The 72,089-nt window shown below is 44.8% G+C and overlaps 1 long non-coding RNA gene across 1 annotated transcript; it reads left to right on the top strand.

The window, feature by feature from the left end:
• The first annotated feature begins 29,620 nt into the window (after window positions 1-29,620).
• On the top strand, window positions 29,621-56,124 carry LOC143785914 (uncharacterized). Its single transcript, XR_013218150.1, has 3 exons — window positions 29,621-29,658; window positions 55,732-55,866; window positions 56,061-56,124. It is a non-coding gene; the product is annotated as an uncharacterized LOC143785914 (long non-coding RNA).
• Window positions 56,125-72,089: the final 15,965 nt, after the last annotated feature.

The following is a 72,089-nucleotide window of genomic DNA, read 5'->3' as shown; positions in this document are numbered from 1 at the left end:
CCTCCTCTGTTATTGGGGTTCAGTAACGTCAGCTGTTCCCCTGCTGTGTGTGTGGCAATCCCTCCTACCTCCTCCACCTCCTCCTCCTCCACCTGTCCCTGGGCTCCAACACCGCTAGTTGTTGCCTGGTAGTGCTGTACGCACAGTCCCAACAGTCCCTCCTCTGTTATTGGGGTTCAGTAACGTCAGCTGTTCCCCTGCTGTGTGTGTGGCAATCCCTCCTACCTCCTCCACCTCCTCCTCCTCCACCTGTCCCTGGGCTCCAACACCGCTAGTTGTTGCCTGGTAGTGCTGTACGCACAGTCCCAACAGTCCCTCCTCTGTTATTGGGGTTCAGTAACGTCAGCTGTTCCCCTGCTGTGTGTGTGGCAATCCCTCCTACCTCCTCCACCTCCTCCTCCTCCACCTGTCCCTGGGCTCCAACACCGCTAGTTGTTGCCTGGTAGTGCTGTACGCACAGTCCCAACAGTCCCTCCTCTGTTATTGGGGTTCAGTAACGTCAGCTGTTCCCCTGCTGTGTGTGTGGCAATCCCTCCTATCTCCTCCTCCACCTCCTCCTCCACCTGTCCCTGGGCTCCAACACCGCTAGTTGTTGCCTGGTAGTGCTGTACGCACAGTCCCAACAGTCCCTCCTCTGTTATTGGGGTTCAGTAACGTCAGCTGTTCCCCTGCTGTGTGTGTGGCAATCCCTCCTACCTCCTCCACCTCCTCCTCCTCCACCTGTCCCTGGGCTCCAACACCGCTAGTTGTTGCCTGGTAGTGCTGTACGCACAGTCCCAACAGTCCCTCCTCTGTTATTGGGGTTCAGTAACGTCAGCTGTTCCCCTGCTGTGTGTGTGGCAATCCCTCCTACCTCCTCCACCTCCTCCTCCTCCACCTGTCCCTGGGCTCCAACACCGCTAGTTGTTGCCTGGTAGTGCTGTACGCACAGTCCCAACAGTCCCTCCTCTGTTATTGGGGTTCAGTAACGTCAGCTGTTCCCCTGCTGTGTGTGTGGCAATCCCTCCTACCTCCTCCACCTCCTCCTCCTCCACCTGTCCCTGGGCTCCAACACCGCTAGTTGTTGCCTGGTAGTGCTGTACGCACAGTCCCAACAGTCCCTCCTCTGTTATTGGGGTTCAGTAACGTCAGCTGTTCCCCTGCTGTGTGTGTGGCAATCCCTCCTACCTCCTCCACCTCCTCCTCCTCCACCTGTCCCTGGGCTCCAACATCGCTAGTTGCCGTCCAGAAGTGCTGTCCACACAGAGCCAAACACCTCGCCAATGTGTTAGTGGGGTTCAGCACCGCCAGCTGTTCCTCTGCTGTGCAGCCGGCAACGTGTACTGCGACCGCCACGCAGGCACAACAAGTTAAATTTAAGGGAACCTGCCCCCCCCCCCAGGCGTTTGTTACTGAAGGAGCCACCTTGTGCAGCAGTAATGATGCAAAGGGAAAAAGTGCCTCTTTTCGTGGTGCTCCTTGCACATGCTGATCCTAACACTTATGAAAAGTGTCCCCTCCTACCGTGATACCGTACGGTTGGTGGAACTTTCCTTTGTGATGTGACGCAGCACAGCCGTCATTCTTACCCCCTTGGCGCCGTGCGCCGCCTCCTCAGCGTTGTTTGAATCAGTCCCGGAGCCTGCGCTGTTAGGTTAGCCCTTGGCCATGCACACATTTTGCGCTGCCCGTCTTCTGACATCATTTGGTGTCAGGCTGGCTGCGCCTGTGCGGCCGCGCTGGCCGAGAGCCCGCCTCGTACTGTCTTCTGATTTAATCCCACTGGGGGCCTGAGATCCATGGACATGCGCAGTGCATATCTGAACCTCCACCTCTCACTCATCTCCCTATGGCTTCTTCAGACTGTTCGGTGTCAGCTGGTCCCTAATAGCATGCCACGGCCGTGACACCGCACAGTCAGAAGAAGCCGTAGGGAGATGAGTGAGAGGTGGAGGTTCAGATATGCACTGCGCATGTCCATGGATCTCAGGCCCCCAGTGGGATTAAATCAGAAGACAGTACGAGGCGGGCTCTCGGCCAGCGCGGCCGCACAGGCGCAGCCAGCCTGACACCAAATGATGTCAGAAGACGGGCAGCGCAAAATGTGTGCATGGCCAAGGGCTAACCTAACAGCGCAGGCTCCGGGACTGATTCAAACAACGCTGAGGAGGCGGCGCACGGCACCAAGGGGGTAAGAATGACGGCTGTGCTGCGTCACATCACAAAGGAAAGTTCCACCTACCGGACGGTATCACGGTAGGAGGGGACACTTTTTATAAGTGTTAGGTTCAGCATGTGCAAGGACCATAATTAAAAGAGCTAAGTTTACCTTTTCCAGCATTAGTGCTGTACACGATGGCTCTTTCAGCTACAAACGCCTGGGGGGGGTTAAAGTTTCCCTTTCAACTTGCTCCAGTGCAGGCTTCGGCCTACACTCTGCTCCCTCTCCTCCTCCTGCTGACCCTGGGCTCTAACACCGCCAGTTGGGGCCCGGTACTGCTAGCTGCACAGAGAAAAACACCAGCCAATGTGTGAGTGGGGTTCAGCACCGCCAGCTGTTCCCCTGCTGTGCAGCCGGCAACGTGTCCTGCAACTGCCACGCAGGCACAACAGACCCAAAGCTGCCGCCAGTGCAGGCTTCAGCCTACACTCTGCTCCATCTCCTCCTCCTGCTGACCCCGGGCTCTAACACCGCCAGTTGGGGCCCGGTACTGCTAGCTGCACAGAGAAAAACACCAGCCAATGTGTCAGTGGGGTTCAGCACCGCCAGCTGTTCCCCTGCTGTGCAGCCGGCATCGTGTCCTGCAAAAGCCACGCAGACACAAGAACTGAAATTGAAGGGAACCTGTCCCCCCTCCCCCAGGCTTTTGTACGTTTTTAAGGCCACCTTGTACAGCGGTAATGCTGCATGTGTGCAAGGTGGCTCATAAACGTATTCTCCTCGCACATGTGGAACTGAAAACACGTCTAAAATGTGTCCTCTGTGTGACCATTTAACCGTCCCGGTGGTGTGACTTTCCTTTGTAATGACACACTGCAACCCCCTTGGTAGCGCTGCCCGTCTTCTGGCATCATTGTTTGGCTGCCTGCGCCTCTGCGGCCGCCCTGACCCACACAACGCCCCTCGGTGTCTTATTTCTTGGGACTGCGAGGGTGTGATTGATGGGCATGAGCGGTGCATCACTTCGCCTGTCCCTCATCTCCTTCCGCCTTCTTCAGACTGTGCGGCTTCATGGCCGCGGCATGCGATAAGGGATCAGCTGACGCCGCACAGTCTGAAGCGGGTGTAAGGACCCGAGTGCAAGAGGCGAACATATGTGCTGCGCCAGGCCATGAATCCCAGCCCCGCAGTGTTTTAACAATGTTAAGACACTGCGGGGCTGGGATTCATGGTCATCGCGAACCGCACCGGCCGACATTAAATGAGGTCAGAAGATGGGCAGCGCTAACAGCGCTAGGCCGGGGGATAACACGACAGCGCAGACTCCTGTACAGCAAATAACAACGCTCAGGAGGCTGCACCCAGCACCAAGGTGGGATTCTTGACATCTGTGCTGCGTCTCATTACAAAGGGAACTCGCGCCTCCAACACAGTTTGACTGTATAAAGGGCTAAATGTTATACGTGTTTCATTCAGCGTGTGCAAGGAGCAAAATTAAAAGAGCAACCTTTGACTTGTGCAGCACTACTGCTGCATAAGCTGTGGCTCTTCTACTTTGTAACCCCTGAGGGGGGGTTAAAGGTTACCTTTGAAATTGGTTCAAGTAGGCTTCGGCCTACACTCTGCTCCCCCTGCAGAGCCCGGGCTCCAACACCACCAGTTGGGGCCCGGTACTGCTAGCTGCACAGAGCCAAACACCAGCCAATGTGTCAGTGGGGTTCAGCACCGCCAGCTGTTCCCCTGCTGTGCAGCCGGCAACGTGTCCTGCAACTGCCACGCAGGCACAACAGACCCAAAGCTGCCGCCAGTGCAGGCTTCGGCCTACACTCTGCTCCATCTCCTCCTCCTGCTGACCCCGGGCTCTAACACCGCCAGTTGGGGCCCGGTACTGCTAGCTGCACAGAGAAAAACACCAGCCAATGTGTCAGTGGGGTTCAGCACCGCCAGCTGTTCCCCTGCTGTGCAGCCGGCAACGTGTCCTGCAACTGCCACGCAGGCACAACAGACCCAAAGCTGCTGCCAGTGCAGGCTTCGGCCTACACTCTGCTCCATCTCCTCCTCCTGCTGACCCCGGGCTCTAACACCGCCAGTTGGGGCCCGGTACTGCTAGCTGCACAGAGAAAAACACCAGCCAATGTGTCAGTGGGGTTCAGCACCGCCAGCTGTTCCCCTGCTGTGCAGCCGGCATCGTGTCCTGCAAAAGCCACGCAGACACAAGAACTGAAATTGAAGGGAACCTGTCCCCCCTCCCCCAGGCGTTTGTACGTTTTTAAGGCCACCTTGTACAGCGGTAATGCTGCATGTGTGCAAGGTGGCTCATAAACGTATTCTCCTCGCACATGTGGAACTGAAAACACGTCTAAAATGTGTCCTCTGTGTGACCATTTAACCGTCCCGGTGGTGTGACTTTCCTTTGTAATGACACGCTGCAACCCCCTTGGTAGCGCTGCCCGTCTTCTGGCATCATTGTTTGGCTGCCTGCGCCTCTGCGGCCGCCCTGACCCACACAATGCCCCTCGGTGTCTTATTTCTTGGGACTGCGAGGGTGTGATTGATGGGCATGAGCGGTGCATCACTTCGCCTGTCCCTCATCTCCTTCCGCCTTCTTCAGACTGTGCGGCTTCATGGCCGCGGCATGCGATAAGGGATCAGCTGACGCTGCACAGTCTGAAGCGGGTGTAAGGACCCGAGTGCGAGAGGCGAACATATGTGCTGCGCCAGGCCATGAATCCCAGCCCCGCAGTGTTTTAACAATGTTAAGACACTGCGGGGCTGGGATTCATGGTCATCGCGAACCGCACCGGCTGACATTAAATGAGGTCAGAAGATGGGCAGCGCTAACAGCGCTAGGCCGGGGGATAACACGACAGCGCAGACTCCTGTACAGCAAATAACAACGCTCAGGAGGCTGCACCCAGCACCAAGGTGGGATTCTTGACATCTGTGCTGCGTCTCATTACAAAGGGAACTCGCGCCTCCAACACAGTTTGACTGTATAAAGGGCTAAATGTTATACGTGTTTCATTCAGCGTGTGCAAGGAGCAAAATTAATAGAGCAACCTTTGACTTGTGCAGCACTACTGCTGCATAAGCTGTGGCTCTTCTACTTTGTAACCCCTGAGGGGGGGTTAAAGGTTACCTTTGAAATTGGTTCAAGTAGGCTTCGGCCTACACTCTGCTCCATCTCCTCCTCCTGCTGACCCCGGGCTCTAACACCGCCAGTTGGGGCCCGGTACTGCTAGCTGCACAGAGAAAAACACCAGCCAATGTGTCAGTGGGGTTCAGCACCGCCAGCTGTTCCCCTGCTGTGCAGCCGGCATCGTGTCCTGCAAAAGCCACGCAGACACTTGCTCTTGTACCTTCTGCTCCCCATCCTGGTTCCAGTACCGTCAGCTGGTTCTGGGCAGAGCCTTTGGCTTAGGTGCCTCCCTCTGGGTATCCGAGTTCCACCAACGTCAGGTGGTCCTTGGTAGTGCTTTCAGGCACGGGTACCTCCTGCTTAGTAACCGGGTTCCAGTAACGTCAGCTGGTCCTCGGTAGTTCCATTGGCTCTTGGACCTTCGGCTACCCATCCGGGTTCCAGCACCGTCAGCTGGTTCTCGGCAGTGTCTTTTGCTCTTGTACCTTCTGCTCCCCATCCTGGTTCCAGTACCGTCAGCTGGTTCCGGGCAGAGCCTTTGGCTTAGGTGCCTCCCTCTGGGTATCCGAGTTCCACCAACGTCAGGTGGTCCTTGGTAGTGCTTTCAGGCACGGGTACCTCCTGCTTAGTAACCGGGTTCCAGTAACGTCAGCTGGTCCTCGGTAGTTCCATTGGCTCTTGGACCTTTGGGTAGCCATCCGAGTTCCAGTTCCATCAGCTGGTTCTCGGCATTTTCTCAGCCTTCTTGTACCTTCTGCTACATTTCCAAGTTCAAGAGACTAAACACGATGATCCGGAAGACCACCCCTAAGATGACGACGACACCAGAGACGACAACCACCGTGATGACGACGACCCTGGAGACGATGACCCTGAAGACCACCCCGATGACGACGACCCCGGAGACGACGACCCTGGAGACGACGACGACCTGGAAGACCGAGAAGCAGAAGAACAAGAGGCTGCAGAACAAAGAGCAGAAGAACATTAAGCATAACACTAAATATAAGAGCAAAAAATATTATCTAAATTATAAGCAGAAGAAGACTAAGCAGTGTATGGGGGTGAGTCCGTTCCTCCTCGTGGTGCCCCTGGATAAAGCCTGATGCTGCAGGCCAAACTGAACGCGGACAAATGTAACTCTTTTGTGACAGGCAGAACGGAAGGTGTAATCTTCAAACTTTTATAGATAACAACTACGGGAATGCCTGTCACAAATAAGAATATGATGAAGAAGTAGAATATGATGAAGATAATAGTAAAATAAAAAGAATATGAACAATGTAACCAAAAAAATAATAGGTAGAAGATGAAGAAGAAGATGAATAAGGTGAAGAAGTTGATGTCAAAGAAGCTGATGATGAGGATAATGAAGAAGAAAGTGTGGGAGAAGTAAAAAAGAAGGTGAAGGGCGTGGAAGTAGTGAAACATCAATATCTGACAAAATAAAAAAAAAATTAACATAGTCACAATCTTTCTACCGCCGAACGTCATAAAAAAAAACAAAATCCTGCTATTCTATTACATTGGGCTAAACCTCTGTGCCTTTAATGTCTCCGCCACGTCCCCCAATACATCCTACATTATTCTTAGTTGTTTTCCTTCATGTAGAATGAACCTACAAGTTTCTAAAGGGTTTATTTTAATTCCGATATTTTCGTCCCATTGACTTGCATTGGGATCGGGTATCGGTATCGGATTAGATCCGATATTTTGACGGTATCGGCCGATACTTTCTGATACCGATACTTTCCGATATCGGAAAGTATCGCTCAACACTATATCTGATACTATAGGCCGAAAGCCAGAAGGTTGAAGCACAGCTGTATTCAGTTGAGGACAAACACCAGGCAGGGGCAGACACCATTAGTAGGCCCTAACCACCAATTATTAAAAACACAGCACTTAATGAGAGCCAGAAGGTTGAAGCACAGCTCTATTCAGTTGAGGACAAACACCAGGCAGGGGCAGACACTGTTAGTAGGCCCTAAACACCATTTTTTTATTTAAAAACAGCACTTAATGAGAGCCAGAAGGTTGAAGCTCAGCTGTATTCAGTTGAGGGCAACACCAGGGAGGGGCAGACACCGTTAGTAGGCCGTAACCAAAGTTAAAGGCCAAAGTATAAAAAATGAATAGATGATTGCATAAAAATATGCTTTCATCAATATCCGCGCTAGAAATTATGCCTGCAAGCTGGGACTGGAATAGTTGCAAACAATTGTATGAGAAATAAACCAAATCTCCTAGAATGGGCACCTAAGGAGTAGGTGTCCAATGTTCATGTGAGCATGAAGGCAGTCTCAATGTAAACAGTTAACTCTGCAAGGCTAAAAATAGAATCGTTGCGGTCAGCATGAGATTGTGTGTAAAGTACACAGAATCTCCTGCAATAAGAACCCGGGTGATTAGTGTTCCATAGTCACGATCAGCATGAGAACAGTCTTAATATAGCTGAGAATTCTTACCCCTGTTAGCAGTCCACGAGGAGAAAGGTGGGGAGCATGAAGAAAAAATCTGTGTTGTTTCACTGCTTTAGCCCATAGCAGCTGTTTGCTCCGGAGCAGACTGGATGCAGCAGTGTCTCGGCAGGGAGTGAGTTCCCCCTAGTGCATGTGGTGCGAGCGGCGCCTGTACAGGACCTGTGTGCCGAGGTGAGCAACGTGACCGCACACGTGACGGGGATAAAGTACGGATGGCGGTAGGGACCAAGAAGATAGACAACGCGTTTCTGAGACATCTGTCTCCTTCCTCAGGTATGGTCCCCACCTCCACATGTCAGTCCTTATATAACCGCCAACCGTAACATAGATTATTGGAAACCGAATAGTTCTACCCCACAATTTAACCCCTTGGGGATAATAGTATCCAAAATGAAGATCCATCTGGTTTCTGCCCTTGACATGGACTTTATGTAATTTCCTCCTCTCCAGTGTGGATGTATTTTCTCAATTCCTGTGATCTTCATGCACTGTGTCATTCCATAGTGATGTTCTATGAAATGTTTGGAGAGTGGAGGCCCCATGAATTTATTATTGATGTTTCGCATGTGTTCATTCATTCTCACTCGTAGGGGTCTTTTAGTGCGTCCAACGTATAGTTTATTACAGGGGCATGTAATAGTATAGATGACCCCTGTAGAGGAGCACGTAATAAATTCTTCAATTGCAAGTTCGGTATCACCAATCTTCAATTGCTTGTGGGTTTGAGCTTTTTTACACATATTGCACTTCTTGCATGGAAAAAACCCTCTCAGAGTGTTTTGTAAAAGGGTAGTTTGTATAGAGCCTGGTTTCTTTTGTACAGTGGGTGCAATATAAGTGCCTAGATTGCGGCTTTTTCTATATATGAAACGGGGTAGTTCTGTGATACTATCCCCCAGAATTTTGTCTTTTTTCAATACGTGCCAATGTTTTTTCACTATTCTCCGCAAGATATTTGAATTTGCGTTATATTGCGTGATTATTGGAATGCAATCCAAATTGCTTTTTGATTTGGAGGTGGGATTGATAAGTTCCTGACGTGATTTTAAAAGGGCAGCATTTTTGGATTCCCCCAACATATCAATATTATACCCCTTCTCTAAAAATTTGTTGGTTAAAATTTCTGCCTCCTTATCAAAATCTTGTGGTCTAGAACAGTTTCTATGTAATCGCATATATTGGCTTTTGGGGATATTCAACAGCCACTGTGGAAGATGGCAACTATTCAAAGGGATGAAACTATTAGTGTCTGTCGGTTTGTTAAAAGTCCGGGTTTGAATGGTGCCACTTTCAATAAAAATATTCAGATCCAAAAAATTTTGATAAGGAGGCAGAAATTTTAACCAACAAATTTTTAGAGAAGGGGTATAATATTGATATGTTGGGGGAATCCAAAAATGCTGCCCTTTTAAAATCACGTCAGGAACTTATCAATCCCACCTCCAAATCAAAAAGCAATTTGGATTGCATTCCAATAATCACGCAATATAACGCAAATTCAAATATCTTGCGGAGAATAGTGAAAAAACATTGGCACGTATTGAAAAAAGACAAAATTCTGGGGGATAGTATCACAGAACTACCCCGTTTCATATATAGAAAAAGCCGCAATCTAGGCACTTATATTGCACCCACTGTACAAAAGAAACCAGGCTCTATACAAACTACCCTTTTACAAAACACTCTGAGAGGGTTTTTTCCATGCAAGAAGTGCAATATGTGTAAAAAAGCTCAAACCCACAAGCAATTGAAGATTGGTGATACCGAACTTGCAATTGAAGAATTTATTACGTGCTCCTCTACAGGGGTCATCTATACTATTACATGCCCCTGTAATAAACTATACGTTGGACGCACTAAAAGACCCCTACGAGTGAGAATGAATGAACACATGCGAAACATCAATAATAAATTCATGGGGCCTCCACTCTCCAAACATTTCATAGAACATCACTATGGAATGACACAGTGCATGAAGATCACAGGAATTGAGAAAATACATCCACACTGGAGAGGAGGAAATTACATAAAGTCCATGTCAAGGGCAGAAACCAGATGGATCTTCATTTTGGATACTATTATCCCCAAGGGGTTAAATTGTGGGGTAGAACTATTCGGTTTCCAATAATCTATGTTACGGTTGGCGGTTATATAAGGACTGACATGTGGAGGTGGGGACCATACCTGAGGAAGGAGACAGACGTCTCAGAAACGCGTTGTCTATCTTCTTGGTCCCTACCGCCATCCGTACTTTATCCCCGTCACGTGTGCGGTCACGTTGCTCACCTCGGCACACAGGTCCTGTACAGGCGCCGCTCGCACCGCATGCACTAGGGGGAACTCACTCCCTGCCGAGACACTGCTGCATCCAGTCTGCTCCGGAGCAAACAGCTGCTATCGGCTAAAGCAGTGAAACAACACAGATTTTTTCTTCATGCTCCCCACCTTTCTCCTCGTGGACTGCTAACAGGGGTAAGAATTCTCAGCTATATTAAGACTGTTCTCATGCTGATCGTGACTATGGAGCACTAATCACCCGGGTTCTTATTGCAGGAGATTCTGTGTACTTTACACACAATCTCATGCTGACCGCAACGATTCTATTTTTAGGCTTGCAGAGTTAACTGTTTACATTGAGACTGCCTTCATGCTCACATGAACATTGGACACCTACTCCTTAGGTGCCCATTCTAGGAGATTTGGTTTATTTCTCATACAATTGTTTGCAACTATTCCAGTCCCAGCTTGCAGGCATAATTTCTAGCGCGGATATTGATGAAAGCATATTTTTATGCAATCATCTATTCATTTTTTATACTTTTACTGTCACAATCCTTGGTGGTGATTGTTATATCCGCAGCAGAGCAATTGCCTGGTGTTTTATAGCGCCACTCACAGCTATTTACTTAAAGTTAAAGGCCAAATGCAGTTTAATATCTGATACTATAGGCCGAAAGCCAGAAGGTTGAAGCACAGCTGTATTCAGTTGAGGACAAACACCAGGCAGGGGCAGACACCGTTAGTAGGCCCTAAACACCATTTTTTTTATTTAAACACAGCACTTAATGAGAGCCAGAAGGTTGAAGCTCAGCTGTATTCAGTTGAGGGCAACACCAGGGAGGGGCAGACACCGTTAGTAGGCCGTAACCAAAGTTGAAGGCCAAATGCAGTTTAATATCTGATACTATAGGCCGAAAGCCAGAAGGTTGAAGCACAGCTGTATTCAGTTGAGGACAAACACCAGGCAGGGGCAGACACCGTTAGTAGGCCCTAAACACCATTTTTTATTTAAACACAGCACTTAATGAGAGCCAGAAGGTTGAAGCTCAGCTGTATTCAGTTGAGGGCAACACCAGGGAGGGGCAGACACCGTTAGTAGGCCCTAACCACCAATTATTAAAAACACAGCACTTAATGAGAGCCAGAAGGTTGAAGCACAGCTGTATTCAGTTGAGGACAAACACCAGGCAGGGGCAGACACCGTTAGTAGGCCCTAAACACCATTTTTTTATTTAAACACAGCACTTAATGAGAGCCAGAAGGTTGAAGCACAGCTGTATTCAGTTGAGGACAAACACCAGGCAGGGGCAGACACCGTTAGTAGGCCCTAAACACCATTTTTTTATTTAAACACAGCACTTAATGAGAGCCAGAAGGTTGAAGCTCAGCTGTATTCAGTTGAAGGCAACACCAGGGAGGGGCAGACACCGTTAGTAGGCCCTAAACACCATTTTTTTATTTAAACACAGCACTTAATGAGAGCCAGAAGGTTGAAGCACAGCTGTATTCAGTTGAGGACAAACACCAGGGAGGGGCAGACACCGTTAGTAGGCCGTAACCAAAGTTGAAGGCCAAATGCAGTTTAATATCTGATACTATAGGCCGAAAGCCAGAAGGTGGAAGCTCCGATTTAGACAGTGGAGGACAATTTGAATTAGGGACTGCAGACAGACTTAGTAGGCTGTCCCCTGTGGACCATGCATCCACCACATTAACCCATTGTGCCTTAATGGACACGTAATCTTCCGTGGCCATGCCTACAGGTCCATGCGTCTGTTGTCAGGTGCACCTTTGTACTCACAGATTGCCAGAGTGCATGGACAATGCGGTCTTTTACATGCTGGTGGAGGGGTGGGATGGCTTTTCTCGCAAAAGAAGTGTCGACTGGTTAGCTTGTAGCGTGGTACAGCGTAGTCCATCATGGCCTTATTAATAGTAAATAAAATATATAACTAGGCTCTATGAACTTTTAAATAGGTTCCAGGGGTACACGGGCAGCATTGGTGTGGTCAGTGGAGGAGTATTGCAAGTAGGGGCCGCACACAGGCTATCAAAGGCCTAAAATAACAAACAATAGGCAGGCATGGCAGTTTAAAATCGGTTACATGGATACACAGGCAGGCACTCCAGGCAGTATTGTGGTCAGTGGAGGAGTATTGCAAGTAGGGGCCGCATACAGGCTATCAAAGGCCTAAAATAACAAACAATAGGCAGGCATGGCAGTTTAAAATCGGTTACATGGATACACAGGCAGGCAGCATTGTGGTCAGTGGAGGAGTATTGCAAGTAGGGGCCGCAGACAGGCTATCAAAGGCCTAAAATAACAAACAATAGGCAGGCATGGCAGTTTAAAATCGGTTACATGGATACACAGGCAGGCACTCCAGGCAGCATTGAGGTCAGTGGAGGAGTATTGCAAGTAGGGGCCGCAGACAGGCTATCAAAGGCCTAAAATAACAAACAATAGGCAGGCATGGCAGTTTAAAATCGGTTACATGGATACACAGGCAGGCACTCCAGGCAGCATTGAGGTCAGTGGAGGAGTATTGCAAGTAGGGGCCGCAGACAGGCTATCAAAGGCCTAAAATAACAAACAATAGGCAGGCATGGCAGTTTTACACCGGTTACATGGATACACAGGCAGGCAGCATTGTGGTCAGTGGAGGAGGATTGCAAGGAGTGTCTGACACAGTTAGTACTCCAAAAAAAAATAAAAATTAATGTCTCGCAAAACAACTATAAGTAAAAAAAAGGGTGGCATGCTTAGTTACAGGGGTGGGCTCATCTGCAGAGTTTATGACAAAGTAATTTGGCAGTAAAGTAGTATTTACTGGTGTCAATATAGGACACTGCCCCAGACTACTTTAACTAGCATCATAGATGCAAATGTAGCGCCCCCACTCTGCCGCAGGGCTGAGGGGTACCCGGTACCGGGCCTCTGAGTCTCTGCTCTGGGGTTGTCACGGTGGGTAGGCCCCGGTCCGTGACCCTGCCGAGGGGCGCACAGTCAGAGAATATAGATGTAGATAGTGGTAGCGGTGGTGAGGCTGTAGTGATGCGGTGCAGTGGTGCGGTGCAGCAAATAACGAGGACGCCAGGTTGCAGCTTCTTTACCTCTTTACTGTAGATCTCTGGGTCCTCAGTCCGGAATCCAGATCACCAGGCTGCGCAAGTCCGGCCGGTCCAATGGCACCTCCAGAGTTCCCTTAATAGGTGGAAATCTGTGCCTTCCTTCTAGCGCTATGTGTTGTAGTCCTTCCCTGCTGTGCTTACGGAAAGTCCCCACAACTGTTGTGTCTGTTTCTTAAGTTCCCTCACAACTCGATTAGATGATCTTCTGCTAATCTTCCGTCCCTCCCTGATGTTGCGGTCAGGATGGCACCCGTTTGACGGGTAGGCTCGGAGCTCTTCCGGAACCCTAGAGTCGCCCCTCTCCACAAGTTGCCCCCCAAGACTGCATAGGTGATTTAGGTGAGACAGCCCGCCTGAGACTGACTGTCCTGCCGTAGGTTGGAAGTATTGCCTGAAGCTGTATGTAGAAATACTTCCTTCGGCGTTCCGGCCACCGGTTGTTTGCGCCTCAGTAGGATGTTGCCTCGGTCTTACAGCACGACCCCTACCGGTATTCTCCTTGTTGCTTTGATCTCGTTTCTCACTCAGCACAATCTATCTCGCTTCCAATCCCTTCTCGGGCACCGCCGCTATACTGTGCAGGCACGGTCCCTTTACATTCGCTCTAGTTGCCAAGCCCCTGTCAGGATCCCACCCCTGACAGGGACCCTACTGAATCTTCTCCCGCAAAACCCTCTGCCACAAGGTGTTGCCTGGTTCCCATCCAGTCAGCTTTCTGTCTAACTTCCTGCCTGACCCCCAGCTTTACCAGTGTGTGGAGAGTGGCCTAGTAAATAGAACCCTTAGCTCCCCCTGGAGGCCCGGCGGTGAAATGTATTGGTGTCTGTGATACCTGATCAGATGAACTCCTTCACTGTTATCAGATGTACCATAGCTCCCCTTAGTGGCGGAGCCACAGTACTGCAACGACCAGGACTCTGGGGCGCTGCACAAACAAATTGGTATTGTTTGTCAGTGCCAGGCATTGAATGATGTCAGTGCATAGACTAAACATTGGTGGAGCTGTGCGAGATAATTTTGCACGTGGTAGAGCACAGTTTGAGCTGGGGGGGGGGGGACTCTCTTGTGGCCGGCGGTACCGCCCCAGGGCCCCTCATGTTACAACGGTGTGTCTGACGTTGGGTGCGCACCACCACCGCCAGAGACACTACATTGTACTATGAGGGACCCAGTGGCAGTGCGGTCGATCAAAAGCGGGCACACCCACCTCTTCAGACAAACAGCACTGTAACGGGTGCTTGCGCCAAGTGGCGAGACAACGGCCCCGTGGGTGGATTTTTCCCATTGGGGGAGGTGTAAACGTGTCGTATGCTGGACAAACAGCTGCTGCAAATTAAGAGATAGGAACACTCAGTAATACCAGTCCAGAAGCAAGACCTTTTTTATAGTAAAGCTAGGTGTCAGCCGGGAAAGGTGGGGCAAAATAATTTGAAATCCAGGAGTGGTTCATTTTAATGAAGGTGAGATCATCCACATTTTGGGTAGCCAGACGAGTCCTTTTTTCGGTTAATATTGAACCAGCAGCACTGAATACTCTTTCTGATAGCACACTAGCTGCTGGGCAAGCAAGCTCCTGCAATGCATATTCTGCCAATTCAGGCCAGGTGTCTAATTTGGATGCCCAGTAATCAAATGGGAATGACGGTTGAGGGAGAACATCGATAAGGGATGAAAAATAGTTATAAACCATACTGGACAAATGTTGTATCCTGTCACTTTGAATAGATGCTGCAGTACCTGTCCTGTCTGCGGTCATTGCGAAATCACTCCACAACCTGGTCAGAAAACCCCTCTGTCCAACGCCACTTCTGATCTGTGCACCTCTAACACCTCTGCCCTGTAGCCCCCTGCAGCTCGTGTGAGAACCATCACCGGCGCTGTGTGCTGGGAATGCCTGAATCAAACGGTCTACAAGAGTAGCTTGTTTGGTTGCTAATATTTGTTCAAGGTTCTCATGTGGCATAATATTTTGCAATTTGCCTTTATAGCGAGGGTCAAGGATGCAGGCCAACCAGTAATCGTCATCGCTCATCATTTTAATAATGCATGTGTCCCTTTTGAGGGTACGTAAGGCATAATCCGCCATGTGGGCCAAAGTTCCAGTTGTCAAATCTGTGGTTGTGCTGGTTGGAGGGGCTGTTACAGGCAAATCTACATCACTTGTCTCCCTTAAAAAAACAGAACCCGGCCTTGCAACGCCACTAATTTCTGTTGGCCCAGGAGAAGCTTCCTCATTCAAAAAGTACTCATCCCCATCATCCTCCTCGTCCTCCTCCTCCTCTTCGCCCGCTACCGCGTCCTCTACACGGCCCTGACCAGCACATAACGCGGAAAGAAAAAAGATGACAAATGGTCACACACAATAAATAGAAATACTATAAACTTTATTAATAGCATACCACAATATTAAAACCAGTTGAAAGGAGGGAAGGTAGTAACAGCACAAAAACCTCTGTTATAGAGTTAACAGGAAGGGTGCCACCAGGAATACCAGTCCTACAGGCTTATACATTATCAGAGTAGAAAGAATAAGCAAAAATAGGAAACAAATAGTAAAAAACTAAATAAACAAAAATAATAATTTGATCCTACTGCAGTCAGGAATACCAAGCCAAATAACAACAGTTCACATATAAGATAGGTAAATACAAGAACCGCTATAGTGCTAACCTAATTGAAGTCCCATAGCCTATCAAACAAACATAGTAGATATTATTGGAGCAAGGTACCCACCGCACAGAGGACTGTAGTACTGGAGGCACGCTTCCACCCCACTTCCACGGCCCTGACCAGACAATGGCTGACTGTCATCAAGGCTTTCCTCTTCCTCGGCTGCAGACGCCTGCTCCTTTATGTGCGTCAAACTTTGCATCCGCAGACGCATTAGGGGGATGCTCATGCTTATTATGGCGTTGTCTGCACTAACCAGCCGTGTGCATTCCTCAAAACACTGAAGGACTTGACACAGGTCTTGTAGCTTCGACCACTGCACACCTGACAACATGTCTGCCATCCAACTGCCTGCCCGTGTATGTGTATCCTCCCACAGAAACATAACAGCACGCCTCTGTTCGCACAGTCTCTGAAGCATGTGCAGTTCCACCTTGTTGAAATGTCGATGATTAGGCGATGCTGGGGAAGGTTCAAAGACCGCTGATAGTTCTGCATACGGCTGGAGTGTACGGGCGAACGGCGGATATGCGAGCAAAGTCTGCGCACTTTGAGGAGCAGGTCTGGTAACCCCGGGTAACTTTTAAGGAAGCACTGCACCACCAGGTTTAAGGTGTGAGCCAGGCAAGGAATGTGTTTCAGTTGGGAAAGGGCTATGGCAGCCATGAAATTCCTTCCGTTATCACTCACAACCTTGCCTGCCTCAAGATGTACAGTGCCCAGCCATGACTGAGTTTCATTCAGCAAGAACTCGGACAGAACTTCCGCGGTGTGTCTGTTGTCGCCCAAACACTTCATTGCCAATACAGCCTGCTGACGCTTGCCACTAGCTATCCCATAATGGCACACCTGGTGTGCAACAGTGGCAGCTGCGGATGGAGTGGATGTGCGACTGCGGTGTGTGGACAAGCTCTCGCTTCTGCATGAGGAGGAGGAAGAGGAGGGGGGCTAACGCCTACAGCCAACTCTTTCCTTGACCGTGGACTAGGCAAAACTGTCCCAATATTGCTGTCCCCTGTGGACCCTGCATCCACCACATTCACCCAGTGTGCCGTGATGGACACGTAACGTCCCTGGCCATGCCTACTGGTCCATGCATCTGTTGTCAGGTGCACCTTTGTAGTCACAGACTGCCTGAGTGCATGGACGATGCGGTCTTTAACATGCTGTTGGAGGGCTGGGATGGCTTTTCTAGAAAAGAAGTGGCGACTGGGTAGCTCGTAGCGTGGTACAGCGTAGTCCATCAGCGCTTTGAAAGCTTCGCTTTCAACTAACCGGTAAGGCATCATCTCTAATGAGATTAGTCTAGCAATGTGGGCGTTCAAACCGTGTGTACGCGGATGCGAGGATGAGTACTTCCTTTTCCTAACAAGAGTCTCATGTAGGGTGAGCTGGACTGGAGAGCTGGAGATCGTGGAACTAGCGGTGGTGCCGGTGGACATGGGTGACTGAGAGAGGGTTGGAGATGGTATTCTTGCCGGTGCCCTACATGCAGTGTTTCCTACTGCAAACCTGGTGATTCCCTGACTGCTTTGGCCTGGCGACGAAAGCTGCACAGATACTGCCGGTGGTGCGGGAAATGGTGGGTTTACAGTGAGGGAAGGGATGTAGCGTTGCTGACTAGCTTCATTGGCCGAGGGTGCTGCAACCTTTAGGGACATTTGGTAGTTATTCCAGGCTTGAAAATGCATGGTGGATAAATGTCTATGCATGCAACTTGTATTTAGACTTTTAAGATTCTGACCTCTGCTTAAGGTAGTTGAACATTTTTGACAGATGACTTTGCGCTGATCATTTGGATGTTGTTTAAAAAAATGCCAGACTGCACTCTTTCTACTATCGGATAACTTTTCAGGCATTGCAGACTGAGCTTCTTTAACCGGATAGCCATCATTACCAGCTGACATTGACTGCCCACGGCCACGACCTCTTCCACTATACTTCCTCATTGTTTGCAAAACGTAACCAAAGTAACGCTATTTGTTACTATAAAACAACTTATAAGGTGAACTCAAACTTCTGTAGAATTTATATATACCTTTATAGGTGCCTGACACTGAAAGGAAAATCAGGCCCAATGTTACACACTCGGTTTCCTGTGCCCCAATAATTTGAGACAGATGGCACACACAGGAGCAGCACTCAAGCAGACTTGCCAATATTTATCTCCCACTAATTTTTTTTTTTTTTTAAAGGGAGAATTTACCCCCAAAAAACAAAAAGGACCAGTATTACACACTGCTTTTCGGTGGGACACAATGAGAGAGATGCCACACACAGGACTGGCACGGAGGCAGACTTGCCAAGATTTATCTCCCACTAACTAATTTTTTTTTTTTAAAGGGAGAATTTACCCCCCCCCCAAAAAAAAAGACCCAGTATTACACACACACTGCTTTTCGGTGGGACACAATGAAAGACAGATGCCACACACAGGGCTGGCACGGAGGCAGACTTGCCAAGATTTATCTCCCACTAACTATTTTTTTTTTTTTTTTTTAAAGGGAGAATTTACCCCAAAAAAACAAAAGGCCCAGTATTACACACACACTGCTTTTCGGTGGGACACAATGAGAGACAGATGCCACACACAGGACTGGCACGGAGGCAGACTTGCCAAGATTTATCTCCCACTAACTATTTTTTTTTTGAAAAGGGAGAATTTACCAAAAAAAAACAAAAAGGCCCAGTATTACACACACACTGCTTTTCGGTGGGACACAATGAGAGACAGATGCCACACACAGGACTGGCACGGAGGCAGACTTGCCAAGATTTATCTCCCACTAACTATTTTTTTTTTTAAAAGGGAGAATTTACAAAAAAACAAAAAGGACCAGTATTACACACTGCTTTTCGGTGGGACACAATGAGAGACAGATGCCACACACAGGACTGGCACGGACGCAGACTTGCCAAGATTTATCTCCCACTAACTAATTTTTTTTTTAAAAGGGAGAATTTACCCCCAAAAAACAAAAAGGCCTAGTATTACACACACACTGCTTTTCGGTGGGACACAATGAGAGACAGATGCCACACACAGGACTGGCACGGACGCAGACTTGCCAAGATTTATCTCCCACTAACTAATTTTTTTTTTAAAAGGGAGAATTTACCCCCAAAAAACAAAAAGGCCTAGTATTACACACACACTGCTTTTCGGTGGGACACAATGAGAGACAGATGCCACACACAGGACTGGCACGGAGGCAGACTTGCCAAGATTTATCTCCCACTAACTAATTTTTTTTTTTAAAAGGGAGAATTTACCCCCCCCAAAAAAACAGACCCAGTATTACACACGCACTGCTTTTCGGTGGGACACAATGAGAGACAGATGCCACACACAGGACTGGCACGGAGGCAGACTTGCCAAGATTTATCTCCCACTAACTATTTTTTTTTTTTTTAAAAGGGAGAATTTACCCCAAAAAAACAAAAAGGCCCAGTATTACACACACACTGCTTTTCGGTGGGACACAATGAGAGACAGATGCCACACACAGGACTGGCACGGAGGCAGACTTGCCAAGATTTATCTCCCACTAACTATTTTTTTTTTTTTAAAAGGGAGAATTTACCCCAAAAAAACAAAAAGGCCCAGTATTACACACACACTGCTTTTCGGTGGGACACAATGAGAGACAGATGCCACACACAGGACTGGCACGGAGGCAGACTTGCCAAGATTTATCTCCCACTAACTATTTTTTTTTTTTTTAAAAGGGAGAATTTACCCCAAAAAAACAAAAAGGCCCAGTATTACACACACACTGCTTTTCGGTGGGACACAATGAGAGACAGATGCCACACACAGGACTGGCACGGAGGCAGACTTGCCAAGATTTATCTCCCACTAACTATTTTTTTTTTTAAAAGGGAGAATTTACCAAAAAAAACCAAAAAGGACCAGTATTACACACTGCTTTTCGGTGGGACACAATGAGAGACAGATGCCACACACAGGACTGGCACGGAGGCAGACTTGCCAAGATTTATCTACCACTAACTAATTTTTTTTTTAAAAGGGAGAATTTACCCCCCAAAAACAAAAAGGCCCAGTATTACACACACACTGCTTTTCGGTGGGACACAATGAGAGACAGATGCCACACACAGGACTGGCACGGAGGCAGACTTGCCAAGATTTATCTCCCACTAACTAATTTTTTTTTTAAAAGGGAGAATTTACCCCAAAAAAACAAAACGGCCCAGTATTACACACACACTGCTTTTCGGTGGTACACAATGAGAGACAGATGCCACACACAGGACTGGCACGGAGGCAGACTTGCCAAGATTTATCTCCCACTAACTATTTTTTTTTTAAAAGGGAGAATTTACCCCAAAAAAACAAAAAGGCCCAGTATTACACACACACTGCTTTTCGGTGGGACACAATGAGAGACAGATGCCACACACAGGACTGGCACGGAGGCAGACTTGCCAAGATTTATTTCCCACTAACTAATTTTTTTTTTAAAAGGGAGAATTTACCCCAAAAAAACAAAAAGGACCAGTATTACACACTGCTTTTCGGTGGGACACAATGAGAGACAGATGCCACACACAGGACTGGCACGGAGGCAGACTTGCCAAGATTTATCTCCCACTAACTATTTTTTTTGTGAAAAGGGAGAATTTACCAAAAAAAACCAAAAAGGCCCAGTATTACACACACACTGCTTTTCGGTGGGACACAATGAGAGACAGATGCCACACACAGGACTGGCACAGAGGCAGACTTGCCAATATTTATCTCCCACTAACTATTTTTTTTTTTTAAAAGGGAGAATTAACCCCAAAAAAACAAAAAGGACCAGTATTACACACTGCTTTTCGGTGGGACACAATGAGAGACAGATGCCACACACAGGACTGGCACGAAGGCAGACTTGCCAAGATTTATCTCCCACTAACTATTTTTTTTTTTTAAAAGGGAGAATTAACCCCAAAAAAACAAAAAGGACCAGTATTACACACTGCTTTTCGGTGGGACACAATGAGAGACAGATGCCTCACACAGGACTGGCACGGAGGCAGACTTGCCAAGATTTATCTCCCACTAACTATTTTTTTTTTTTTTTAAAGTAAGAATTTACCCCCCCCCCAAAAAAAAAGACCCAGTATTACACACACACTGCTTTTCGGTGGGACACAATGAGAGACAGATGCCACACACAGGACTGGCACGGAGGCAGACTTGCCAAGATTTATCTCCCACTAACTATTTTTTTTTTTTTAAAGGGAGAATTAACCCCAAAAAAACAAAAAGGACCAGTATTACACACTGCTTTTCGGTGGGACACAATGAGAGACAGATGCCTCACACAGGACTGGCACGGAGGCAGACTTGCCAAGATTTATCTCCCACTAACTAATTTTTTTTTTTTAAAAGGGAGAATTTACCCCCAAAAAACAAAAAGGCCCAGTATTACACACACACTGCTTTTCGGTGGGACACAATGAGAGACAGATGCCACACACAGGACTGGCACGGAGGCAGACTTGCCAAGATTTAACTCCCACTTACTATTTTTTTTTTGAAAAGGGAGAATTTACCAAAAAAAAAACAAAAGGCCCAGTATTACACACACACTGCTTTTCGGTGGGACACAATGAGAGACAGATGCCACACACAGGACTGGCACGGAGGCAGACTTGCCAAGATTTATCTCCCACTAACTATTTTTTTTTTTAAAAGGGAGAATTAACCCCCAAAAAACAAAAAGGACCAGTATTACACGCTGCTTTTTGGTGGGACACAATGAGAGACAGATGCCACACACAGGACTGGCACGGAGGCAGACTTGCCAAGATTTATCTCCCACTAACAAATTTTTTTTTTAAAAGGGAGAATTTACCCCAAAAAACAAAAAGGACCAGTATTACACACTGCTTTTCGGTGGGACACAATGAGAGACAGATGCCACACACAGGACTGGCACGGAGGCAGACTTGCCAAGATTTATCTCCCACTATTTTTTTTTTGAAATGGGAGAATTTACCAAAAAAAACCAAAAAGGCCCAATATTACACACACACACTGCTTTTCGGTGGGACACAATGAGAGACAGATGCCACACACAGGACTGGCACGGAGGCAGACTTGCCAAGATTTATCTCCCACTAACTATTTTTTTTTTTTTAAAAGGGAGAATTAACCCCCAAAAAACAAAAAGGACCAGTATTACACACTGCTTTTCGGTGGGGCACAATGAGAGACAAATGCCACACACAGGACTGGCACGGAAGCAGACTTGCCAAGATTTATCTCCCATTAACTATTTTTTTTTTAAAAAGGGAGAATTAACCCCCAAAAAACAAAAAGGACCAGTATTACACACTGCTTTTCGGTGGGACACAATGAGAGACAGATGCCACACACAGGACTGGCACGGAGGCAGACTTGCCAAGATTTATCTCCCACTAACTATTTTTTTTTTTAAAAGGGAGAATTTACCCCCCCCAAAAAAAGACCCAGTATTACACACACACTGCTTTTCGGTGGGACACAATGAGAGACAGATGCCACACACAGGACTGGCACGGAGGCAGACTTGCCAAGATTTATCTCCCACTATTTTTTTTTTTGAAATAGGAGAGTTTACCAAAAAAAAACAAAAAGGCCCAGTATTACACACACACTGCTTTTCGGTGGGACACAATGAGAGACAGATGCCACACACAGGACTGGCACGGAGGCAGAATTGCCAAGATTTATCTCCCACTAACTATTTTTTTTTTTAAAAGGGAGAATTTACCCCCCCCAAAAAAAGACCCAGTATTACACACACACTGCTTTTCGGTGGGACACAATGAGAGACAGATGCCACACACAGGACTGGCACGGAGGCAGACTTGCCAAGATTTATCTCCCACTATTTTTTTTTTTGAAAAGGGAGAGTTTACCAAAAAAAAACAAAAAGGCCCAGTATTACACACACACTGCTTTTCGGTGGGACACAATGAGAGACAGATGCCACACACAGGACTGGCACGGAGGCAGAATTGCCAAGATTTATCTCCCACTAACTATTTTTTTTTTAAAAGGGAGAATTTAACCCAAAAAAACAAAAAGGACCAGTATTACACACTGCTTTTCGGTGGGGCACAATGAGAGACAGATGCCACACACAGGACTGGCACGGAAGCAAACTTGCCAAGATTTATCTCCCATTAACTATTTTTTTTTTTGAAAAGGGAGAATTTAGCCAAAAAAAAAAAAAATGGCCAAGTATCACACAGTGGTTTTTTCGGTGCCACACAATGAGAGTGAGATGCCACCCACAGCAATGGCACGGAGGCAGACTTGCCAAGATTTATCTCCCACTAACTTTTTTTTTGGAAAAGGGAGAATTTAGACAAAAAAAAAAATGGCCAAGTATCACACAGTGGTTTTTTCGGTGCCACACAATGAGAGACAGATGCCACACACAGGACTGGCACGGAGGCAGGCTTGCCAAGATTTATCTCCCACTAACTTTTTTTTTTTTGAAAAGGGAGAATTTGGACAAAAAAAATAAATGGGCAAGTATCACACAGTGGTTTTTTCGGTGCTACACAATGAGAGTGAGATGCCACCCACAGCAATGGCACGGAGGCAGACTTGCCAATATTTATCTCCCTGCAGTTATCTCAGAAAAGTATGGCAGGCAGCTAGAAAAAGGACTGCTGCACACAAAAGTGTGGACAAACACACAAGATAGCTGTGCAGAAAGGAAGGAAATACAGGATTTGTGCTTTGAAAAAAGCAATTGGTGTGCACAGCGTCGTACACACAGGCACAGCAACGCAGCTATCAGGGTCAGGGAGCCTTCTAGGGCAGCCCAATGAGCGACAGCGCTGAGGGAAAAAAAAAGTAGCTTCCACTGTCCCTGCAAACAAAAGGTGGTGTTGGACAGTGGAAATCGCTACAGCACAAGCGGTTTGCAGCTTTATGTACCCTGCCTATCACTATCCCTGCTTCTGAAGAAGCGGCAGCAACCTCTCCCTACACTCACATCAGCAGCAGTAAGATGGCGGTCGGTGGGAACGCCCCTTTATAGCCCTTGTGACGCCGCAGAAAGCTAGCCAATCACTGCAATGCCCTTCTCTAAGATGGTGGGGACTGAGATCTATGTCATCACGCTGCCCACACTCTGCGTCCACCTTCATTGGCTGAGAAATGGCGCTTTTAACGTCATAGAAACGCGACTTTGGCGCGAAAGTCGCGTACCGCATGGCCGATGCAACGCTGGGATCGGCTCGGTTTCATGAGACGCCGACTTTGCCAAAAGTCGGCGACTTATGAAAATGAACGATCCGTTTCGCTCAACCCTAGTCTGATCCTCATGGCCTTTGTCAATGTGAACTATGAGTTCGTGGATGTGGATGTTGGCATGAATGGTCGAGTCTCCGATGGTGGTGTTTTGGAACACACTTCATTTGGGGAAGGCTTGAGGAACAATCAACTGCAGTTGCCACAAAATGAAGACACAAAAGGAAACCTCAATGTTTTCATCACTGATGAAGCTTTCCCTCTTCATCCACATCTGCTGAAGCCATTTGCGCAGAGAACACTCACAGCGGAGCGGAGAATCTATAACTACCGGTTGTCTAGGGCCCGTCGTGTGGTCAAAAATGCCTTTGGGATTATGGCGAATCGGTTTAGAGTTTTCCACACAGCTATCAACTTGAAGCTGCCGTCTATAGACTTAGTGGTTTTGGCATGCTGTGTGCTGCATAACTTCCTGAGACGCCACGATACCAGCTCCTACTCTCCTCCGTCATTTATTGATTCTGTGGACCCAATAACCGGAGATATTGTGCCCGGGGAATGGCAGACACAAGAAGAAAATTTGGCAGGTCTTCAAGCGCTGGGATCTGGCAGACAGGCAGACGATGCAAGGGACTGTAGAGAAAAATACTGCCTGTACTTTAATGGTTCTGGAGCTGTGCCCTGGCAGGATCACGCTGTATAAAAACAAACTTGTATGTTTAGCGTAAACTCAACAATCTATATTTTATGCTTTAGTTTCCACAATGTCATAGTTTGAATAGGCAACTCTCTTTTGTTTAATAAAATTGTATTGTATTACTCCCGTTATTCATGGTTGTTCTTTTTATGTAAAGTGGTTAACTCCTTAATCCCATATGATGTACTATCCCGTCAAGGTGACCTGGGACTTAATTCCCAGTGACGGGATAGTACGTCATAGCGATCGGTCAAGTTTGCATTGACAAGTCAAATGGCGTTCCTTCCCTTCCGAGCTCTGCCATGCGCCCAAACAGTGGTTTACCCCCACATATGGGGTATCGGCGTACTCAGGACAATTGTACAACATCTTTTGGGGTCCATTTTCTCCTGTTACCCTTGGTAAAATAAAACAAATTGGAGCTGAAGTAAATTTTGTGTGAAAAAGTTACATGTTCATTTTTATTTAAACATTCCAAAAATTACAGTGAAACACCTGAAGGGTTAATAAACTTCTTGAATGTGGTTTAGAGCACCTTGAGGGGTGCAGTTTTTAGAATGCTGTCACACTTGGGTATTTTCTATCATATAGACCCCCTCACAATGACTTCAAATGAGATGTGGTCCCTAAAAAAAAATGGTGTTGTAAAAATGAGAAATTGCTGGTCAACTTTTAACCCATATAACTCCCTAACCCAAAAAAAATTTTGGTTCCAAAACTGTGCTGATGTAAAGTAGACATGTGGGAAATGTTACTTATTAAGTATTTTGCATGACTTATCTCTGTGATTTAAGGGCATAAAAATTCAAAGTTGGAAAATTGTGAACTTTTCTAAATTTTTGCCACATTTCCATTTTTTTCACAAATAAACACAAGTTATATCGAATAAATTTTACCACTAACATGAAGTACAATATCTCACGAGAAAATAATGTCAGAATCGCCAAGATCCGTTGAAGCGTTCCAGAGTTATAACCTCATAAAAGGACAGTGGTCAGAATTATAAAAATTGGCCCAGTCATTAACGTGCAAACCACCCTCGGGGCCTAAGGGGTTAATTTCAACTCGCCAGAGCGACACGGTCTGAAAGCTCATTGTATATGCCGGTCCGTAGATGTAAATTTTATTAAGCCTGAGCAGCACGGAAGGAACGCACATAGTCAATGCCGTTCGATGGATGTGTACATAACGCCGGAGCGGCACATAATGTATGCTCGTAGTCTATGACGGCGTGATGACGAACATACGTTACAGCGTGCGTGCGTGCGTGCGTTCCTGCACTAGCTTGCTTTGGTTCCCAGACATCCTGAACATGGCTGCCAGACGACGTGATCCACCAATGGGCATCCCGGAGCTGAAGTTCTTGATTGGCACAATGAATCAGCTGCAGTACAATACCACAGGGCTGGAGCTGCACCGCAACCAGCACAAGGAGGAAGTCGTGCGTGCGGTGTCTGAGGGCCTCAGGAAGCAGTTTGGAATAACCCAAAGCAAGGCCCAGATCATTAAAAAATGGGGTGATCTGAAGTCTAAATGCCCTGAGCGCCTGCAGGACTTTCGCTGCGAGATCCGCAGAGGTGAGTACGCAGGTACCGGAGAGTATGGTACGTCGAAGGGTGAATTGGGTGATTAATGTGAATGAGGGGTATGCTGCAGAGACTTTTATAGGGCATTTTTATTAGCCTGTCCTCGTGGGATCGGTGCGACATATGCTGACTGTTTTTTTTTTTAACATTCAAAGAGCCAAAGACACAGCGCCGCCGCCACGAGGCATCCCACACCGCCTCTGATATATAAACTTTTTTTTAATTTTTATTTTTTTAAAACAAACTAATTAACAAACAATAACAAAGAAAAAAAATTATCTCCTCCCACGGCCCAACAGGTGTCGCAGCGTGCGGCCCTGCTGCTGAACTTGAGCCAGCAGGAGCGCTGCTGCCTGCTCTAGGCGCTGTTGTTTAGCCAGCAGCTCTCTCACGGTGGGCGGTTCTGTGGATAGAAGAGGTTGGAGAACGGACGGTGATTACGCTGCAAATACAGCATGTGTGAACATACCCTGACATTTACTACACACTCAATTTGGTCCTGTCCTAGAGGGCAAGAACGTTTTTTTTTTTTTTTTTTTTTCGTTTTTGTTGTTGTCAAATGTGACATCCCACCGATAACCCCTCCCACTGTCTGTATACTTACGGAGAAGGGACGCCGGTTCTTCATTGCCGGAACAAGAGCTGCTAATTTCCCAGCCCCTCGATCTGGCCACAGCTGCCGCAGCTAAAAGGAAACACTAACATATCTGGTTAACAATGGAACACGCCATTGGGAAGCGCTCAGTTTTGGTCATTTACGAATGGTCGCTTCTGGGGAGTAGGCCGCTGACCCGGGGGAGGAAGAGGAGTGGCGGAAGGGAGGTGTCGAGGATGGTGGAGGGGTGTGAGGGGGCCTGGTCTTAAGTGATGGTGGAGGGGTGGTAGGGCACCTGGTCCTTACTGCGCCTGTAATGTATACAATATTTCCGCTACCCTCTTATGTCCCGTATGCAGTAATAAAATTGCAATGAATGATGGTAAACTTGCGTGACGTCCCGGGCTGTGGGCTGCCGCTGGTGGTGGAAGAAGTGGTGCTGTTGGCAATGGCAGGTGCCTGTTGCCGGCGCCATCTCTCTACACATAAATTAAAGAAACGCAATGTTTAGACACCAAAGTACAGGGCTCCAGACAAAAAAAAAAAACCTAGGCCATTGGCGGCAAGGAGTAAAATGAAATTTTGAGTCGCCTAATGTACATACATATATAGAAAAGAGAGATCACACTTCCCAGTGATGCTATACTCTGCATTGTTTGTGGACTCAGGTCTTTAATGGTCTGCCAGGCCTGGGACACGTATTGTTTCATCACTAGGAAGCGCCTCACGGCAGCGTGCGTCTCCTGATTCCCCCCTCCTGGCAGTGTGCACAGGGTTGCCAACCTCCTCCTAAATGATTTCTGGACAATCTAGCTACAAATTGCGGACATCCAAAAAATTTAAATATGGGGGTGGAGATTCTGGAACCCCTGACCTGACCATTTTTGTCACTGACACCGCATTTTCCTCTCGGACAATAAGTCCATTATAAAAAAGTGGCATGTTTTTCCAGGACAAGTTGGCAACCATGAATGCGAGTCTCCCAGTTCCCCCCACCCGTCAGCGTGCGTCTCCCAATTCCCCCATACTGGAGCTTGCCTCGCCTTTTCTCCACATACAACTCTGCCAGAAGTTGTGGGTTTTTGTAACGGAGGTCAGCCCACTTTTTCTGCAGCTGCAGTGCACTGCGGCGGACGCCGAACCTCTTCTCCATCATGTGCCCAATGCGGCGCAGCATGTTGTGAATTCCATTCTTGGGCTCCCTCTGGTGGTTTCTGGTGGAACTTAGCAGCTGCATTCACTAATCGGTTCCCTGGTCTTGTTATTTAACTGGGCTCTTGTCTGTAGTCAATGCCAGCTGTCAATGTTCCTCCTGTGGACTCAGTCCTTTCCTGGAAGTGCTTTGTTGGCCAGTACATTTCAGCTTAAGATAAGTCTGCTAGTTTTTGGGGTATTTCCCTGCTTATGACCTTCAGTTCAAGTTAATGTTATGTCTTTTTGTCCAGCTTGCCAGTATGAATTATTGCGGCTAGTTGGAAGCTCTGGGGTAGCAGATTTGCCCCTCCACACCGTGAGTCAGTGGGGAGGTTATTTTTTGTAAACTCTGCGTGGATATTTAGTTTTTTTAATACTGACCACACAGTAGTCTTTTCTATCTCTGTCTATTTAGATAGTTTTGGCCTCCTTTGCTAAAATCTAGTTTCATTTCTGAGTTCGTCATTTCCCTCTCCACTCACCGTCAATGTTTGTGGGGGGCTATCTTTCCTTTGGGGGTTTCTCTGAGGCGAGATAGTTTTCCATTTCCATCTTCAGGGGTAGTTAGCTTTTAGGCTGTGAAGAGGCGTCTAGGCAGAGATAGGAAAGCTCCACGGCTATTTCTAGTGTTGGTGTTAGGTGTAGGGCTTGCGGTCAGTAAAGTTACCACCTCCTCAGAGCTTGTACATGATTGGTTTTACCCACCAGGTCATCTCAGCACTGCTTCGTACCCATCAGGTCATAACAGCAGCATCTCCTGCTTGTGGAGGTTCTGGTGGGCAGGTCGAGTCTCCAGGCCCTCGTAGTCCAGGGCATCCATTTTGCTCACTAAAAAGCGGAGCTCAGTCTGCCCCAGAGGAGCAGATCATTGTCTCGCCGCAATTTTAGCTCGAAAGACGCTGTATGGCACCGCCTAACAACACCCAGAGGAGGTCCTTGACTCAGCCGTGCTGCCGCACGATCTGCATCGCTATAGCATTTCCGTTTATGCACAGCGTCGCGGTTGTGACACCGGTATGCACAGCGTCGCGGTTGTGCCGCCGGGCTCCAGAAATGCACCTTTGGCGTTCCCGTTTTTTAGCTCATCAACGGTATGACATCTTTTGAGTTGTTGTTTGTTTCTTCTGTGTATAGTGTATGGCTATGCAGCAATGCTTATCTATGTACTAGGTAAAAAGATGTATAAAACATTTCTGGCAGCCATCTTGTGCATCTGGCAAGCGGACGCACAAAATGGAGGCACTTTAGGATGCGGTTTGCAAACTCTTTTGCTATGGCTGCCATTTTGTGCGCACACTATATGGAAAGGTAAACCTACTCTTTTGTGTCTGCCTTGGCTTGGCTGGCCCTGGCCTGCTCCACTAGTTAATTAATACAGCACACAACATAATGGTTAAATATACCTTTTTTTTGGCCACGAGGCATCCCACACCGCCTCTGATCCAGCGGTGCCCTCCGGGTCAATGCCTCAACATCCTAGTAGGTTTCCACAATAATGTGATTGGGATTTGGTTGCAGGTACGCCCCCCCACAGTCACTGTTGCCATGTATGCTGACAGCACCTGTTTTTTTCATTCAAAGAGGCAAAGACACAGCGCCGCCACCACGAGGCATCCCACACCGCCTCTGATCCAGCTGTGCCCTAGGAGTCAATGCCTCAACATCCTAGTAAATTTCCACAATAATGTGATTGGGATTTGGTTGCAGGTACGCCCCCCCGCAGTCACTGTTGCCATGTATACTGACAGCACCTGTTTTTTTTCATTCAAAGAGGCAAAGACCCAGCGCTGCCACCACGAGGCATCCCACACCGCCTCAGATCCAGCGTTGCTCTCCGGGTCAATGCCTCAACATCCTAGTAGGTTTGCCCTGTTAATTGTATTGTTCATGATAAGTTTTTTTTTTTTTTACATTTCAAATGTCAAGAATAAAATAAGAAATAATAATAATATTTTTTTTTAATCTTCAAGTTATAGCTGCACATACTGAATTAAATTACCTATTTAATGTATGAAGTGACACATTAGCGAACAGAGGTAAAAAAAAGCTTTATTAACATATAGTTTTAAAATTAAAAATTTTAAAAAGACAGGATGGTGTAAACAAATGGACCTCCAAAATACAAACAGGGGGTGACCCGCGATTCACAGTTACAATATATTATTAAGAATTAAATATACATATGGCGTATTGCTATGCTAGAATCAGTATCCCTATAGAGGAATAAGGCTGTCTATGTGGATGGATGAAAAAAAACGTCTCTTTGCAGATACCACATGACAGTCTAACCATTTAAATAGAGGGTATAACTGAGAAATAAGCAATTAGTGATATGTATATGTATTTAACAATGCCCTCACACACGGAAATAAAGAATGGCTCAGGTGGTAATAATGATGGATTTTATAGTAATATGGAATTGAAAGTGATATTTACTGCTAGTATTTGTTGCTGGGCATTTAAAAGAAATGGCAATGAAGCTATAGAGAAGATTGGCCACTAGATGGCAATATAGGAGGAAACATAATTTCCTAGGTAAGACGGCCTCATAGAAAAGAAGCAAGAAAAGAGTAAATAATCACCAGAGCCAAAACTGGTATTTTACCTGATGATGGGTAGAGGTAGGTGAAGATGGACTGGGAAGGCAGGTCACCTCCTGTGCCCGACGAGCGCCGTTTCCCCTTTCGGCTTCTTCAAAAAAAAAGGTTTATCCTTTTCCCCTTCATCTTACCTAGATCCGTTTACAGCGATAAAAGATGTACATTGTTGTGAATTTACTTTTTGGCTCCCTCTAGTGGCTACTAGTGATTTGACTCTGGGTTTGTCAGTCATTCCTTTTATGCTCACCTGGGTCGTTAGGTCAGGGGTGTTGCTATATAAGCTCCCTGGACCTTCAGTTCAATGCCTGGCAACGTTGATATCAGAGCTAATCTGTAGTGCTCTTGTCTACTGATCCTGGTTCCTGCTTGATTAAGCTAAGTCTGCTTTTTTGCTTTTTGCAATTCGTTATTGTTTGCATTTTTTGTCCAGCTTGTATATTATCTGTATCCTGACCTTGCTGGAAGCTCTAGGGCGGCTGGTGTTCTCCCCCCGGGCCGTTAGACGGTTCGGGGGTTCTTGAATCTCCAGCGTGGATTTTTGATAGGGTTTTTGTTGACCATATAAGTTATCTTACTATATTCTGCTATTAGTAAGTGGGCCTCTCTGTGCTAAACCTAGTTCATCTCTGTGTTTGTCATTTCCTCTTACCTCACCGTTATTATTTGTGGGGGGGCTTGTATCCTACTTTTGGGGTCCTTTCTCTGGAGGCAAGAGAGGTCTTTGTTTTCCTCTTCTAGGGGTAGTTAGCTCTCCGGCTGGCGCGAGACATCTAGCGACCAACGTAGGCATGTTCCCCGGCTACTTCTAGGGTTGGCGTTAGGAGTAGATATATGGTCAACCCAGTTACCACTGCCCTATGAGCTGGATTTTTGTACTTTGCAGACTTGCTGATATCTCTGAGACCCTCGCCATTGGGGTCATAACAGTTTGCCAGGCCAGTACTAAATGTTAAATGCATTGCAGAAGTGGGATTATAAGAAAGAAAGTTCTGAGTTTTTTTTTTCTCTCTCTCATTTTTTTTTTTTTTTCTTTTCCCCTTTACCTTTGAGTGGCTTGTGATTGCTGCAGACATGAATGTCCAGACCTTGATTACAAGTGTGGACCAGCTTGCTGCTCGTGTGCAGGGCATACAAGATTATGTTACCAGAAATCCTATGTCAGAACCTAAGATACCGATTCCTGAACTGTTTTCCGGAGACCGATTTAAGTTTAGAAATTTCAGGAATAATTGTAAATTGTTTTTGTCCCTGAGACCCTGTTCCTCTGGAGACTCCGCTCAGCAAGTGAAAATTGTTATTTCTTTTTTACGAGGCGACCCTCAGGATTGGGCTTTCTCGCTGGCGCCAGGAGATCCGGCATTGGCTGATATTGATGCGTTTTTTCTGGCGCTCGGTTTGCTTTATGAGGAACCCAATCTTGAGATTCAGGCAGAAAAAGCCTTGCTGGCTATGTCTCAGGGCCAGGACGAGGCTGAGGTGTATTGCCAAAAATTTCGGAAATGGTCCGTGCTGACCCAGTGGAACGAGTGTGCATTGGCTGCAAATTTTAGAAATGGCCTTTCTGAAGCCATTAAGAATGTGATGGTGGGTTTTCCCATTCCCACAGGTCTGAATGATTCCATGGCCCTGGCGATTCAAATTGATCGGCGGTTGCGGGAGCGCAAAACCGCAAATTCCCTCATGGTGTTATCTGAACAGGCACCTGATTTAATGCAATGTGATAGAATCCTGACTAGAAATGAGCGGAAAATTCATAGACGCCAGAATGGCTTGTGTTACTACTGTGGTGATTCTGCACATGTTATCTCAGCATGCTCTAAGCGTCTTACTAAGGTTGTTAGTCCTGTCGCCATTGGTAATTTGCAACCTAAGTTCATTCTATCTGTAACTTTGATTTGCTCACTGTCATCGTATCCTGTCGTGGCGTTTGTAGATTCAGGTGCTGCCCTGAGTCTTATGGATCTGTCATTTGCCAAACGTTGCGGTTTTGTTCTTGAGCCATTAGAAAATCCTATCCCTCTTAGGGGTATTGACGCTACACCATTGGCAGAAAATAAGCCGCAGTTTTGGACACAGGTTACCATGTGCATGACTCCTGAACATCGGGAGGTGATACGTTTTCTTGTTCTGCATAAGATGCATGATTTGGTAGTTTTGGGGTTGCCATGGTTACAGACCCATAATCCAGTCTTGGACTGGAAGGCAATGTCAGTGTCAAGTTGGGGCTGTCATGGAATTCATGGAGATTCCCTGCCCGTGTCTATTGCTACTGCTACGCCTTCGGAAGTTCCGGAGTATTTGTCTGATTATCAGGATGTCTTCAGCGAGTCTAGGTCAAGTGCATTGCCTCCTCATAGGGAATGTGACTGTGCAATAGATTTGATTCCAGGCAGTAAGTTTCCTAAGGGAAGACTGTTTAATCTGTCGGTACCTGAACATACCGCGATGCGTTCATATATCAAGGAGTCTCTGGAGAAGGGGCATATCCGTCCTTCTTCTTCCCCTCTTGGTGCGGGATTCTTTTTTGTGGCTAAAAAGGACGGATCTTTGAGGCCTTGTATTGACTATCGGCTTTTGAATAAGATCACTGTCAAATTTCAGTATCCTTTGCCGTTGTTGTCAGACTTGTTTGCCCGGATTAAAGGTGCCAAGTGGTTCACCAAGATAGACCTTCGTGGTGCGTACAACCTTGTGCGCATTAAGCAAGGAGATGAATGGAAAACCGCATTCAATACGCCCGAAGGTCATTTTGAGTACTTGGTGATGCCATTTGGGCTCTCTAATGCACCTTCAGTTTTTCAGTCCTTTATGCATGACATTTTCCGGAAGTATCTGGATAAATTTTTGATCGTTTATCTGGATGATATTCTGGTTTTTTCTGATGATTGGGACTCGCATGTGGAACAGGTCAGGATGGTTTTCAAGATTTTGCGTGAAAATTCTTTGTTTGTTAAAGGCTCAAAGTGTCTCTTTGGTGTACAGAAGGTTCCCTTTTTAGGGTTCATTTTTTCCCCTTCTGCTGTGGAGATGGACCCAGTCAAGGTTCGAGCTATTCATGATTGGACTCAACCCTCGTCAGTAGTGTTGAGCATTCCGATACTGCAAGTATCGGGTATCGGCCGATACTTGCTGTATCGGAATTCCGATACCGAGATCCGATATTTTTGTGATATCGGGTATCGGTATCGAAACAACATTAATGTAAAAATGTGTAAAAGAGAGAATTAAAATAAAAAATATTGCTATACTCACCTCTCCGACGCAGCCTGCACCTTACCGAGGGAAGCGGCAGCGTTCTTTGTTTAAAATTCGCGCTTTTCTATCCTTTACGTGAGTCCCGGCTTGTGATTGGTTGCGTGCCGCCCATGTGACCGGGACGCAACCAATCACAGCAAGCCGTGACGTAATTTCAGGTCCTTCAGGATTTTAAAATTACGTTCCGGCGTTGTGATTGGTTGCGTCGCAGTCACATGGGCGACGCAACCAATCACAGCAAGCCGTGACGTAATTTCAGGTCCTTCAGGATTTTAAAATTACGTTCCGGCGTTGTGATTGGTTGCGTCGCAGTCACATGGGAGACGCAACCAATCACAAGCCGGGACGTCACGGGAGGCTGGACACGCGCCCATTTTAAAAAGCGCGCGTGTCCAGCCTCCCGTGACGTCACGGCTTGTGATTGGTTAATGGCGGCCATGTTGCCGGGACGCGGACCAATCACAGCAAGCCGTGACGTAATTTCGTCACGGCTTGCTGTGATTGGTCCGCGTCCCGGCAACATGGCGCCGTGACCAATCATAAGCCGGGACGTCACTGGAGGCTGGACACGCGCGCTTTTTAAAAAGCGCGCGTGTCCAGCCTCCCGTGACGTCACGGCTTGTGATTGGTTAATGGCGGCCATGTTGCCGGGACGCGGACCAATCACAGCAAGCCGTGACGTAATTTCGTCACGGCTTGCTGTGATTGGTCCGCGTCCCGGCAACATGGCCGCCCTGACCAATCACAAGCCGGGACTTCACGTAACCAAGTAAAAGCGCGAATTTTAAACAAACAACGCTGCCGGTTCCCTCGCTGAGGTCCAGGCTGCGTCGGACAGGTGAGTATAGCAATATTTTTTATTTTAATTCTTTCTTTTACACATTTATATGGATCCCAGGGCCTGAAGGAGAGTTTCCTCTCCTTCAGACCCTGGGAACCATCAGGAATACCGTCCGATACTTGAGTCCCATTGACTTGTATTGGTATCGGGTATCGGTATCGGATTGGATCCGATACTTTGCCGGTATCGGCCGATACTTTCCGATACCGATACTTTCAAGTATCGGATGGTATCGCTCAACACTACTCGTCAGTTAAGAGTCTTCAGAAGTTCTTGGGTTTTGCTAACTTCTACCGTCGTTTTATCGCTAATTTTTCTAGCGTTGTTAAACCGTTGACGGATATGACCAAGAAAGGCTCTGATGTGGCTAACTGGGCTCCTGCTGCCGTGGAGGCTTTCCAGGAGTTGAAGCGCCGGTTTACTTCAGCGCCTGTTTTGTGCCAGCCTGATGTCTCACTTCCCTTTCAGGTTGAAGTGGATGCTTCGGAGATTGGGGCAGGGGCCGTTTTGTCGCAGAGAGGCCCTGGTTGCTCTACTATGAGACCTTGTGCCTTTTTCTCTAGGAAGTTTTCGCCGGCAGAGCGAAATTATGATGTGGGCAATCGGGAGTTGTTGGCCATGAAGTGGGCATTTGAGGAGTGGCGTCATTGGCTCGAGGGTGCTAAGCATCGTGTGGTGGTCTTCACTGATCACAAAAATCTGATGTACCTCGAGTCTGCTAAACGCCTGAATCCTAGACAGGCCCGCTGGTCATTGTTTTTCTCCCGTTTTGACTTTGTGGTTTCGTATTTACCAGGTTCTAAGAATGTGAAGGCCGATGCTCTGTCTAGGAGCTTTGTGCCTGATGCTCCTGGAGTCGCTGAACCTGTGGGTATTCTTAAGGAAGGAGTTATCCTGTCAGCTATTTCTCCAGATCTGCGACGTGTGTTGCAGAGATTTCAGGCTGGTAGGCCTGACTCTTGTCCACCTGACAGATTGTTTGTGCCTGCTAAATGGACCAGCAGAGTCATTTCCGAGGTTCATTCCTCAGTGTTGGCAGGGCACCCGGGAATTTTTGGCACCAGAGATCTGGTGGCCAGGTCCTTTTGGTGGCCTTCCTTGTCAAGAGATGTGCGGTCATTTGTGCAGTCCTGTGGTACTTGTGCTCGAGCTAAGCCTTGCTGTTCTCGTGCCAGCGGGTTGCTTTTGCCCTTGCCTGTCCCGAAGAGACCTTGGACACACATCTCTATGGATTTCATTTCGTATCTTCCGGTGTCTCATGGCATGTCTGTCATCTGGGTGATATGTGATCGTTTCTCCAAGATGGTCCATCTGGTTCCTTTGCCCAAACTGCCTTCCTCTTCTGATCTGGTTCCTGTGTTCTTCCAGAACGTGGTTCGTTTGCACGGCATTCCTGAGAATATTGTGTCGGACAGAGGATCCCAGTTTGTTTCCAGGTTCTGGCGATCCTTTTGTGGTAGGATGGGCATAGATTTGTCGTTTTCGTCCGCTTTTCATCCACAGACTAACGGACAAACGGAACGAACTAATCAGACTCTGGAGGCGTATTTGAGGTGTTTTGTCTCTTCTGATCAGGATGATTGGGTGACCTTCTTGCCGTTGGCTGAATTTGCCCTTAATAATCGGGCTAGTTCTGCCACCTTGGTTTCGCCATTTTTCTGCAACTCTGGTTTCCACCCTCGTTTTTCCTCGGGACATGTGGAGCCTTCTGACTGTCCTGGGGTGGATTCTGTGGTGGATAGGTTGCAGCAGATCTGGAATCATGTGGTGGACAACTTGAAGTTGTCACAGGAGAAGGCTCAGCGTTTTGCCAACCGCCGCCGCGGTGTGGGTCCCCGACTTCGTGTTGGGGATTTGGTATGGCTGTCTTCTCGATTTGTTCCTATGAAGGTCTCCTCTCCCAAATTTAAGCCTCGATTCATTGGTCCTTACAAGATATTGGAGATCCTTAATCCTGTATCCTTTCGCCTGGATCTTCCGGTGTCGTTTGCCATTCACAACGTATTTCATAGGTCCTTGTTGCGGCGGTACGTTGTGCCTGTGGTTCCTTCTGCTGAGCCTCCTGCTCCGGTGTTGGTTGAGGGCGAGTTGGAGTACATGGTGGAGAAGATCTTAGATTCTCGTCTCTCCAGGCGGAGGCTTCAGTACCTGGTCAAGTGGAAGGGCTATGGTCAGGAGGATAATTCCTGGGTGGTCGCCTCTGATGTGCATGCGGCCGATTTAGTTCGTGCCTTTCACGCCGCTCATCCTGATCGCCCTGGTGGTCTTGGTGAGGGTTCGGTGACCCCTCACTAAGGGGGGGGTACTGTTGTGAATTTACTTTTTGGCTCCCTCTAGTGGCTACTAGTGATTTGACTCTGGGTTTGTCAGTCATTCCTTTTATGCTCACCTGGGTCGTTAGGTCAGGGGTGTTGCTATATAAGCTCCCTGGACCTTCAGTTCAATGCCTGGCAACGTTGATATCAGAGCTAATCTGTAGTGCTCTTGTCTACTGATCCTGGTTCCTGCTTGATTAAGCTAAGTCTGCTTTTTTGCTTTTTGCAATTCGTTATTGTTTGCATTTTTTGTCCAGCTTGTATATTATCTGTATCCTGACCTTGCTGGAAGCTCTAGGGCGGCTGGTGTTCTCCCCCCGGGCCGTTAGACGGTTCGGGGGTTCTTGAATCTCCAGCGTGGATTTTTGATAGGGTTTTTGTTGACCATATAAGTTATCTTACTATATTCTGCTATTAGTAAGTGGGCCTCTCTGTGCTAAACCTAGTTCATCTCTGTGTTTGTCATTTCCTCTTACCTCACCGTTATTATTTGTGGGGGGGCTTGTATCCTACTTTTGGGGTCCTTTCTCTGGAGGCAAGAGAGGTCTTTGTTTTCCTCTTCTAGGGGTAGTTAGCTCTCCGGCTGGCGCGAGACATCTAGCGACCAATGTAGGCATGTTCCCCGGCTACTTCTAGGGTTGGCGTTAGGAGTAGATATATGGTCAACCCAGTTACCACTGCCCTATGAGCTGGATTTTTGTACTTTGCAGACTTGCTGATATCTCTGAGACCCTCGCCATTGGGGTCATAACAGTACATCTTTTTGCTCGCAAACTAACTTTCAAAAAACTACACTACAGAAATATGAACAGTGACATCTGTTCCATGGATGAAGAAAGAGAGACGCTTAATAATCTGGAGGCTCTTCTAGAGGAAAATTCCCCGGAGGTGAGCAATTTCCCCCACGGTCTATTTAATAAGAGCAAAAAATTCCCTCCCATCACTATGACATCTGCCATTGAGATTTTCACTAAGGTCTTTACTTCTCATATAGAGACACTCCAAAAACCTCCACCCTGGACATCCAATATAAATAAAGAGGAAAGACTGGCTTTACCTCAGTTACAGTCCTTGTCTGACGTAGTTTTTAAACCCGCAGACAAGGGGGGGAATTTAGTAATATGGCCAACTACTCTATATGAGAAGCAGGCCTTGAGACTCCTAAATGAACCAGGATGCTACAAAAAACTATCTACCAATCCACTTTCAAATTTTCATAGTAAACTCATTGAAATTGTGAATCAGGCTTTCGATCACGGAATCATCCCCAAAAAAATGTTGGACCACATTAAAAATCTCCATCCTAAGTTGCCAACTTTATATTTGGTCCCCAAAATACATAAAAATCCCCTAGATCCACCGGGAAGGCCCATTGTATCAGGGAACGAGGGCCTATGTGAAATAGTCTGTAACTTCATTGATCACTATCTTAAACCCCTGGTGACAACTCTCCCTTCCTACATACAGGATACCACAGCAGCACTACAGAGACTCAACCATCTATGCCTAGAGGACCACATGCTGATGGTAACAGCAGATGTGGAGTCCTTATGCACGTCCATCCGCCACAGTGATGGCCTAAAGGCCGTATCTGGATATCTCCAGATGAGCACCTTGGAACCCCCTACAGCAAATTTCATCCTCACTCTATTAGACTTTATTCTCCATCACAATGCTTTCACCTTCAACAACAAAATGTACCTATAAACCCAGGGCACTGCGATGGGGGCTTCTTGTGCCCCCTTGTATGCCAACTTGTTCTTGGGGGCATGGGAGAGGACTATCTTTCTAGGGGATGAAATTAGCGAGATTGACAACATTCAAGGGTGGATGCGCTATATAGACGACGTTTGGTTTATCTGGGAAGGCACTGCCGATAATCTAGATATTCTTATGAATAAACTAAATCATAATAACCAGAATATAAGGTTAACCTACAAATATGGGAGGGAACTAGAATTTCTAGACCTAAAAATTTCGACTATGCCAAATGGCACCATCACCACGGATCTGTATAGGAAGCCAACTTCCACCAACTCTTTCCTACATGCCACTTCCTCCCACCCCCCAGCAACCATTAAAGGCATCCCCACGGGTCAGTTTCTGAGGGCCAAGAGAATCTGTTCCCAAAACAGTGATTTTGAAAAGCAGGCGCTGGACCTAACTGATAGATTCAGGAATAGGGGATACAGCAAACGCTCTATAAGACAGGGCTACAAAAAAGCCAAAAAAGCCCCCAGGGAACAACTTCTATATCCAAGATACAAGGACACTAGTTCCCAAGACAGCCAAGTAAGGTTCATCTCAACCTATCATAACCAGTGGTTGGACATTAAAAATATTCTCAAGAAACATTGGCATATACTAATGACAGACCCAGTCCTAAAAAAATGTCTCCCTTCACAGCCCTCCCTGGTGGCAAAAAGAAGCCGCAACCTTAAAGACATATTGGTCCATAGCCATTACAACCCTATCTCTAATCCACCATGCCCAACTATCCTACAAGGGTTCTTCCCCTGCGGACTATGCAAAGCGTGTGGAAACTTGAAAAAAGCTAAGAAATTCTCCAACTCCGATGGATCTAAAACATAGACCATCAGAAAATATCTAACGTGTGCTTCCCTCGGAGTAATATATCACGCCACCTGCCCCTGCAACCTAATATACGTAGGCCTAACAACAAGAGAATTTAAAATCATGGTTAGGGAACATATCAGGGATATAGAAAAATCTAAAACGGTGGATGACATTTCATCACTCTAAACCCTACCCAGACATTTTAAATTATATCATAACTCCCAACCTAGGGGCCTAACCTTTAAAGTTATAGATCAGGTGGACCTGGGAATAAGAGGAGGGGATTTGGGAAAGGCACTTTCACAACAGGAAAGCAGATGGATATATCGTCTTAACACCATCGCGCCCAATGGCCTTAACGAGAACCATGGCTTTGCATCCTTCTTATAAAATCGCTGTGTCTTTAATAATAACTATTAAAATTAATATAGTGTCATTATGAGGTTTTTAATGGTTTTCTAGGTTTTAACTTCTTTTGCTTCTTTATTTATTGCTTCTTTTTCTTCATTGACTCCCATGTCACCTGTTTTTAATCTTCCCATATATTTTTTAACTGCGTTTCTTTTTACTTACCTCAGGTGTTGTATATGTCCTGGTCTCTTTTTTTCCCGGGGGGACGGTCCTTATCTGGTTCTTTATTCTTTGTCCTGTGGCGGCCGGAGGAAGAGAGCTGGAAACAATGAAATAGCGAATATCTCAGTAACTTGGACTGCACATGAATCATCTGTATATATTGCATTATCTCGCCTTTTTCAATGAACGGACTTTTCACTTAATTTAGACTGCATGTTGATTATATGCGTACAATGTACTTTCCCGTCCGTTTAAGGAATGGATTTTCTATTTTTATATCACTAGTATACATTAGTTTCGTGACATTATGTATTTTAGGATAATGCTTCTTTGTTTTATCGTTAATGACATTCGTCATTTATGACCACCATCTTTCCCATTTAGAGGTCACAATTATTTATTATTACCTTTACTGCCTTTATCGCACCTAGCACCTCTATTTCCCTGCTTTCACTTTTTACGATTATAATAGGATATTTCCCCCTTACCTTTTAAACCTTCAGCTACATCCTATGAGGTCTTTTCAATATCTATCTTTAAATTTTCTTATACTAGAGCATAATAAGTATCCGTGGCCTCTTTTTCACTTATTTTGTCATAAAATGTATTATCGCATCTCTTACAAGGGATGGATTTTCGATCTTTAAAATATACCACTCTTGTGGCACTATGCATGCTAGGATAGTGTTAATGGTCTTATTGATAGTACTATCACCTATGACTACCATCTTCCGTATGTATAGGCCACAACCAATTATTATCCTCTTTGCCTTCTCGCACTCAGCACTTTAATTTCACATTTTACCCACTTATAATAAGTTAATTACCCCTTTATCTTAACTTTTACCTATATTCCTCTCAGGAGGTCATCTTAATGCCTAATCTTAATATTTTCTTATATTAGGACATAATAAGCACCCTTGGCCTCCATTCACTCTTTTGTCCTCCTCAAAGTACCGCACAATACCTTATTTATGCTAACTTTTAAGTTATCAGCCAGCTTAATGATTTACCCCCGTAAGGTCACATGGTCTCTACAACCTCCGGTTCATTGTTACATTTTCTGTTTCTTACTTCTTCCCCCTCCCCTCCCCCTTTCCCCCCCCCCTTTTCCTTTTAATGAATGCAGAAATGTCACCTCATTTATTCAATACACAATGTTATCTCCACCTTCTGATCTTTTTCCTCCTATAGTATCTGCAGCTTCTTTCAAAATGGGGAGGAGGTGGGTGTGTTTTTTCTGCCTTTCGCTTTAAGCGTGTGTGCGCGCATGCGCCGGTCCCGTGTCTCTGCTCGACTTGCGATCAGCGTCATTATGATGATGCTCGCCCATCACTAGACGCGAGACCGCAAGTCCTCTTTTTCTCCAGAGCACCTTACCATGCCCATGCGCTGCTATTCACGCCGCTTGTATACTTCAATAACACTGGACATGCACACTAACTTGACGTACAGGGCTTTTTCTTCTTTGTTGTCCTACTGTTTTTTTCCCTCCTGGCGCTTTCATACGCCGCTAACCATTCACATATTCCCAGCGAATTTTAGACACGCCCACTCACTCCATGTGTAATCCCAGCCCAAATCCGCCCCTCTTTTGCACGTCACTTATGGTGTCCTCATGCGCCGATAGCAACGCGTCCATAGTAACACCCTGATATCCTTACCAACTCACATGTACCTGGCCGACCAACCCCGCCCCCTTTGGTACGTCACACCTGGCTTCTCGGACATATAAACCCATTCAAACACCTAGACTCCATTGCCCCTCCTGTTTTTGAAGAAGCCGAAACGGCGCTCGTCGGGCACAGGAGGTGACCTGCCTTCACAGTCCATCTTCACCTACCTCTACCCATCATCAGGTAAAATACCAGTTTTGGCTCTGGTGATTATTTACTCTTTTCTTGCTTCTTTTCTTTGAGGCCGTCTTACCTAGGAAATTATGTTTCCTCCTATATTGCCATCTAGTGGCCAATCTTCTCTATAGCTTCATTGTCATTTCTTTTAAATGCCCAGCAACAAATACTAGCAGTAAATATCACTTTCAATTCCATATTACTATAAAATCCATCATTATTACCACCTGAGCCATTCTTTATTTCCGTGTGTGAGGGCATTGTTAAATACATATACATATCACTAATTGCTTATTTCTCAGTTATACCCTCTATTTAAATGGTTAGACTGTCATGTGGTATCTGCAAAGAGATGTTTTTTTTGTCCATCCACATAGACAGCCTTATTCCTCTATAGGGATACTGATTCTAGCATAGCAATACGCCATATGTATATTTCATTCTTAACCCCTTCCCGACCCATGACGCCACATAGGCGTCATGAAAACCCGTGCCAATCCGACCCATGACGCCTATGTGGCGTCATGGAATGATCGCGTCCCTGCAGATCGGGTGAAGGGGTTAACTCCCATTTTACCCAATCTGCAGAGACAGGGGGAGTGGTGCTTCAGCCCAGGGGGGGTGGCTTCACCCCCCCGTGGCTACGATCGCTCTGATTGGCTGTTGAAAGTGAAACTGCCAATCAGAGCGATTTGTAATATTTCACCTAAAAAACAGGTGAAATATTACAATCCAGCCATGGCCGATGCTGCAATATCATCGGCCATGGCTGGAAATACTTTAGTGACCCCCCCACACACCCACCGATTGCCCCCCCAGTCCTCCGTTATGGGGTCCGGTCCCCTCCGTCCGCCTGCCGGCTCCCCCGTCCTGCTTTCCGCTCCCCCCTGTGGTCCGATCACCCCCCCTGTGGTCCGATCACCCCCCCTGTGCTCCGATCCACCCCCCCACCACCCCTTCATACTTACCGATCCTCCCGGTGTCCGGCCGTCTCCTCGCTGGGCGCCGCCATCTTCCAAAATGGCGGGCGCATGCTCAGTACGCCCGCCGGCAGATTCCTTACAAGAACATTTTGACTGCTGTGGTAGGTTCTACCACAGCGATCAAAATAAAAAAAATAATAAATAAACCCCCCCCCTTTATCACCCCCATAGATAGGGACAATAATAAAATAAAGAAAATATATATTTTTTTTTCCACTAGGGTTAGGGTTAGAACTAGGGTTAGGGTTAGAACTAGGGTTAGGGTTATGGGTAGGGTTAGGGTTAGGGGTAGGGTTAGGGTTATGGCATGTGCGGATTTGGCTGCGGATCCGCAGCGGATTGGCCGCGGATCCGCAGCGGATTGGCCGCGGATCCGCAGCGGATTGGCCGCTGCGAATTCGTAGCAGTTTTCCATCAGGTTTACAGTACCATGTACACCTATGGAAAACCAAATCCGCTGTGCCCATGGTGCGGAAAATTCCGTGCAGAAATGCTGCGTTGTATTTTCCACAGCATGTCAATTCTTTGTGCGGATTCCGCAGCGTTTTACACCTGTTCCTCAATAGGAATCCACAGGTGAAATCCGCACAAAGAAACACTGGAAATCTGCTGTAAATCCGCAGGTAAAACGCAGTGCCTTTTACTTACAAATTTTTCAAAAGTCGTGCGGAAAAATCTCACACGAATCCGCTACGTGGGCACATACCCTTAGGGTTAGGGTTGGAATTAGGGCTAGGGTTGGAAATAGGGTTAAGATTAGGCTTGTGGTTAGGGTTACGGATAGGGTTAGGGGTGTGTTGGGGTTACAGTTGTGGTTAGGGTTGGGATTAGGGTTAGGGTTGGGATTAGGGTTAGGGTTGGAATTAGGGTTACGGGTGTGTTGGGGTTAGGGTTGGGATTAGGGTTATGGCTACAGTTGGGATTAGGATTAGGGGTGTGTTGGGGTTAGTGTTGAAGTTAGAAATGAGGGGTTTCCACTGTTTAGGCACATCAGGGGTCTCCTGTCATGATCTCTGCAGGCAGAGATCATAGCAAGCCTATAGAGGGACAAGCTCTCGGAAGATGGAACTATACTGACCATGAACTAAGCCTGCCGCGCAACTAGAAATAGCCAGGTAGCATTTCCTATTTATCGCTAGATGCCCAGCTCTGGCCTAAGACCTAAATAGCTAGCAGAGGGAAATATAAGACCTGGCTCACCTCTAGAGAAATATTCCAAAGAAGACAGTAGCCCCCCACATATAATGACGGTGAGTTCAGATGAAACAACAAACGCAGCAGGAAAATAGTCTTAGCAAATTTGAGGTCCGCTTACTAGATAGCAGAAGACAGATAGTATACTTTCATGGTCAGCAGAAAAATACTAACAAAACACCATCCAGAGATTACCTTAAACTCTGGCATTAACTCATAACGCCAGAGTAGCAATCCCTGATCGACGAGAGCTTTCCAGACACAGTAACAAAACTTCAGCTGCGAACTGGAACAAATAGGCAAAACAAAACATGGACAAAAGTCCAACTTATCAGTAGTTGTCTAGAAGCAGGAACAAGCACTGAGAGGCATCAGATAACATTGTTGACCGGCAAGAAACCACCAGAGAAATGAGCTTAAATAGCGACACCCACTACTGATGGAATCAGGTGAAACAGGAAAGAGGATGACAAGTCCAATTCCACAAGCGGCCACCGGGGGAGCCCAGAATCCAAATTCACAACAGTACCCCCCCCTCAAGGAGGGGGCACCGAACCCTCACCAGATCCACCAGGCCGACCAGGATGAGCCCTATGGAAGGCACGAACAAGATCAGAAGCATGAACATCAGATGCATTGACCCAAGAATTATCCTCCTGGCCGTAACCCTTCCAGTTGACCAGATACTGGAGTTTCCGTCTGGAAACACGAGAGTCCAAAATTTTCTCCACAACGTACTCCAACTCACCCTCAACCAACACCGGAGCAGGAGGCTCAACAGAAGGTACAACAGGTACCTCATACCTGCGCAATAACGACCGATGAAAAACGTTATGAATGGAAAAGGACGCAGGGAGGTCCAAACGGAAAGAAACAGGATTAAGAATCTCCAATATTCTATAAGGGCCGATAAACCGAGGTTTAAACTTAGGAGAAGAGACCCTCATAGGGACAAAACGAGAAGACAGCCACACTAAATCTCCAACACAAAGCCGAGAACCAACACGACGATGACGGTTGGTAAAACGCTGAGTCTTCTCCTGTGACAACTTCAAATTGTCCATAACCTGCCCCCAGATGTGATGCAATCTCTCCACCACCGCATCCACTCCAGGACAATCCGAGGATTCCACCTGACCGGAGGAAAATCGAGGGTGAAACCCCGAATTACAGAAAAACGGGGACACCAAGGTGGAAGAACTGGCCCGATTATTGAGGGCGAACTCTGCCAATGGCAAAAAAGCAACCCAATCATCCTGGTCAGCAGAGACAAAACACCTCAGATATGTCTCAAGGGTCTGATTAGTCCGCTCGGTCTGGCCATTAGTCTGAGGGTGAAAAGCAGATGAAAAAGACAAATCTATGCCCATCCTAGCACAGAATGCCCGCCAAAATCTAGACACAAATTGGGTACCTCTGTCAGAAACAATATTCTCAGGAATACCGTGCAATCGGACAACATTCTGAAAAAACAGAGGAACCAACTCAGAAGAAGAAGGCAACTTGGGCAGAGGAACCAAATGGACCATTTTAGAGAAACGGTCACAGACCACCCAGATGACAGACATCTTCTGGGAAACAGGCAGATCTGAAATAAAATCCATCGAGATGTGTGTCCAAGGCCTCTTAGGAATAGGCAAGGGCAACAGCAGTCCGCTAGCCCGAGAACTACAAGACTTGGCCCGAGCACAAACGTCACATGACTGCACAAAGACTCGCACATCTCGTGACAGAGAAGGCCACCAGAAGGATCTTGCCACCAAATCCCTGGTACCAAAAATTCCGGGATGACCTGCCAATGCAGAAGAATGTACCTCAGAGATGACTCTGCTGGTCCAATCATCCGGAACAAACAGTCTATCAGGCGGACAACGATCCGGTCTATCCGCCTGAAACTCTTGCAAGGACCGCCGCAGATCAGGAGAAACGGCCGACAAAATTACTCCCTCCCTAAGGATACCTGTGGGTTCAGAATTACCAGGAGAGTCCGGGTCAAAACTCCTAGAAAGGGCATCTGCCTTAACATTCTTAGAACCCGGTAGGTATGACACCACAAAATTAAAGCGAGAAAAAAATAAAGACCAGCGCGCCTGTCTAGGATTCAGGCGTCTGGCAGTCTCAAGATAAATCAAATTTTTGTGGTCAGTCAATACCACCACCTGATGCCTAGCCCCCTCGAGCCAATGGCGCCACTCCTCAAACGCCCACTTCATGGCCAAAAGCTCCCGATTCCCAACATCATAATTCCGCTCTGCGGGCGAAAATTTGCGAGAAAAGAAGGCACAAGGCCTAATGACGGAGCAGTCGGAACCTTTCTGCGACAACACTGCCCCAGCTCCGATCTCCGAAGCGTCAACCTCAACCTGAAAAGGCAGATTCACATCAGGCTGACGCAACACAGGGGCAGAGGCAAAACGGCGTTTAAGCTCCTGAAAGGCCTCTACAGCATGAGGGGACCAATTAGCAACATCAGCGCCTTGTCTGGTCAAATCAGTCAGTGGTTTAACGACATCCGAAAAACCAGCAATAAATCGGCGGTAAAAGTTGGCAAAGCCCAAAAATCTCTGAAGACCCTTAAGAGAGGAGGGCTGAGTCCAGTCACAAATAGCTTGCACCTTGACGGGATCCATCTCAATGGAAGAGGGAGAAAAAATATACCCCAAAAAGGAAATTTTCTGGACCCCAAAAACGCACTTAGACCCCTTCACACATAAAGAATTAGACCGCAGAACCTGAAAAACTCTCCTGACCTGCTGGACATGAGAGTCCCAGTCATCAGAAAAAATCAGAATATCATCCAGATATATTATCATAAATTTATCCAGAAAATCGCGGAAAATATCATGCATAAAAGACTGGAAAACTGAAGGGGCATTAGAAAGACCAAAAGGCATGACCAAATACTCAAAGTGGCCCTCGGGCGTATTAAATGCGGTCTTCCACTCATCCCCCTGCCTGATCCGCACCAAATTATACGCCCCACGAAGATCAATTTTAGAGAACCACTTAGCACCCTCTATACGAGCAAACAAATCAGTAAGCAATGGCAATGGGTATTGATACTTAACAGTGATCTTATTCAGAAGCCGATAATCAATACATGGTCTCAAAGAGCCGTCTTTTTTTGAGACAAAGAAAAACCCAGCTCCCAAGGGAGAAGAAGATGGACGAATATGTCCCTTTTCCAAAGACTCCTTTATATATTCCCGCATAGCAGCATGTTCCGGCACAGACAAATTAAACAAACGACCCTTTGGATATTTACAACCCGGTATCAAATCTATGGCACAATCGCACTCACGGTGCGGAGGTAACGACCCAAGCTTGGGTTCGTCAAAGACGTCTTGATAATCAGAGAGGAACTCAGGGACTTCAGAGGGAATGGACGACGAAATAGAAACCAAAGGTACGTCCCCATGAATACCCTTACATCCCCAGCTCAACACAGACATAGCTCTCCAGTCCAAGACTGGGTTGTGAGACTGCAACCATGGCAATCCCAGTACCAAATCGTCATGTAAATTATACAGCACCAGGAAACGAATAATCTCCTGGTGATCCGGATTGATACGCATGGTTACTTGTGTCCAGTATTGTGGTTTATTATTAGCCAATGGGGTGGAGTCAATCCCCTTCAGAGGAATAAGAGTCTCCAAAGGCTCTAAATCAAAACCACAACGATTGGCAAAGGACCAATCCATAAGACTCAGAGCGGCGCCAGAGTCAACATAGGCGTCCGTGGCAATGGATGACAAAGAGCAAATCAGGGTTACAGACAAAATAAACTTAGACTGAATGGTGCCAATGGAAACAGACTTATCAAGCTTCTTTGTACGCCTAGAGCATGCCGATATAACATGAGTAGAATCCCCACAATAGAAACACAATCCATTCTTCCGTCTAAAATTCTGTCGCTCGCTCCTGGACAGAATTCTATCACACTGCATACTTTCTGGCGTCTTTTCCATAGACACCGCCAGATGGTGCATCGGTTTGCGCTCCCGCAGACGCCTATCAATCTGAATAGCCATTGTCATGGACTCATTCAGACCTGCAGGCAAAGGGAACCCCACCATAACATCCTTAACGGAATCAGAGAGACCTTCTCTGAAAGTTGCCGCCAAGGCGCACTCATTCCACTGAGTAAGCACAGACCATTTACGGAATTTTTGGCAGAAAACTTCAGCTTCGTCTTGCCCCTGAGATAGTGCCATCAAAGTTTTTTCTGCCTGAAGTTCCAAATGAGGTTCCTCATAAAGCAAGCCCAAGGCCAGAAAAAACGCATCCACATCGCGTAACGCAGGATCCCCTGCTGGCAATGAGAAGGCCCAATCTTGAGGGTCACCCCTGAGCAAGGAAATCACAATCCTAACCTGCTGAGCAGGGTCTCCAGCTGAACGAGACTTCAGGGACAAATAAAGCTTACAATTATTTCGGAAATTCTGGAAGCTAGCTCTATTCCCTGTGAAGAACTCCGGCAAAGGAATTCTCGGCTCAGATACCGGAGCATGTACTACAAAATCTTGTAAATTTTGTACTTTCGTGATGAGATTATTCAAACCCGCAGTTACATTCTGGAGATCCATTATTGTCAGGTGCACACAGAGCATACAGAGATTAGGAGGAGAGAGAGAAAAAAGACTGCAGCAAGGCAGACTGGAGGAAAAAAAAAAAAAAATTCCAGCAGACTTCTTATAACTCTCCTTTCTCAACCTGGGTCTTTAACACTTTAGAGGCCGGTCAAACTGTCATGATCTCTGCAGGCAGAGATCATAGCAAGCCTATAGAGGGACAAGCTCTCGGAAGATGGAACTATACTGACCATGAACTAAGCCTGCCGCGCAACTAGAAATAGCCAGGTAGCATTTCCTATTTATCGCTAGATGCCCAGCTCTGGCCTAAGACCTAAATAGCTAGCAGAGGGAAATATAAGACCTGGCTCACCTCTAGAGAAATATTCCAAAGAAGACAGTAGCCCCCCACATATAATGACGGTGAGTTCAGATGAAACAACAAACGCAGCAGGAAAATAGTCTTAGCAAATTTGAGGTCCGCTTACTAGATAGCAGAAGACAGATAGTATACTTTCATGGTCAGCAGAAAAATACTAACAAAACACCATCCAGAGATTACCTTAAACTCTGGCATTAACTCATAACGCCAGAGTAGCAATCCCTGATCGACGAGAGCTTTCCAGACACAGTAACAAAACTTCAGCTGCGAACTGGAACAAATAGGCAAAACAAAACATGGACAAAAGTCCAACTTATCAGTAGTTGTCTAGAAGCAGGAACAAGCACTGAGAGGCATCAGATAACATTGTTGACCGGCAAGAAACCACCAGAGAAATGAGCTTAAATAGCGACACCCACTACTGATGGAATCAGGTGAAACAGGAAAGAGGATGACAAGTCCAATTCCACAAGCGGCCACCGGGGGAGCCCAGAATCCAAATTCACAACAGTCTCCAAACGCAACATGGCGCCACCATTGATTCCAGCCAATCTTGCATTCAAAAAGTCAAATGGTGCTCCCTCCCTTCCAAGCCCCGACGTGTGCCCAAACAGTGGTTTACCCCCACATTTGGGGTACCAGCGTACTCAGGACAAACTGGGCAACAACTGTTGGGGTCCAATGTTATCTCCACCTTCTGATCTTTTTCCTCCTATAGTATCTGCAGCTTCTTTCAAAATGGGGAGGAGGTGGGTGTGTTTTTTCTGCCTTTCGCTTTAAGCGTGTGTGCGCGCATGCGCCGGTCCCGTGTCTCTGCTCGACTTGCGATCAGCGTCATTATGATGATGCTCGCCCATCACTAGACGCGAGACCGCAAGTCCTCTTTTTCTCCAGAGCACCTTACCATGCCCATGCGCTGCTATTCACGCCGCTTGTATACTTCAATAACACTGGACATGCACACTAACTTGACGTACAGGGCTTTTTCTTCTTTGTTGTCCTACTGTTTTTTTCCCTCCTGGCGCTTTCATACGCCGCTAACCATTCACATATTCCCAGCGAATTTTAGACACGCCCACTCACTCCATGTGTAATCCCAGCCCAAATCCGCCCCTCTTTTGCACGTCACTTATGGTGTCCTCATGCGCCGATAGCAACGCGTCCATAGTAACACCCTGATATCCTTACCAACTCACATGTACCTGGCCGACCAACCCCGCCCCCTTTGGTACGTCACACCTGGCTTCTCGGACATATAAACCCATTCAAACACCTAGACTCCATTGCCCCTCCTGTTTTTGAAGAAGCCGAAAGGCGAAACGGCGCTCGTCGGGCACAGGAGGTGACCTGCCTTCACAGTCCATCTTCACCTACCTCTACCCATCATCAGGTAAAATACCAGTTTTGGCTCTGGTGATTATTTACTCTTTTCTTGCTTCTTTTCTTTGAGGCCGTCTTACCTAGGAAATTATGTTTCCTCCTATATTGCCATCTAGTGGCCAATCTTCTCTATAGCTTCATTGTCATTTCTTTTAAATGCCCAGCAACAAATACTAGCAGTAAATATCACTTTCAATTCCATATTACTATAAAATCCATCATTATTACCACCTGAGCCATTCTTTATTTCCGTGTGTGAGGGCATTGTTAAATACATATACATATCACTAATTGCTTATTTCTCAGTTATACCCTCTATTTAAATGGTTAGACTGTCATGTGGTATCTGCAAAGAGATGTTTTTTTTGTCCATCCACATAGACAGCCTTATTCCTCTATAGGGATACTGATTCTAGCATAGCAATACGCCATATGTATATTTCATTCTTAACCCCTTCCCGACCCATGACGCCACATAGGCGTCATGAAAACCCGTGCCAATCCGACCCATGACGCCTATGTGGCGTCATGGAATGATCGCGTCCCTGCAGATCGGGTGAAGGGGTTAACTCCCATTTTACCCAATCTGCAGAGACAGGGGGAGTGGTGCTTCAGCCCAGGGGGGGTGGCTTCACCCCCCCGTGGCTACGATCGCTCTGATTGGCTGTTGAAAGTGAAACTGCCAATCAGAGCGATTTGTAATATTTCACCTAAAAAACAGGTGAAATATTACAATCCAGCCATGGCCGATGCTGCAATATCATCGGCCATGGCTGGAAATACTTTAGTGACCCCCCCACACACCCACCGATCGCCCCCCCAGTCCTCCGTTATGGGGTCCGGTCCCCTCCGTCCGCCTGCCGGCTCCCCCGTCCTGCTTTCCGCTCCCCCCTGTGGTCCGATCACCCCCCCTGTGGTCCGATCACCCCCCCTGTGCTCCGATCCACCCCCCCACCACCCCTTCATACTTACCGATCCCCCCGGTGTCCGGCCGTCTCCTCGCTGGGCGCCGCCATCTTCCAAAATGGCGGGCGCATGCTCAGTACGCCCGCCGGCAGATTCCTTACAAGAACATTTTGACCGCTGTGGTAGGTTCTACCACAACGATCAAAATAAAAAAAATTATAAATAAACCCCCCCCCCTTTATCACCCCCATAGATAGGGACAATAATAAAATAAAGAAAATATATATATTTTTTTCCACTAGGGTTAGGGTTAGAACTAGGGTTAGGGTTAGAACTAGGGTTAGGGTTATGGGTAGGGTTAGGGTTAGGGGTAGGGTTAGGGTTATGGCATGTGCGGATTTGGCTGCGGATCCGCAGCGGATTGGCCGCGGATCCGCAGCGGATTGGCCGCGGATCCGCAGCGGATTGGCCGCTGCGAATTCGTAGCAGTTTTCCATCAGGTTTACAGTACCATGTACACCTATGGAAAACCAAATCCGCTGTGCCCATGGTGCGGAAAATTCCGTGCAGAAATGCTGCGTTGTATTTTCCACAGCATGTCAATTCTTTGTGCGGATTCCGCAGCGTTTTACACCTGTTCCTCAATAGGAATCCACAGGTGAAATCCGCACAAAGAAACACTGGAAATCTGCTGTAAATCCGCAGGTAAAACGCAGTGCCTTTTACTTACAAATTTTTCAAAAGTCGTGCGGAAAAATCTCACACGAATCCGCTACGTGGGCACATACCCTTAGGGTTAGGGTTGGAATTAGGGCTAGGGTTGGAAATAGGGTTAAGATTAGGCTTGTGGTTAGGGTTACGGATAGGGTTAGGGGTGTGTTGGGGTTACAGTTGTGGTTAGGGTTGGGATTAGGGTTAGGGTTGGGATTAGGGTTAGGGTTGGAATTAGGGTTACGGGTGTGTTGGGGTTAGGGTTGGGATTAGGGTTATGGCTACAGTTGGGATTAGGATTAGGGGTGTGTTGGGGTTAGTGTTGAAGTTAGAAATGAGGGGTTTCCACTGTTTAGGCACATCAGGGGTCTCCAAACGCAACATGGCGCCACCATTGATTCCAGCCAATCTTGCATTCAAAAAGTCAAATGGTGCTCCCTCCCTTCCAAGCCCCGACGTGTGCCCAAACAGTGGTTTACCCCCACATTTGGGGTACCAGCGTACTCAAGACAAACTGGGCAACAACTGTTGGGGTCCAATTTCTCCTGTTACCCTTGCAAAAATAAAAAATTACTTGCTAAGACATCATTTTTGAGGAAAGAAGAATGATTTTTTATTTTCACAGCTCTGCGTTGTAAACTTCTGTGAAGCACTTGGGGGTTGAACGTGCTCATCACACATCTAGATAAGTTCCTTGGGGGGTCTAGTTTCCAAAATGGGGTCACTTGTGGGGTGTTTCTACTGTTTAGGCACATCAGGGGCTCTGCAAATGCAACGTGACGCCCGCAGACCATTCCATCAAAGTCTGCATTTCAAATGTCACTACTTCCCTTCCGAGCCCTGTCGTGTGCCCAAACAGTGGTTTACCCCCACATATGGGGTATCAGCGTACTCACAACAAACTGGGCAACAAACATTGGGGCCCAATTTCTCCTGTTACCCTTGTGAAAATAAAAAATTGCTTGCTAAAACATCTTTTTTGAGGAAAGAAAAATGATTTTTTATTTTCACGGCTCTGCGTTGTAAACTTCTGTGAAGCACTTGGGGGTTGAACGTGCTCATCACACATCTAGATAAGTTCCTTGGGGGGTCTAGTTTCCAAAATGGGGTCACTTGTGGGGTGTTTCTACTGTTTAGGCACATCAGGGGCTCTGCAAATGCAACGTGACGCCCGCAGACCATTCCAAGTCTGCATTCCAAAACGTCACTACTTCCATTCCGAGCCCCGGCATGTGCCCAAACAGTGGTTTACCCCCACATATGGGGTATCAGCGTACTCAGGAGAAACTGGACAACAACTTTTGGGGTCCAATTTCTCCTGTTACCCTTGCAAAAATAAAAAATTCTGGGCTAAAAAAATATTTTTGAGGAAAGGAAACACATTTATTATTTTCACGGCTCTGCGTTATAAACTTCTGCGAAGTACTTGGGGGTTCAAAGTGCTCACCACACATCTAGATTAGTTCCTTGGGAGGTCTAGTTTCCAAAATGGGGTCACTTGTGCGGGAGCTCCAATCTTTAGGCACACAGGGGCTCTCCAAACGTGACATGGTGTCCGCTAATGATTGGAGCTAATTTTCCATTCAAAAAGCCAAATGGCGTGCCTTCCCTTCCGAGCCCTGCCGTGTGCCCAAACAGTGGTTTACCCCCACATATGGGGTATCATCGTACTCAGGACAAACTGGACAACAACATTTGCGGTCCAATTTCTCCTATTACCCTTGGAGAATTAAAAAATCCTGGGCTAAAAATCATTTTTGAGGAAAGAAAAATTATTTTTTATTTTCACGGCTCTGCGTTATAAACTTCTGTGAAGCATCTGGGGGTTATAAGTGCTCACTATGCATCTAGATAAGTTCCTTGGGGGGTCTAGTTTCCAAAATGGGGTCACTTGTAGGGGAGCTCCAATGTTTAGGCACACAGGGGCTCTCCAAATGCGACATGGTGTCCGCTAACGATTGGAGCTAATTTTCCATTCAAAAAGTCAAATGGCACGCCTCCCCTTCCGAGCCTTGCCGTGCACCCAAACAGTGGTTTACCCCCACATATGAGGTATCGGCGTACTCAGCAGAAATTGCCCAACAAATTTTAGGATCCATTTTATCCTGTTGCCCATGTGAAAATGAAAAAATTGAGGCTAAAATAATTTTTTTGTGAAAAAAAAAAAGTACTGTTTCATTTTTACGGATCAATTTGTGAAGCACCTGGGGGTTTAAAGTGCTCACTATGCTTCTAGATAAGTTCCTTGGGGGGTCTAGTTTCCAAAATGGGGTCACTTGTGGGGGAGCTCCAATGTTTAGGCACACGGGGGCTCTCCAAACGCGACATGGTGTCCGCTAAAGATTGGAGCCAATTTTTCATTCAAAAAGTCAAATGGCGCTCCTTTCCTTCCAAGCCCTGCCGTATGCCCAAACAGTGGTTTACCCCCACATATGAGGTATCAGCGTACTCAGGACAAATTGGACAACATCGTTCGTGGTCCAGTTTCTCCTTTTACCCTTGGGAAAATAAAAAAATTGTTGCTAAAAGATCATTTTTGTGACTAAAAAGTTAAATGTTCATTTTTTCCTTCCATGTTGCTTCTGCTGCTGTGAAACACCTGAAGGGTTAATAAATTTCTTGAATGTGGTTTTGAGCACCTTGAGGGGTGCAGTTTTTAGAATGGTGTCACTTTTGGGTATTTTCAGCCATATAGAACCCTCAAACTGACTTCAAATGTGAGGTGGTCCCTAAAAAAATGGTTTTTTAAATTTTGTTGTAAAAATGAGAAATCACTGGTCAAATTTTAACCCTTATAACTTCCTAGCAAAAAAAAAATTTGTTTCCAAAATTGTGCTGATGTAAAGTAGACATGTGGGAAATGTTATTTATTAACTATTTTGTGTCACATAACTCTCTGGTTTAACAGAATAAAAATTCAAAATGTGAAAATTGCGAAATTTTCAAAATTTTCGCCAAATTTCCATTTTTTTCACAAATAAACTCAGAAATTATCGACCTAAATTTACCACTAACATGAAGCCCAATATGTCAAACAATCTCAGAATCGCTAGGATCCGTTGAAGCGTTCCTGAGTTATTACCTCATAAAGGGACACTGGTCAGAATTGCAAAAAACGGCAAGGTCATTAAGGCCAAAATAGGCTGGGTCATGAAGGGGTTAATATATTGTAACTGTGAATCGCGGGTCCCCCCCTGTTTGTATTTTGGAGGTCCATTTGTTTACACCATCCTGTCTTTTTAAAAATTGTAATTTTAAAACTATATGTTAATAAAGCTTTTTTTACCTTTGTTCACTAATGTGTCACTTCATACCTTAAATAGGTAATTTAATTCAGCATCTATAATCGAAGTGCTAATGCTTTGCCTACATTAAATCTTTTCCTCTTTTTGGATTATGGGATTAATATAGCTGCACATAGTCACGGACGGAGGCATGATGGGAGTCCCTGTGGAACCACCCCTGAGTCCGCGCAGTACTGGCCCCCTCTTTCACTTCCGGTCTTCTCTCCTTCAGAGAATATGTCCCCAGATGAGGTCTTGCCACGTACATTTTTTTAAACACGCTTAAGATTGTCACTCACTGCCTCTCTCTAACTAACCCGGGACAGCAGGGGTAGTTTCTGAGACTCCACCGCCACAGAGAGGTTTCATTCATCCTAAACGCTAGTATGGGGATGTCATCCTAGCCCAGTATCGGGAGACTACTGTGTTATTAATGTTATGCTTTTTGACCCACAGCAGCCGGCAGTGTGACCATGGAGGATCTAGAAGCCAGAATTGAAAGGCTGTTAGACACTCTGGCACAGATTCAGGAGCAGCAGAATGTGGCAATGGGGGAGCTGCAGAAGCTTAGGGACATGTGCCAACAGTTGGAGGCGGAACCAAAATAAAAACTAGTGTCTGTTTGTAAAGTTTGTTGTAAATTAAAAAAATTATATTTCCTTTTATTCCATTCTCAATGTTTTGTTTTTTGTAAAGTACATTTATTTGTTAAATTCATTTCTGCCGTCATACTCTGCTGTGGACCCATTTTGTCTCTGTGATCGAGACCCACCAATCAATCTGTCCAGATTGAAGTTCAAGAAAAAAGGTTTTATTAAAAACACATTATTAACAAGACAAAAAAATAAAAAACAGTAAAAAAACAAAGTATCACAATTCATGATACACCGGTTCTTCATTTCTAACATTAAGGTGCCTGATGGGCGAAGCCATGTGAGACGGAATGGTGGGGTAGGAGTTAGGGGGTGACGGGCTGAAGTGGGACACGGGGACATTGGGGCGTATTGGAGTTTGTGGCCAAGCATGACAATATGCCGACTCTGGCCGCTCCATTGGCTGGGAACTAACCAAGCGTGTGTGCTCATCCAAAGTGCCATCAGAACCCTTATTAACTGCATCCATAATAAGACGCTCCGTAAGAGTTCTTTGCCTCTCATCCATTTTTGAAAGTTTGTCTACAATGTAATGTCCAAACCCCTGCAATGCTGGGCTGACATTGTTGGTCAAGGCCTTTTTGGCCAGGGTCAAATGTTCAAGGGAGACGTCAGAGGTGGCTTTACGCTTTCTGGAACCTTGCCTCCATTGAGTCAAGGCAGATGCAGCCTCCACTATTTGACTCTGCGAACAGTCCTGTGCACTGTCATGTGCACTGTCCTTCTGGGGAGAATAAAAAAGGAAGTTATTTAAAAAAAAAAAAGAAAACGATTTACACCACCCTAACAGCATTCAATCTATATATTCGTATACATGCGAAAATGTTGTAATATATTATATTAGTAATATTATTTAACATTCCCATTTATTTATTACTTTGCATTCCACTGTTCAGACTAGTAGGGGAACCTGATTACTAATTAGGGTCGAAATAGTTTCACCAAGAATACTTATCTGTAGCTGGAAGCGATACTATTTTCAATTAGTTTAGATGGTATGGGTTATGAAGGTCGCCATTTAATACTTTTCTGCGACAGGGTTACTTATCTGTACAGGAAAATGTTATAACTTCTAATTGATGGTATAATTTGATGGATAAAACAGAAAATGCAGATAAATTATATATAATTATAGGACACATTGGTGAACCAGTCGTGCAAAGAGGTACTTACTTGAGAGTCCAGCTTGACGAGGTTCTGTGACAATGTTGGTTCCACAGGTGCGAACGAACGCATAGACGTAGATGACCGTGGCACCTCTTGGTCCCGAAGAAAATTGAGATGCTCAAAGTACCAGAACTTGGGCACGTAGACCTCTTCCGTTGAAGCCCCGGACTTTGAACTGTGCAGGACCTTATTCAGCTCCTTCCTCCACACCGTGAGCAGCGCATGAATTTTCTTTTTAACGACAACTTCGTTTGCTTTCTCTTCTGGTGCATGGACATGGTAAAATTCAATTAGCCTCGAATATCCTTCCTTCCTCTTTTTCCTGTTGGAATACTCTGGAGATTTTATCTTCCAGAGGCAGGGAAAAGACTGGTATATCTCAATGAAATCACGGATAAACTCCACACGATTAGACATCTGAAAAATAACAAAAAAAATTTAGGCGTTTGACAAAGAGTACATTAAAACAGCAACAGCGAAAGGGGGACCAAAACATTAAAAAAAAAGTTCACATACAGAGGTGCAAACGCCACTCCAATAACAGCAGTCAGCGTTCCATCCGCCATGCCCCAGCCCACCAAAACCCAAAGCAGAGCGTACCATCCGCTTTGCTACAGCGGCGGCACGAAGCGCTCATGCCGACCATACATCGTTCCGTCCACCACTCCCCAGCCCACCATAACCTAAAACAGCTTACCATCCACTTCGCTACAGCGGCGGCACGAAGCGCTCATGCAGACCATACATCGTTCCATCCACCACGCCCAAGCGCTTTACATACCTCGAAGCAGTGGTGCAAATCGTGGATAGTCCCATCCACCATGCCCCAGCCCACCATAACCCAAAACAGCGTACCATCCGCTTCGCTACAGCGGCGGCACGAAGCGCTCATGCAGACCATACATCGTTCCATCCACCATGCCCAAGCGCTTTACATACCTCGAAGCAGCGGTGCAAATCGTGGATAGTCTGGGAAGTACAAAAGCAGACGTCCAGTTCCACCAAGTGTTCAAGAACAAAGTGAAGAAGGTACTTTTGAAAGCTGAGGTGGCGTTGGGAACAATAGCGCTCAGGTGACAATTTTTCCAACCAATGTGTGCACAGTAACCAATGGCCAATCAGCACATTACAGGTGTAGTTAGCTAGCAGCACAACACGCCCCTCGTGAAGAACGTCACGTATAGATTATGCAAAATGTGCTCTGAATTGTGAGAGCACCTCCTGTGTGACATGCCCGTACGACTGTCCTGTACGACTTCTACATCGCAAATACGTCATGAAATTATCGCTCCAGCACCGTGCATTGCGAAGTGTGACCGCAGTCTACGACGCTGGAGCGATAATGAAGCAACGCTGGAGCATCATGGGATTGTGCCGTCGTAGCGACCAAAGTGCCACTGTGAGACGGTACCTTATGTCCTACATGCTAATCACAGTCCTCTTTAGTAACTCATACTAGCAAATATCATATACATGTTAGAAATGTAAACATTTAAGAAAAGGTGCACAAAAACAAATTGGTAATAAAAAAAAATCCTAAAACATCTTATTTTGAATGATACTTCTAGAAATTAAAACTAAAAGCCAACCTTACCTCTTCATGGTTTGTCTGTGCCTGGGTATTCATTGTTTTTCCTTGCCAAGTGCTTGATGACCAGCAACCAACAAACAGCAGTGAAGTTGTGCAACTACCAAGCTGTCTTCTCCTTTTATACAAATCTTATGAGCTTTGCTCCCCATCTTATTCAATGCAAATGCATAGGAAACTCCTCCCCTTCTTAACACTACCTTATCTTACATGGCAAACATAGCTGGCACCCAAGTTTTCTAAAAGAAAATGTGAATACTCATGTTAACCAGTCTCACAAGGGATGAGAAAGCAGGATTTTAAGTGTAATGTCATCAATTTTCACTCAATGCCATACATAATGCAAGCCTCTCTATAGCAGTAGGTGGTTCAAAGAAAAAAATCGTGATCATTTAAGGAATAACTTGTTTCAATCTGCTCCAAAAAAAGAAAGTTAGGAGCCATATGAGTCGATAGATTGTTTGAACCTATTACCACATATGTAAAGTGCAAAAAATTTATCTTAAGACTAATTGTAATTTATTAGTGATGGGTGAATTCTCTTATATTTTTTTTCAAACCTTTGAGTCACAATATATAAATTAGAAATGATCACCCCTCACTTTTCTGGACTTTCCAATGTTCATCGACTTTTTTTGCTAGCATTCGTATTTTGCTAGATCCACTTGGCTGTAGTATTTTGAATGTTAAAAATAAAGAATTGATGTCAAGTAGATATTTGACTTCTGTTTTAGAAGAGTAATGATATGTTTTATTTAGGGGGTTAATTTTGAAAATGATAGCTGAACGCCACTATTTGTGATATCTAAGACTTTGTATTAGTTGGATAAACCTTCAGTTATACATTGCGGTTCCACATCCTCCATGTTTTATCCTCCAGCATGCCTCCCCATGATCTATATATGCCTGCAAAGTGAAGATTTGCTTCATGTTTCATGTTAAGGTCAGCTCATACCACTCATATATGAGCTGTGGCTTCCTGGTAGATCCTTATGATGCTATAGGCTGTTCCATTTTAGCCTTGAAATAGAATTACGCTGAACAGTATGTAATTCAGTAATCACTAATATTCAGCAAAATGTTTTCAAAACAAAAAAATTATGGTGAATAAATTCAACACAAAATTGCAGCACTGAAAACTTGGTTTGCAAAAAGGGGTTTAAAACTGTTATCTTCGAGTGAGGCAATTGTATTCACATGAAATTTAATTATACATGATGATTTTCCTCCCAAAATTGTTTTAACAGATTTTTTGTAATTTGCTTTATGCTTGTTCAGCAAAATGGTGGCTGCCCACCATTTTTGTTGAACCTTAAAAGGCTGTGAACAAAAAAAAATTGACTTTAATTGACTGGAACATACATGTTTAATACTGAATGTTCCTAGGACTGGAGATGGACAAAACTTATTCAAATGGAATTAAATTATCCTCTAATTTAAAATAGAGAATTTATTCTGAAAACATTTTTTTTTGCTTTTATGTTCTGAACTTTGCTGAACCATCTACAGCCAGCCAAAAGTAAAAAAAAAAATCAAATTCAGTCTCCAACATACTGTAATCTACACTAGAATCACAGGTAAATATATTTAAAGTGAGCAATAATGCTAGATTATCACATCCATGGATTCTCATTTTGAGAAAATTATTTTATATTGTCATACAGATTGTTCAAAAGAAATTTTAATCATTAAGAAAAACCCACACATCAGCTCTGTAACTGATTCTCCCCAAAATATTTCGAAAACAATAAGTACTTAATTTAAAATGTATTTTCTTAATTTATTGTAGGTTTTTGTGTTAATCACTATTTTTACTTTTTGAAATTACACTTTTTTTCAAACGGAACACTGAAGAAATCTCTTGTGGGAATATTTAACAATTTCCTTCTTTGGGCATAAAACACCCACGTCAGAATCCCTCCCTTTGATGTGGGCTGACATGTGCTTCTAACAGCCCCGAGTAGAATCGTGATTCACCTGTAGCTGTTAACTAATTAAATGCTGCTGTCAATCTCGACAGCGGCATTTAACTCGTGCTTACTGGAAGTGTGTTGAAAAATCCGATCCATCTGTGACCCCATCACTTGGTCATGGGTCACCAATGGGTTGGAATGACAACCAGAGGTCTCCGAGACGATAGTAAAGGATAATTTATGGATTAAATCCACACTGCCACAATGATACAAATTCAGCTATAATGAAGAGCTCTTACCTTTTACCAATTCTAATTGCACCAACAAAGTTACCAATGCTACTATATTCCCAGAAACCTATTTAATTTAAAGTATTGTGGTAACATTTCCTATAGTAAATTCATAATTCAAGACAAAATATTAAATTAGATCAATGTGCGGTAATAATCACTCAGAATAGCACCTGATCTTCTGTTCTTCCAGGTGATCTGCTGCCAAATGCTTCAATCTTCCCCATTTCATAGGTATTCACATTTGGAGTTAACCATGTATGGTTTGTGAAATAATGACAATTATTTTATGGGATTAATCAGATTTTGGCTATATTAAACAGATTTGTAGGAACAACAAGAAATATGTCATGATCTATAAAATGTCAAATATATAAATATTAGAGAATATATTTTCCCTTCTTTGGAGCTTCCAGATATTAAGGAGATGTCATAGTACAATAGAAAACACTCTACAGATCAACACTATTGCATGTTTTTTTCTTTCTAATAAGAGCGGCAAATTTAGTTTTATGTTTATTTTAAAGAATTATTTGGAAGTTTTTTTGCACTTTGCTCAATGCATTTTAAAGGCTCGCTCACAGGTGTGAATATGTTCTGCAAGTTCTTTATTTTTTATCTTGCTGGAAATTAAAAATAGCTGTGCCCTGATCACAAGAAGAAAATATGCTTAACTACTTTAAGCCATAATTGAAACTGAAATAGTCCTTTACAGACATGATGCTACTTTTTAGTGTAAAGCCTGAAATTAGCATCATAACCTGCTTAGGAAAACTTTTTTTTTTACTCTCAAATGTATCACTGACAGGTACATGTTTTTCAATAGTGTTCTCTTATCCTTTGTTCTAGCTTTAATTGTAAATTTTCTTTCAAAACAAAGTTTTTTGTTTATTACACAAGAAACCTTTAACTTTCATTGATTGCTAATTTGTTCATTAGCATTCCAATAACCTGGAAGACTGAAAGCACTTCAAGCATGAATTTTATAATGGTGATTCCAGAACGTTTTTCTCCAGCATACGGGAAAGTGGAATGGCAAAATAGTCAAGGTATAAACAAATGTTAATGCTATTTTTTTAAAGTTTCTTTTTTATTTGCTCTTACATTACAACTATTAATTTGATTCATCCATAACATTGCATTAATTCTGTAACTGGGAACAGACTAGCAAGAATAATTACATTTACTATACTCCTTGTCAAAAAATTAATTAAATGCTCCAAGAATCAAACCATTCCCTGCCATATGAAGAGTGGAAAGTTCCATATTAAATTGTACAAAGTGAAATGGCAAATAAACCAGAGTCCCAGTCTCCAATACATACTTAGACTCCTCTTGGTCGCAGACCCATAGGTAAATGGCCAAATGCTACCTGGTGCTGAGAGGTGACTAACCCCAACATGCGTTTCACGTCAGCTTCTTTGTGGGTTGTTCCAATATTCCATATTATATTGTACAATTTTTATATTGCTATCTACTGTGGTCACTGACATGTCAATATTCGGATTGCAAAAACCATCCTTGATCCCCATGTGCATAGCATATTTATCTTTATTCCGTACTCTGCTATTTCTGAGCCATGGAACGATACTATATACTTGAATTTCATAGGGACTATACACACCCCTGGTGCGTTCAGTAAGTGCCCCAGCACCTTCTTTGCTTTTATTGCTTTTTTATATATAAATTGTGTATTTTGTAAATAATATTCATGTTTAGTAATTTATACGCTTTGCACTTTGCTTATTTTTCATCCCAATCAAGAACAGAGATTTTTTTTTTATCTACTGCCAAACCTGGTCTTGACAGTAAGAAACTTAGTTAAAAAAAAAGAACAGCAAAAGCGCAATGTGTGAATTAAAAAAGAAAAATACATACTTGTTGGGTTCAGTTTGTCAGATGGACGAACTATATAAAAAAAATCTAATGGTGCAGAAGTTTAAATACTTGTTACTTCACCATGTAGGAGGCGTTCTGTATACGATGCACAGAAACTGGTTTCAGGATTTTTTTTTAGTAGCAAAATTAGCACAAAAGGGTAGAGTAAATGGGATTTTAAGCCCAAAAGTATGGGAGAGATAGTAAGGAACAGTGACAACTGTGTACAGTAAGGCAGGTGTCACTGTGCCTTATTATCTCTCCCATACTTTTGGGCTTACAATCCCTATTACTCAGATACTTGAATTAATCTACAATTGTTTTTTTTTTCTATTAAATTGATTATGTTTATGTGCAGTTTCTTAGCTGATTTACTCTATTCTCTTGGTATATATGTAGGTTTACTTTCCAAACCTAATGTAATAGGACAGTAATCATTATCTCCTTTGTCTAAGACATTGACAGCAGTTCCTAAACTAATCAGATTAATATTGTTTAACAGGAACAGACCTATAAGATTGTATGTATATCTGGGGTCTCGGCCCCTGGAAGAAGCTGAATAACCAGCGAAACAATCAGTAGTGTAGGGAGAGATCCTTATCAATCTGATGGGATATACACTATTTATAGTAGAAGCCTGAGAGACAGTAATTCAATTAGTTTTGTGTGGCGTTGCCATCACAGATTACACCTGCAGACGGCAGCAGCTCTGTGATCTCTATGTGGAGACTTTAAAGATAAAGAGGATCTAATGTGAGACAGCTCAGCATGCCATTACTACCCTAATCTACAGACAAGTCACAATCTATAGTGTTTACTTGGTGAGCACATCCATTGTTCTGTAGCAAGGGATTTCCAACAGGAACACTCCTGATGAAGCTTGTTAACCCTTTATAATACAATTTGGGGTGATACAAATCAGATCAGTCTGCAGTGATTGAGTTGAAGGTCTTGAAATTATACCAAGTAAAGCGGACAGTTCCACTTGTCCATTCCATCATACTCTGCTGCCAACACAATCTTTAGTTGGATATTCAATATTTTAATAGGAATTTCTTAATTACTGGATTTCATAATTATGTGGATCTCCATTTAGGGATTCCTCTCCTTGCACTACTAGTTAGGCTTTCTTATGCATTTATAGTAAAAAACACTTTTAAGTTATATTTTAATTTCTGCAAAATTCACATTCTCGCACCTTACCCTTTTAACATTTATTAAAATTGTTTAAATAAATATTTTATACTATATTTGTCTTGGTTCTCACTACATGAATGCCAAATATGCTGTAGCCTCTTCTATCTTGTATATGACCAAAATTGCATTAATATATTTTGTAAATGTTATTACACTGGTCTACAAAAAAAAAAAATTCTGGCATGGACTTTAAGAACAGTTTTAGACTAATTTGAGGGCGCTGAATTCAAATCTGATCTTATAATTTCTCTATCACATCACGTTTTTGAACTACAGGTATATAGCCCATTTTCAAGAATTCCATGATAAATATAAGTAGTGTATGAAAAGTGCTGGTTTATACGGTTCACTAAGGTAAATTTAGTTTAATTTGGGTGGTTAATTTGTGTTGATTTGAAAATGGTTAACTTTCTTTTGGGTCTGCAAGGAGGGTACACAACACCCTTGTTTTCTGCACTACTGGGACAGTAGAGCTACAGCAGAGCATTGGGTGAAAACTGAATGGCCTCAGCAACAGAGTTTGGCACCTGGCAATAAGAATGTCATCCATGATCCTCTAGTGGATAGGAAGAATATTGTCTTTCCTCCCTTACACATAAAACTTGGATTGATGAAGCAGTTCGTCAAAGCTCTCAATCACAGTGGAGAATGCTTTAACTATATATGTTCAACTTTTCCTGGTCTTAGTGAAGAGAAGAAAGAGGCTGGAATATTTGATGGACCTCAAATAAGAACACTTATGAGACCCAAATTTTATCACATCAATGAATGAGACAGAATAAAGAGCTTGGAATGCATTTTGTAATGTTTTGCAGAATATTCTAGGGAATAAGAAAGCAGACCACTATGAAGAGATTGTGGAAGAGCTACTAATGAGTCTGCAAAATCTTGGATGTAGAATGAGTATCAAGATTCACTATTTACACAGCCATTTGGACGTTTTTCCAGAGAACCTTGGGGAAGTGAGCGAGGAACAAGAGGAGCGTTTTCATCAGGACATTAAAACAATGGGAGAATGGTATCAAGGCCGGTGGGACTCACATATGATGGCTGACTATTGCTGGAGCTTGATGAGAGACAACCCAGAAGCCGTACATCACAGATCAGCCAAGAAGAGAAAGTTCAAATAACTGCCATTTGTCATTCATCTGTGTGCCATATATATGTGTTAATATTTTGCAGTTTAATTCTGTAAGTGTATTTGATTTGCTGTACATAGACTTTGTATTCTTTGTTATTCCTTGATTAAAAATGTAGTACCGAAAATTGTGTTTATCATAAAACATTAGGAGTAATTTTAATCAAAAATTGAAAATATCTCAATCCTGATGTGATAGCAAAAATGGAGTTCATATTCGTAATCCGCAGCCAAAATTGACTTAAAATATGTTTTAAAACCTTTTGCCAGAAAAATTGCTTTGACCAGTGTTATAAACTAGGATAAGGTGTGACGTTACTCTGTAGACCATAACAGAGAAGTGAAAATTTAAGAGACAAATTCTTATGTAAATGTATAAAGACCAATGAGCTCACCTTTATTTTGTTTTTACCAAATTCTGTCTAAATTACTTTACATCTAGGCCAATAGGTATAACACACTAATGTATGCTTACATGGGTAAGATGTGCCATTTATGGATTATTTTTTTTATTACTGAGATCTAACAGTAAAACTGTTTTCCTCTCCTTTCTTTTAAGATCCATCTCTTTAATTTTGGGTCAGTGTTATATAAGGATTTGTTTTTTGATGAAGGATTTTTCCTTTTAAATTGTAACATTCATTGTACCACATACTGTACTAGAATATATTCTGTGTTGAAATTACAACAAAAGGCAATTCTACAAATGTTATTTTATCTACAATGTTCACTGTTAACCCCTTCAAGACGCAGCCCTTTTTGTTTTTGCGTTTTCGTTTTTTTCTCCCCTCCTTCCCAGAGCCATAACTTTATTTTTCCGTCAATATGGCCATGTGAGGGCTTATTTTTTGCGGGACTAGTTGTACTTTTGAACGACACCATTGGCTTTACCATGTCTTGTACTAGAACACATGAAAAAAATTCCAAGTGTGGTGAAATTACAAAAAAAAGTGCAATCCCACACTTCTTTTTGTTAAGCTTTTTTGCTAGGTTTACTAAATGCTAAAACTGACCTGCCATTATGATTCTCTAGGTCATTACAAGTTCATAGACACCAAACATGTCTAGGTTATTTTTTATCTAAGCAGCGAAAAAAAATGCAAAACTTTGCTAAAAAAAAATATTGTGCCATTTTGTGATACCCGTAGCATCTTCACTTTTTAGGATCTCTGGTTGGGTGAGGGCTTATTTTTTGCTTGCCGAGCTGACGTTTTTAGTGATGCCACCTTTGTGCAGATACGTTCTTTTAAGGCCGGGGTCACACTAGACCGTAATACGGACGAGTGCTATGCGATAAAAAATCGCATAGCACTCGGCCCAATGTTAATCTATGGTGCAGCTCCCATCATCCGATATTTTCTCCACCGTATTTCGGATCCGAGGGAACTCGCAGCAGGCTGCGATTGTCAGCGTATCTCGGCCGAGACTCGCCAATGCAAGTCTATGGGTGCGAGAAAAAATCGGATTACACACGGACCATGCGTGTGCATTGCGAGAAATACGCAGCGGTGTTCTATAGAAAAGCCGGTAATTCAATTGCCGGCTTTGCATTTCTCCTTCACAAACCCGACAGGATATGAGACATGGTTTTCATACAGTAAACCATCTCATATCCCCTTTTTTTTTGCATATTCCACACTACTAATGTTAGTAGTGTGTATGTGCAAAATTTGGCCGCTGTAGCTGCTCAAATAAAGGGTTAAATGGCGGAAAAAATTGGCGTGGGCTCCCGCGCAATTTTCTCCGCCAGAATGGTAAAGCCAGTGACTGAGGGCAGATATTAATAGCCAGGAGAGGGTCCATGGTTATTGGCCCCCCCATGGCTAAAAACATCTGCCCCCAGCCACCCCAGAAAAGGCACATCTGGAAGATGCGCCAATTCTGGCACTTGGCCACTCTCTTCCCACTCCCTGTAGCGGTGGGATATGGGGTAATGAAGGGTTAATGCCACCTTGCTATTGTAAGGTGACATTAAGCCAGATTAATAATGGAGAGGCGTCAATTATGACACCTATCCATTATTAATCCAATTGTTTGAAAGGGTTAAAAAACACACACACATGATTTAAAAGTATTTTAATGAAATAAACACAGCGGTTGTTTTAATATTTTATTGCTCTCTCATTCCATTTTCAGACCCTCGCTTGGCAAAACAATAAACACACAACATACATACCTTCTGATGTCAGATCACGTCCCACGAGGTAATCCATCTGAAGGGGTTAACTAGTATTACAGGCAGAGCTGCGATAATCCACTCGCTCGTGCCTGTAATCCCCGGGTGCTGAAAGGAAAGCAGTGATGTGTACTTACATTCAGTCGCGGTGATGCGCCTCTGCTGGATGTTCTCCTGAACTGCAGCCTGGGAACTTTTCCCCAGGCTCCAGGTCATATGAGGACATCCACCAGGGGGCGCATCACCGCGACTGAAGGAAATGTAGGTCAATGACCTATAGTTACCTTCAGTCGCGGTGATGCGCCCCCTGGTGGATGTCCTCATATGACCTGGAGCCTGGGGAAAAGTTCCCAGGCTGCAGTTCAGGAGAACATCCAGCAGAGGCGCATCACCGCGACTGAATGTAAGTATAGATCACTGCTTTCCTTTCAGCACCCGGGGATTACAGGCACGAGCGAGTGGATTATCGCAGCTCTGCCTGTAATATTAGTTAACCCCTTCAGATGGATTACTTCGTGGGACGTGACAGTTCATCAGAGAGGGTATGTATATTGTGTGTTTATTGTTTTGCAAAGCGAGGGTCTGAAAATGGAATGAGAGAGCAATAAAATATTAAAACAACCGCTGTGTTTATTTCATTAAAATACTTTTTAATCATGTGTGTGTGTGTTTTTTAACCCTTTCAAACAATTGGATTAATAATGGATAGGTGACATAATTGACGCCTCTCCATTATTAATCTGGCTTAATGTCACCTTACAATAGCAAGGTGGCATTAACCCTTCATTACCCCATATCCCACCGCTACAGGGAGTGGGAAGAGAGTGGCCAAGTGCCAGAATAGGCGCATCTTCCAGATGTGCCTTTTCTGGGGTGGCTGGGGGCAGATGTTTGTAGCCACGGGGGGGCCAATAACCATGGACCCTCTCCTGGCTATTAATATCTGCCCTCAGTCACTGGCTTTACCATTCTGGCGGAGAAAATTGCGCGGGAGCCCACGCCAATTTTTTCCGCCATTTAACCCTTTATTTGAGCAGCTACAGCGGCCAAATTTTGCACATACACACTACTAACATTAGTAGTGTGGAATATGCAAAAAAAATGGGAATATGAGATGGTTTACTGTATGAAAACCATGTCTCATATCCTGTCGGGTTTGTGAAGGAGAAATGCAAAGCCGGCAATTGAATTACCGGCTTTTCACAGATATCGCGCTGAATGAAATATAAATACAGAATATATATATATGTGTCTCAATGACATATATATATATATATATATATATATATATATATATATATATATATACTGTATATATGTTTTCCCGAACATTTGAGCACATAAATCCATTAGATGTCGGTTTTGCAAGCTTGCGAGAAAATCTCGGCATACGGATGCCATACGGATGTCACACGGATGTCACACGGATCATTTGATGCGAGGAAATTGCATCCTCGCACTGCACACGGATCACTGTTTTTGAAACATTTGTGCGATTCTCGGCCGTGAAAAACAGACCGTTTTTTTATACGTTAAGTGTGTCCCCGGCCTAATCGCCAGTTATTGCATTTTAATGCAATGTCGCGGCGACCAAGAAAAACACAATTCTGGTGTTATGAATTTTTTTCTTGCTACGTTGTTTAGCGCTCAGGCTAATGCTTTTTTTTTATTTATAGATCGGGCATTTCTGAACACGATACCAAATATGTGTATGTTTATTTTTTTTAATTTGATTTTAGATGGGGCGAAAGGGGGATGATTTAAACATTTATATTTTTAATTTTTTCATATTTTTTAAAACATTTTTTTTTACTTTTGCCATGCTTCAATAGCCTCCATGGGAGGTTAGAAGCTGGCATAGCCTGATCGGCTCTGCTACATAGCAGCAATCATCAGATCACTCCTATGTAGCTGAATTGCAGGCTTGCTATGAGTGCCGACCACAGGGTGGCGCACACAGCAAGCAGGAGACCTCTGGTTACTATGCCTACACATCGCTGACCCCCGATCGTGTGGCGGGGGTCAGTGATGCATGCATTTCCGGCCGCAAGCAGTAGTTAAATACCGCTGTCAGCGTTTGACAGAGGCATTTAACTGGTTAATAGCGGCAGGTGGATCGGGATTCCACCTGCCGCTATTGTGTGCACATGTCAGCTGTTCAAAACAGCTGACATGTCGCGACTTTGATGTGGGCTCACCGCCGGAGCCCACACCAAAGGGGTAGAAACAACATGCACCGTACTAGTACAAGGCAAGTCGAAGGGGTTAAAACTGACTTGTTATTATGATTCTTCAGGTCAGTATGAGTTTGTAGACTTAATACAGCACAAAGAGACAGCAGTGCCTACCTGTCCAGGTTTCTGTACTAGTGCACTACCAGGATGCAGCAAGCCCATGTAATATAGATGGCTGCAATACTGGTCAAAATACTAACTGCCAACTCATGGAAGGGGTGACTGCTTAGTATAGGATTGCACAAAAGAGGCTTTGTATAGGGCACAGTTCACAGGCAGGTAATGCACAGTCCAGTTTACATCGTGTGAACATAGCCGAAGTGGGGGAAGAAGATTTTGGTCTGGGGTTAATTATTTTGCCTTATATACAAGTCATTACCCTGGAAAGGATGTAACTTAACATATTTCCCATCAAAATCTGTTCTGGTTTCATTTTTGTATGATTTTTGGTGCACCTGTAAAAATGGTGTGAAACTGACCGCATTGCTTACAGCTGTGACCTTAGTCAGGAATGCTAAGTGTGCACATCAGGGGTGGCAATCTGAAGCAACTGCTTGCACAATGTGAATGCAGGTGGATTGCCACCCTTGACACCATGTCCCCCAAGGGACTTAATGAACAATTGAGTTTTGTTCCATTTTTATGACACGCCTTTCCCACCTCTTATGTGCGATTGCTGTTCCACCACGACTTCGTCCTCATTGGTAATACTTTTGTGCTGTCCCAGCACTCAGTACAATTCTGACTATTGTTGTTTATCCTCTTTCCAGATGATTCCTTTCTGTGTTTTTAAGTTTTATTCTAATAAGTTTGTTCTCTTGTCTTTAGTTTTTATTAGTATGGGACGCTGCCGCAATGTGACCTGTTATGCGATCTCTCACCGGATTCGCCTGAGACCTTCTATGAATGAAACCGGATTTCAACTTTATTATTTTGTTATTTTTTATTTTCATTTTATTTATTTTCTTTATTATTTGATGTGTTTATTTTTCTTCGTTATTATTATTATATTAGATATCGTTCTTGTATTATTTTTTTCGTATTATTCAATTACTCATATATATTTATATATATATTCATTATTGATTATTTGTCTTATTATATCTTTATATTTTTTTTTTTTTTTATTATTATCTATGCATACTATTTATTAGTATTATATATTTACTATTTTTTTTTTTTTTTTAATTTTTTTAATTTTTTTTTTTTTTTTTTTTTTTTATTCCTGCTGTGTTGCATTTATATGTATGTGTACACGTCTGTAATTACTTACGTATTCACATATGAATTTATGTTTAGTTTTTGTATATCACTTATCATGTTTTCTGATGGGCCCCTGTCATGGTGCACACTGTTATGTTTTCACCAAGTATGAGTTTCTATTTAGTATAGCAGGAGGGGTTGTATGATCTCCATTAATGACATTTCACTATTTTAATCGTGCTTATGCACGTTATATCTCACCATTATAATATAGCGATTCCCATGGTTATCCATGGGTGGGTTTTGGATTTATTTATGTAGGCAGTCACTTTGTTTACAGCACTTTAAGCACTTTTCTTGTGGTCCCCGATATGGTGATCTGGGGAGTTAAACTATGTAATTCACAGCAGGCTTAGTAGTATTACTTACTTTGCGGTGATTCGTGCTTCTGATGGTCTCTGGTCAAAGACTTTCTTTTATTTACTCACATGTTACTTTGTAACATACTGGATATCATTTAGAAAATGGCGGCCGCCATGGACTTCGGTGGGAGGGTCTCAGGCTGTGCGCACACGTGCTCTAGAGTCTATGCACCTGACTTCCTGGGCGGTTATCATTAGATGCCGCACACACACCATGTGACGTCACTGAGCGGTTTTCCGCCCCCTGTGTGTGCGGCTCTGACGACCGCCGGGTATGATGGATCTGGACCTTGGACACATGTGCGCCGATGCGCTTGATGAGACTTCCTGTATGCGCCCTATTTTAACCGGTGAGAGAGTGAGCTAGCAACAAACCCCTTTTTGAGAAAGCGACCGCGAAACGTGCGTCAAGGGGGTGGTGTGTGGAGCGTGGTGAGACATCTCAGACCTAATGGGTAAGCTGCTTTATATGATATGAGGTGATGAGTCCTGTAGGCACTATGGCACTTTAGCTAGTGATATAACCTGCACTGTTGCAACTTTTTTTTTTTTTTTTTTTTTTTTTTTTCATACTATGGCTCCCACAATAGCAGTCCTTGTGATATGATGTGATAGGTGTTGTCATC

This window comes from Ranitomeya variabilis, chromosome 7 (genome assembly GCF_051348905.1).
Source record: "Ranitomeya variabilis isolate aRanVar5 chromosome 7, aRanVar5.hap1, whole genome shotgun sequence".
NCBI lineage: Eukaryota > Metazoa > Chordata > Amphibia > Anura > Dendrobatidae > Ranitomeya > Ranitomeya variabilis.
Note: the sequence above shows the minus strand (reverse complement) of the source record. Positions and strands in the feature narration are given on the sequence as shown.